Source organism: Mesocricetus auratus, unplaced genomic scaffold (genome assembly GCF_017639785.1).
Source record: "Mesocricetus auratus isolate SY011 unplaced genomic scaffold, BCM_Maur_2.0 Super-Scaffold_100015, whole genome shotgun sequence".
In the NCBI taxonomy this organism is placed as follows: domain Eukaryota; kingdom Metazoa; phylum Chordata; class Mammalia; order Rodentia; family Cricetidae; genus Mesocricetus; species Mesocricetus auratus.
In genome coordinates this window covers 34,066,241-34,138,329 of record NW_024429198.1, presented here as the reverse complement: position 1 = coordinate 34,138,329, position 72,089 = coordinate 34,066,241, and positions in this window count along the sequence as shown.

Here is a 72,089-nt window from a genome sequence, read left to right as displayed (position 1 = left end):
AAATCTTTCTTTTTACTCAGACAAAGGGGGAAAATGTTGTGGGATAATTGTACACTGTGTGATGATACATTACTGTGATTGCTGAATGGCCATTAGCTAGGCAGTAGATATAGGCAGTGAGAGAACTGCGGGAAGAAGGCAGAGTCATCAGCCAGACTCAGAGGAAGCAAGATGGGCAGCATGGAGATGAGGTAATGCCACATGGCAGAACAAAGATTAAGTTATAAGATCTAGTTAAAACTCTGTCTCCAGAGTCCTGGGATTAAAAGTCTGCACCACCACTGCCTGGCTTCTATGGCTAACTAGTATGGCGGCTGGAATTAAAGGTGTCTATTTCCACTGCCTGGCTCTGTGGCTGTGGTTAGCTTTGCATTTTGATCTCAAGTTGCTTTATTAGACCATAAGCACTATATCACTACAATTCTCCTTTATTGTCTAATACAAAAAGAAAAGATATAACTAATATAAGAAAAACTATATACAATAAGTATATACAATATATGTAGGCAATAAATACCAACAATGTTTAATTCGCTTGCATTTGACAGATTCAGAAAAAAATACTTCATCATATATCCTGTCTTGGTGAGTCCAAAGTCTTTTACCTAATTTACTTTCTAATCCAATTTGCATTATCAAATTATCTAATAATGTCTCTCAACCTTTTGCACTTTACACCCCTTTAGTGAGTTTCTTTTCTGAGTCTGGTAAATAAGGAAAACTGTAACTATAACTATCTAGTCTTCAACTCTCTCAAAGACCCAAGAAGGAAAATAACATTAACTGAGTGTGAGCAAGTGACTTCCAAAATATGTGTGAAATGACTGAAAGAGCTGGCTGCCTGGACAGTCACCCAAAGTTCTTCTGCAACCCTGGGGCATCCATCTTAAGCCTACAGGCCTAGCATCTCTGGCAGACCTTTCTGTGAAGCAGGCTTTTTGAGGGGCTGTCCCACCTTGTCTTGGCAAGACTTTCAGTCATTCTCTTAGTGTCCTGTTTGTCCAATGTGGACAGCATACTGTCCAAGAAGTCAAGGGAAGGGCACATTTTTTTGCCTAGTGTCTTACTTCTGCCACAAAGAATATAAACTCCATGTCGAGTTTATTCGATGCCCAGCATCTTATCTGAAGTAGATTGGTACTGACAAGGAGAGAAATGTCTCTTTGTCATAAAAAAGGACCTATATCACCACAAGCTTCAACTTCTTGGGGCTTCTACCTTATGAGGGAGACACCAGAGGAGAGATCTTTACTACATATTACCAGCTTGCGCACACTCCTGGAACAGACTCAGCCTCACTGTTGGGGACCAAGTCCACCCAGGAAGCAAGTCATAATCAGCCCATTTGGGGGACTTACATCATTTTGTAAGAAAAACAGATCCATTTGAGCTTTTAAATGAGTTCCTTCATGCTCTCCTTGTCAGGGAGAAGGTCTTAAAGCATCCATTTGCACCAATTTAGTCCTCAGTCCTCCAGTCTGAGAAGAAGAAGGGGGGGAGAGGAAGAAGAAGATGAAGAGAAAGAAATAGAAGAAAGAAGGAGGAGGAGGGGAAGGGGAAAGAGAAGGAGGAGGAGAAGAAGAAGAAGGAGAAGAAGAAGGAGAAGAAGAAGAAGAAGAAGAAGAAGAAGAAGAAGAAGAAGAAGAAGAAGAAGAAGAAGAAGAAGAAGAAGAAGAAGAAGAAGAAGAAGAAGAAGAAGAAGAAGAAGAAGAAGAAGAAGAAAAAGAAGAAGAAGGCAGAGCCTGGCTTCAGCTTCTCTAAGCCCACATGATATCATCGTTATATCAGTGCAGGAAGAAAAAAATAAATAGGTTCCCCAAATATTTCTGTCCCACTTGCAAATGTATGCCATTTACAGTAACTCCTGTGAAGAGCTCCTGCTTTCTGGGGTAATGCCTGCTAAAGCAGGGCTCCATTGGGGAACACTTTATTTTAAGCTTCCATCAATGGGTGCTTAGCTACTACTAATGTAGAACAGTGGCTTGGGGAACTATATTTGTGAGTCACACACGAATCAAATGATTCCATTGTGATTGGTTTTATGGCAATGCATGCCAGCAAGGCAGCATTGAGGGGTAGCATAACTAACCGGTCTGTGGTTGGTGTCGCTCTGCTAAGCTGAGTTAGTTTGAAGGGCCAGAGCTGGAGGTCAGTCTCACAGCTCCCAGGGCACACCAAGGCTGATGAGAAAGTAGCCTGGAATTCAGCATCAGTACTGTGTGGAGGAGCCAGAATCAACAACACTGACCTTAATCTGCGCATCCATCCACTGAATTCCCTTTGTCTAGTATTGCTGGGGACCTATGTGTATGGGCTATGCTTTTCACCAGTGGCCTTCCAATCCAAGTCCTACACTCACCTGGCCAGGATGCTTGCCCCATGCCCACCACTCTTGTTTCCCAGATGTTCAATGTACTCTTCTAGCATATCTTGGTCCTCGCAGGGCACCAGGTGAGGTCAGCCTGACCTGTGCATCCTTGCCCCTAACGTAAGTTTCTACCATTGAGGAATGTATTAAGGACTTAGGACCTGCTCTGACTGTCCTCATGCAAATCCCTCCTAGCAATGGGCACTTAGGGTATATCCAAAGTTACTCCCTTTCTCAATCCACTCCACCCTGCCTAGTGCCTCTGTGGTCCGTCCCTCAGGTTCACTTCCGCTTGGGCCATCCCCAGGGCACTCTGTGTCCAACCTACCACTTAATAGTCGGCTGCTAATAACACCATTCGGGCCCTGCTCATACTGATCTCTATCTCCTGAAGTTAACAACGAAACCCATCTACCAGCTACCCTTAGTGCTGTGTTCTGATGTCTCTAGTCACACAGGGTCCCTTCCTCCACTCCCATTCCAGCACGTGGATCTGCCCATCCTGCCCATGGATACCAGGGGCTTCTTTGCCTATCTTCTCCTTTCAAATCGGATTCTTCCTCTGCTTTGGACCACAGCTTTAGGCTTGGAAACACAGGAACATATGTCACTCCTCCCCTTCAGTACACCCTGCACATACCCAGTCCATAGCACCATTACAATATATATGTCAAGTCATCTCAGGATACAAGGTAAGGCTCTTGTGAGGGTCAGAAGATGACACGTAGAAATGGCTGGGTAGCTTGAAGATAACTGACAGACTGCTCAATGTGTTTTATTAGTAAAAAGCAAATAAGTGCATTCAAGCTCCGGTGTTCCATCCAAGCAATCTGCCTGTGCTCCAAAAGACTCTCAGAACACTGCCAAAACAGTAATGTTGGAGGAGACACTCGTCAAAACACAACTGCTTTTATAGGATATGGTCCAAAACATGTTAGGTCTACATGTTGGACTCTGCTGTCTCCCTTCCTCTTTCATGCTCTGCACTGTGTGGCAAATGCCTTGTGTTATGTCTTCAGACTGAGTGCATTGAGGCCGAGTTTCTTATCTTGTATTTATTTCAGAACCCTGAGAATCCCTTCAGGACTTCTTCTAGGACCTCAGGCCGTCTCTGAGTTGATGTTCTATTCTTCCTCTTACCTCTTACTCCATATTCTGATTTTGAGTGCTCACTGCACATAGCAAGGGCCACTACTTTTGCCTGCACATACACTGGGAGGACAGTGAGAACACATGTGATGGTGGGTTTTGGAATCAAAGCCCACTGAAGTGAGGCACAAGTCAGCACTGGCCCTCCATGCTGCTCTGGGCTGAACAGTGGTATAAATAGGAGGCACGTGGGCTCTGGGCTTCTCTCTGCTGATTTTCAAGCTCCCTGTTGGTGAGAGAAGGGTATGGGGTGCATCCTGGAGCACAGGAAATAAAGGAAATGCCAAAAACAGGAAGGAGAGAGAGACAGAGACAGAGACATAGAGAGACAGAGAGAACATGAGAGAGACAGACAGGCACAAAGACAGAGCAAGAAAGAGAGAGAAGAAAAAGAGGGAGATGAAGGAAGAAAGAAGGAGGGGATAAGGAGAGGCAGGGATTGGGAAGGAGCAGGAGAAAAACAAAAATAATATCCCACAATATTGGGAACATATCCAAAAGATACAGGAGCCCACAGAAGGAGCCTCCAGAGGTCAAAACTGGGGAGATTTACTAAAATAAATTAAATTACACCGGATGAAAATTCAAAATACAACTATCAGTGATAGAATATGGATAGAGAGGAAAAGGGAAGGGAAGGAAAGGGGCAAGGAAAGAAAAGGGAAAAACAGATGCCAACTCCCCTATGCAAAAGAAATGGGTGTGGATCCCACTTGCAGAGAAAAGGAGGCGGGATCCCTCTCTGAAGAGGGGGCTGATGGAAGGACTTCTTTGCAGAAGTGTGGCTTGCAGAACAAATTGTTAGGCTCCCTATGTGGTGGCTGATTCCCCACATCAGTGGAAAGTTATGTTGGAGCACTCACTTAATGGGAGTTGTTGAAGGTGGAGTGTCCTTCCCCTCTGCAGCTTTCCTTCCCATGGTCCAGGCCTCCAGTCTACCCAGATAAAACTAATAGAAGGACATGATGCAGAACTCCCAAGTGTGGTCCTGTTGACCTTGTCACAGAATTTTCAAGGTCACATAAGGAAAGTGTGAGAAACTAATCAATCCAGAGGAGTCTGTGGGGACAGAATGTAGCCTCATAGTGAGTCCCTGGAAATAGAGAACTTTGGATAAAAACAGGGAAACATGAATACCACATGCCTTTTAGTAAGTGATAATCTAAGTTGCATCACAATATGTCATGACTGGCAGGAAGTAGGCTTGAGGCTCTAAAAATGCGACTATTTTCACAATCCTTCCACAAATGAAAACTGTCTCCCAAAAGGAGTTCTTATGTCAGCTTTGGGAGACATGAAGGACCTCATATGCTCAGCTAGAAGATTTAACAGCAGGGATTCTGGAGCGTGTGACTTGATAAAATCACCCTGCAGAGAAACCGCACCAGAGTGTGCAGTAGCTGAGGCACCTATAGACCCTCTGTGATGGATGGTGTGCTTGTCCCACCTAGACCCTACTCTACCCTGGCTAGAGTTGGCAACTTTGCTGAAGTTCTAACTGATTCCAAAAGACTGAGATAATCAGTTCATGTAATATAATCTAAATGCTGACTCAACATAGTGTGAAACACGGGACTACAGATATATGAAACAAAATGGAGATGTCCAAGTGATCAGGTGTCTGTTAGAAGATATAATGGATGAATTCCAGAGGTGCTGGGATTCTGGGACAGAAAGGGGACTCTGTTACAAAATAAGGACACGTGAATAAAGTGTGACCTGTAGCTAGCTAACAATAATGCTCTATGCCTATTGTGAGACACTTAGCAATAATCGGAAGCGTGAGAACAGAGACAAAGTGTTTACTAACAGCCTCTGTCCACAGGGTGCTGGGTGCTGGGTGCACAGTGCTCCCTCTGCTTCTATGTTATATACTTGAACCCAATATCTCTAACTGGCTGGCTTTCTTCTCCCTCTTTCATAAATTATTAGTATTTTGGATGAGGTTCCCATTCCCTTGTTAGAAAAATAATAGGGAGCTGTCACTTTTTCCTTCTGAGCTTAGATTCCTCTGTAAATTGTGTCACCTGAATCCTTTTAATTCTCATGAAAGCCTTTTGGGTACAGGACAAAACCCACCTCTCTCAGTAGACACAGAGAGTCTCTGAGAAAAATCTCTGCTGGGCAAGAGCCCAGCTTGAGTATATAGGAGTGTAAGTAATCCAAATTTGGGAAAAAAGAGAGAGGGAAAAAAACCCAACTTGGAACATGGTTGCTAAACATACAGACACTTGGAAAAAAATGAACTTGGGTTTTTAGTTTTATAGCCCAAATAATTTTTAGCTGAAGAAAATAATAGAAATGAACAACACACATAAAACTTTAGCCTGTGTAAATTAAATGGTTCTGCCGCATTAACTTCATAAGGTTCTCATCCCGTCCTCCACAAACTATTACATGCACGGCAACATATCTGATTTATGGGGTGGAGAATCGATGGGAAAAATTAATGCTTGAAAAACATATTAGAGACATTATTGAACAGATTTTAATTGAGATTTGATTTCAATGCCCCTTATCCACATGATTAATGGGTCCTACCCCTCGACTCTGTGGGCTGAAAGGAACCTTAATATGACAATTAAGTATCTGTCTTTGGATTTTATGATAGTCTCCCCACTGCAGTCACTTCATCAGTACAGTGTGGCTTTGAGCAGATTAAATTGAGACTCAATTTTCTCCATTTTCCAGCACTTACTTATGTTTTATGACAAGCACTAAATCAATTTTATGCCATTATTGATTTTTTCTTAAATGGACACAAACCATTTCGCCTTTTGCCCTTCTTTCCACTTTCCTTCCCCATCCTTTCTCACTGTGTGCCTGATATACAGCCAGCAGGGACGATTCCTACCATTTCCTGTGATTTCCATGGGTCGGACCGATTCATTCCATTTTTACAGCATCACAATTGACAAAGGTAACCTGGGATCCTCTCAAAACTTATATATCGTGGGACTGTGACAAGGCCTATGAATTGCTGGGTGCCCACCCCCCTCCTTCCAAAACAAAACAAGCCCCAAGGTGAATTCATTTCCCTGTAAGTTCTGGCCAAGATTTTGTCTATAATATTGCCTAATTTCTTTTTAGCAGAGGTTTAAGCTATAATTTTTCTAACATCCTTGAAGTCTAATTAATATCGCAATAGAGGGAGAATCTATTTCATGGCTTGCAGGGAAGGGACATTATCTGCAAGCCGCAATAACTCCTTTGAGGTGCGCAGTGACATGGGGCTCTATGCAACACAATTAAGAAGTTCCCAGATCTTCCGGGTTTATCCTCTGTGACCTATGGCAAAAATTAACTGCTGCCTTAGGCAAAAGAAGTAAGAATAGGTGCATAATTTGTAATCAGATAGCATTTTCTTTCCTGGGTAAAGAATTATACATGAAGAGAAACAGCTAGCAACCCCGGCTGCTGCAACAGCATCGCATTTGTCTTTGAAAATGTCATCATAGTTTAGTGTAAATATCTATGTTTCTAAATAATTCTCTGCCATATAAATATTATAATTATTCACCCCAGATGAATATGCATTTTGTATAATTTGCAATGTCAAGCAGCAAATAAGTATGAAGATACCATGCTTTTCCATTTATGTGTATAAAATGCAATGTATTATGCAAAGAATACCTTTGTCTTTGATTAGACATGGTGTGGTTGTTACAACTAAAATTTCAAAACAATAAATTTGCAAATAACACAGAAATTTCTCACTTGTTTTCTAAGTCTCTGTGTAATGCTATCAATGTTAGTTTTTCTATAAACTTCAGAAGTAAAAGACAAGGACCCAAGGGTATAGTTACTAGGGGTCAGCGCTCTTAAATTCATCTTTTTGCTTTTTCCTTCATCGCGGTGTTATCTCAGGAACATAACTGAGAAACGGTGCAAGCGCTTTCTAATTGACCTTGGTTCTCATGCCAGGGCGTGATGCACAAGCTCAGGGGCAAATGCTTGCTGAATGTTTTCCATGGTACCGACTCCAGAATGATGCATGGCAAGTATGGGTGCTGATGCTGGGCCGTGAGTGTGTACAACATGCTGCTGCTACTCTGCGAGGTGTGGAAGGTGTGACATTGTACACAGATGCCAACTGCTAGGCGCCTCCAGGTTCTTCACAGGGGACTCACGTGCCGCAAGCTCATGTGTTCAGGATAAGCAGGGCAGATTACAAAGCAGCTGTCTCTGAGCCCTCGATGCATCCAGAGTCACAAGAAAGCTTGTGAGTAACAGGCCCCTATTAAATGGGACACACACCAATGGCTATATGTGTAAAGGATGCATACACACTGCTCCTGGCATAACAGGAGCAGAGAAAAAGCAACACAAAATTATAAGATGAAGGTGACAATGGAAAATGTTTTAAACCCTTGAGTTCTATCTCTGTTGGTCTTACTAGAGTTTAATTCTCTTAGTGTCTTGCAAGAGTTTTCTCTTCTGATCATGATATGCCCCTGTGTCTCTGTAGAGAACAGGTCAGCTCCCTGCCTTGCCATGCTGAAGTGCACTGCTGGGTGACTTAACACAGTCTCAGAACCCCTAGATGCCAAAGCGCCCCACTTAAGACAGAAAATCAAAACATCTCCAGCAACTGCCAAAGTTCCTGGGCAGGGGCAGAATTACCCCAGGAGGAACTTTAACAGATAGGGTAACCACTTTGAAGTGGTGGGTGATCTCCTGGCCTTCTGTGGGAGCTTTTCCTTACCGTCGTTCCTCACTTACAACACAGCTGACTTTCCTGCATCAATTAGTCATCACCGGATGATCAGTCTGTCTGATCCTATCAGCTCTGATCCATCCACTGTGCATATTCTAGGATCCTCAATTCTAGTCCCGATCTGGAGATAGAGTTCTGCTGGGAGAACACAGGCAGTGTCACCTCGGTGACAGTCACTTCATTTCCAGAAAGATTTCCCAAACTGCACTACTGCTAACTTCAAACCCTGTCAGCCTCCAGGACTGTATTTTTGTTTTAGTTTCTATCATGGTCAGTGGTCCAAGTAAGGGTCAAGCCACAAGAACTGAGCCAAATAGCTGTAAGCACCTTGCAACCAAGTCATTGTCTTGACCATGGGAAACCACGGCCTTGGAGCCATCACACAAGCACTTGCCCTCCATGGGCTGTCATAGCTGGGCCGATGGTTGACTTTGGTTGACTTTTGGAACCCTCCAGTTCCACCAGACTTGGTCAGCAAAGAGTGTATATGAGTCCTTTAGCCACACTGGTTCCACAAAGAGCTTATTTGCAACAGGACTATAGCCATGTTGATGAGGGCTTGTTTCATACATGAAGACTGTCATCCTTTCATCTTGCAGAACACAGAAATCATACTCAGAAAACTTTGCAAAGAGTTCCTAAGCAGCCATTGTTTATGTTGTAGAATGAAAGCACGGATAACAATGTCTCTCTTCATCAAGTTTCAGTTCTGTCTGATGGGGTGTGATGGAAAACTCTAGAAATAAATTGCTTGCAAAGATCAACACTGCAGATTTAAAGCAGACTGGAGTCTGTGTGCTTGGGAGATATCCCAGGAGGAAATCAAATGTAGAAAAAAATCTAGTTTCAAAAAATATATATTCTGCTACAAAAATACACACTATTAAAATGTAATTAGAATGAATACATGTTTATAGTAGCATGTAACTAAAATTAGTCTGAAAAAATAAGACGGTAACAAAATGAGCCACATGGTGCATATTTTTTAATCAGCTCATTAGGGGAGAGAGAGAGAGGGAGAGAGAGAGAGAGAAAGAGAGAGAGAAAGAGAGAGAGAGAGTTTGTACAACTGTGAAAACACAAAACACAAGGCTTCATATAGACTAAAATTGTTTTCACTTTAACAAAAGTTTGTCCCTCCATTTTCTCCATAGCTTCAATTAATGAGCTAATTAAGGCAAGATGGTGTTGTTCTTGAATAAATTGGGTCATTGATGCTTTGGAGATGGAGCAAAATATTGACTTGTGTCAAACAAGAAGAAAAACGGCACGGACCTTAGACACTGCTCTCTCAAGGCCCCCTCTTTCCTGGTGAGACAACACTGAAAGTCACAGCTGTCCCCAGAGATCGGTGGCCTTTCCCTCTCTCACATTACCTACAGTTGGACGCAATCCTCAGATCTTCAAAGAGGCTGCGGATGGCCAGTGTCTGAGAAATCTGAGATCACACACACATAGCCACCAGAGCAACCCTCTAGTGTCCCTGTCAGGGTCCCACTTTGGTGACTTCATGATTTTGTCAGACAGAGGCTGCTTATCAAGCGCAGCAGGAGCTGTGACCTCAGCATAGGGACTTTAGGTATGTGAGGGGGAGGGTTTGGAAATGGCGGGGAGGGGGGGGAGCAGTCAGGCTGAGTTTCAGCAAGTACCTGTCCACACATGGTCTATCATTCCTTCCCCAAGCCCCATGTCCCTGTAGGAACAAGTTTGTAAGCTGAGGCCTTCACAAGGTTGTGGGTCCAGGTGCCTCTGCATAGCAACAGGATAGAGGCTTTGGAGCAAAACACCTTAACTCAGCGCGGGCAGGCCCACCTTCCATGTGCAGCTGGGGCTGGAGCTGCCTGCCTGCGCTGGAAAGATGTGCAGAAATTACCTATGGTTCCCTGTAGAGGCATCCAGCCCCAAGCCCAGCCCAGCCTTCCAGCGCGGCGATAATATGCTCCTATCAGTTTTAATAGCCCCATGCTGGATTCAGGAGGTATTATGGATTGTACAGCAAGCATATTGTCATTAAATTAAATTTTCAGAACGCTCCCCAGCTCATCACAAATACCACAGAGAGTCATCATAATCGAGTCTCAACACATGTGTAATTGCCGTCAGCTGGCGTCTTTTACAGTTGACATTGTTCCGCAGTGATAAGGTGATTGGCGATTTGAATACGCAGCTTGTTCCATAGCTGCCGTAATTGAAATATGGTATGTGTGAATGGAAGATTACATTAAGACCTGGGATAATCACCTGACATGAGAGTAATTGAGTCTACAATCTGCCACTGGGTCTCTCAGGGAGGGCTGCAATGAAAAGAAGCCATTAGTCGATTACACCACGGCTGCGGCTCCGCGCGGCGGTGCCAGCCTGGCATTCCAGAGCTGCGGGCGCCTCGCCGTGCTGTCGAGGGCACCATAAATGACAAGAAGGAAAGGGGAAACAAAACAGCACCGAAGAAAAGTTGGATTTGGCTCCAAGGGGAGAGCAAGGCTGGTTCTAGAACAAATGCTGCGCGCGCGGCTCGTGCCTCCTGCCGCCTTCTCACAAGCTCTCCACTTGAGCTGTGACAGAACCTGGCCTCAGCCCCTCCCTCTACCCTCCTCCTCCTCTCTGCCTCTGAGTCTCTTCCCCCTTCCTCCCTCTCTCCCCCGAACTCTCCATCTTAGATGCTCTCTTTCTTGACCTTGCCTCTCTGTTTATCCTTGCCTTTCCTCTTCCTTCTCTCCCAGGGACCTTGCTTCCATCTTCCTTCTGGGGACATATGTAAAGCCCACACACACTTGGCTAGGTTCATAGTTGCTTCCAACAGGCAAGCTGAAATATGGACATTTCAGGCCAGCAGGTAGGAGCACTTCACATACATAGACTCCAAGAGGGGAGTCAAATCACACATCTGTCCTACCAGGGAAAGGAAGATTTTTCAGAAGACTAGGCCTGATTTGGCAGACAACGTGGCATCCAGGGTCTTTCTGCTACACAAATAAAGTGACAAATCTACACTGGGTCTTCATCCTGTTGGTGTGCCTCATGTGGCCTAGGCACAGAGCCCCAGTCAGAATGAACTACGTCACGATGAATACTGAATAAAGATCCATATTTCCTCGTCACTTCCAGGACCAGACAGATGTGACCTCAGCTCAGCTCAGTGGGCTCTATCTCACTTATTGTAGAGGCAAAGCATGGTGCTGTGCCCACAAGCCCATTCCCCGGCTTCACATTCGCTCACTGCTCTGGCTACCTGCATGTCAGCAGGGACATCATCTGAGCACAGACTCTAGAAGCACTCGTTCCTCATGACATGAAGTACTGGCTGTTGTAGGAGCCAGGCAAATCTCGGCTAGGGCTCTTCTAAGTCTGTGAGGTTAGCATTAATCTCCTCACAGACCTTAAACAGGACTCTGGTGACACTCTGTCTGATATGGGTAGCCCTGTGGTCTCATCCAATGATGAAAGGCAGATGACTAATGGTCTGCTCATCACCCTGTGTCTAGCCAGGGGTCTATGCACGTGTATGAGGATGCGCCACTATGCTCATTATATATTCACCTCAGGCCAGTGAACTACAGAAATATGCTAATGGTACAAGATTTAATAAAAGAGCTAACATGTCCATACAATGGAAACAGAAGAAAGAGGCCCCTAAGGCTGTCATTGAACCTGCCCCTCAGACAGGACTGAGATGTGACCTTGGAGAGAAGCCTAAGACACCTCCACACCACAGACAGACAGACAGACAGACAGACACACACACACACACACACACACACAAATACACGCACACATACCACCACCACTAATGACCTAAGATGGGAGTAGCAATGAGAATTCTCTGGGGGACATTAGAAAGCTATTTCTTCACTAGTCAAGAGCCAACTGGGTGTTCCAGGGCCTATGTCAAGTTGAGGACAGTAATGTATCTGACTTTCTGGGCAGATTAAGGAACTCGTTAATTCAGACCTCATACTAAAGACAAAAGTAGAGATACCTCTCCTCCAAAACGGGCATTGAAGCCAGAGCCCAGAATCCAGGTAAAGAAGCCCAGAAGCCACTTAGTTATTTGTGTTTTCAGCTCAAATGTGTCCCCAAAGCAATTCCAACAAGGAGCATGACACGAAGGGGTGGGCCGTGGCTGGGGAGACAGCACGGGGGTGCAGTGACTCCTGAGCCACATGAGCAGGGCACATGCACACTCTCACACACCCATGCACACACAGTGTGAGCTATTCCTTCCTCGGAGGAATTTCCTCCTCTATTTACCATTCCTGAGAAACCCCTCAGAATGTGAGATGTCTTTGCACTTGTCTCCTGCAACAACTACAAAGTACAACTTTGGTTCATTCGACCATAAAGTAGCAAAGTTTTACAACATACAGAAAATACAGTAGTCCCGTATGCCACTGTCAATATCATTTATAGCACAATTTTACACAAAGGCACAAGTGTCATAAAAGAGAACTACCTTCCATCAGCTGCCCCAAAATGACTTATGTCATAAATAAGTCAGATTTCTCAAAGAGAACCAATAAAGTCCTAGCAAATACAATTTTTCCCACTAAATAATCACCCTGACCTCTTCTGGTAACATTAACCCCTAAGAAAATAATAACACTGGTCTTGAAATGATAAAATGAGTCCATTCTTGATAAGGCAAATCTCAGGTCTTCTCTCAGAAGAGACAGGAGAGCTGGTATCAGCATGGGTCAGCGGTCACGGTCACATAGGGGACCTGAACAGTGAGGGCTCCTCAGAATGGCTGGGGCATTTTCATTCTGTTTGTAATTAGGTGTCCACAAAGCGCTGAGTCGGCCCCATTTGTATCTCCTCTGCCCAGGCTGATATGCAGCCATCTCCCCTCATGTTACCCAGTTCCTGACTTTCCCAAACATAACCCCACAAGTACTCGTCCTTGGTCACAGATACACACTATGCACTCTCAAGGAGCTGACATTTACAGGCCACTCAGCCAAGTGGCCCAGAGCTGACCAGCACAGTGTCCATCTTCATGATAAGTCATCTTCATGCCCGGCAGTTGGTCTGTCTGTTTGCTTACTTGTCTGCCTGCTAAGTGATACAACAGGGTTGGGAGGGCTGCCTCAGGCAGACTGGAGGAATGTGTGAGCAAACATTCTTATAACCTTCCTTTATGGTATGTCTAACCTGTCCACAGTGTCTGTGTGTGTGTGTGTGTGTGTGTGTGTGTGTGTGTGATGTTTATGTGGGTTCAGGCACAGAGCACACCATAATTATCATATGAAGACTGAGCACATCTGTGTTAAAAAGTATGCATCTGTAGTCATGCTATGCATAATGTGAAGGACTAGAAATAATTAAAAACTTAATGCCTACTAGAAAATACTGACCTTGATGATTAATATCCATTCCTTACAAGACCTCTTATTTAAGACACATAGATTCATAACTTATGGATAATATTTTACCTTTCTGTTTTCCTGGCCTAGATAGTTTGAGATGCAGGGGAGTGTGTGTGAGTGTGGTTATATGAGTGTAGCTGTGTAAGTATGTCCATGAATGTGCATGTGTCCGTGTGTGCACACATTGTATGTGTCTGTATGTGTATGTGCGTCTGTGTGTTTCTGTCTGTGTCTGTGGATGTGTCTATATGTGTCGGTGTGTGTTCATGTCTGTGTGTCTGTCTGTGTCTGTAGGTGTGTCTATATGTGTCTGTGTGTGTGCCCATGTGTGTGTCTGTGTGTGTCCATGTCTGTGTGTCTGTCTGTCCCTGTCTGTGCGTGTGTCAATATGTGTCCATGTGTGTCCATGTGTGTGTCTGTGTGTTCATGTCTGTGTGTCTGTCTGTGTCTGTGTGTGTGTGCCCATGTGTGTGTGTGTGTCTGTGTGTGTGTGTGTCTGTCTGTGTATGTCTGTGGGTATGTGCTTTTGCTAACACTAAGCAGGTAGTAGAGACTCAACAAAGCCATAGTAAGGAGTTCTTTATGGTGCTCTCATCATCCCAGGCTGCTGGTGTGTGCATGTGTGGAAGCCGGGGGTCAAGCTGAACGTCACCCTCTGTCCCTTTTTACCTAATCTCTCACTGAACCTTGAGTTTGCTGTGTTGGCTAGACTGTCTGGCCAGTGAGTCCCAAGGATGAAATTGTCTATCTCTGCAGCACTGAAGTTGCAAACATATATCTTTGAGCTCAGCCTTGATGGGCGTGCAAGGATGTGGATTCCACTTCCGACCCATTGAGCTATCATTTCAGATCCAAGTGGAGGAGCTTTGAGGGAGTAAAACTCATTTGTTTTACTATTATATACTGATTATATATTTGTGCATGTATGCTATGTGTGTTGATGTGTATGTAGGGGCTGGTACAAGTACATTCACTTTTGTGCATATGCATATGGAGGTCAGAGGTCAACCTTGACTGTAATTTCTTGGGTCCTGTTTACCTTAATTTTTGTGTTTTACAAGGTCTCCCGTGGCCTAGAGCTAGATGGGATGGCCAGGGATTCTCTTGTCTCCACTTCCCTGCAGCTGAGATTGCAAGATCAAACTTGCATCACTAAGCTTACACAGGACAAGCACTTTACCAACTAAGCCATCTCCTGGGCCTCTGTGATTCTTCCTGCTGCATTGTTTGTTATGCACAGTGCTGTATCTTCAACAAGCAAGACGCAGAAGTGGTCGCATGTGCTTCAGTCCTCTTCAGAGTTCTTCTCTCTTTCTCCACCAGAAGAAACAAAAACCACCATAGGCACAAGCTATGCTCACAGAGCGGAAGACAGGGATGTGAGAATCCATTCATTTAATTCATTCATGTATTCACTGAGTTTAAAATCTCTAATCACTCATTCACTGAAATTCCTAAGTCTTAAAGGAAGATAAACTCGAAATTTTATTTCAAACATCCTTCCCGCCTTTCCTGACCTTGTGTAAAACCATCAGTCTTTCTTATGATGACAATTTAAAGACGACATCAAGTCAATTTAAGTCATGTCTTCAGGATAGTTTTTAAATGTCTCCTATAAAGTTCTGAACTACTCGTTACCAACACGATTCACAGAAGGACTGGGGACATGGTTCAACGGGTGAGAGCAATTGCCAAACGTGCAGGATAAACAAAGCTTGATCCCTACAGCCCACAGAAATGGCAAGGTGTGGTGGCATGGGTCTGCAGTCCCAGTACTCCTACAGGGAAACAGGAGGCAGGGACAAGAGAACTGGCTGGAAGGTCAGGGGCCAGCTAGCCCACAGCGTGCTACACAGAGACAGAAAGAATAAGAGAAATCCAGCCTCAACAAGGAGAAAGGTAAGGGCAGACCCTAAAAAAAACATGTCTCATGACCTCCATAGGAACTCTGTGCTGTTACACACACACACACACACACACACACACACACACACACACACATACACACATGCAGAAGGGACAGAGACGGACAGACACAACACATAAATGCACACATACGTAGACACACACACGAGAGGGACAGAGACAGACACAAAACATAAATACACACACACATACACAAACGCAGAAAGAACAGAGACTGACAAACACGACACATAAATACACACATACATACATAGACACTCACACATGAGCATACATGAATTGTTATTGACTGAATGTGAAATGCCCTCATAAGCTCATGTGTTACAGCACTTGGTTCCCAGCTCATGGTGCTGTTTTAGGAGACAGTGAAGGTAGCACATAGGCACCTAGGTAGAGGAAGCAGGTCACTAGAGATGGATCTTAGGGGTCATATTCAGGCCATTCTTCTGATCTCTCTCTCTCTCTCTCTTGTTTCTGTGTCTCTGTCTGTCTCTCTGTGTCTCTCTCCCTGTCTCTCTCTGTCTCTGTGTCTGTCTGTCTCTCTCTATCTCTGTCTTTCTCTGCCCTCCCTCTCTCTCCTGAACTGTCACAAACTTGTGCCTGCTTCAAGCTCCTACAACCAAGGTCAGGTCACTTTTCCCACTATATGTTCTCTACCGTAGTGGACTGTAGCCATTAAAACTATGACCCTAAATAAACCCTGCTAGCCTCAGGTAACCTGTCAGGGATTTGATCACCGTGATGGGAAAACCAGTTCATGGATTCAATCTAAATCCCAACAGTAAATATCTTTTCAACTCACTGTTCATATTTGGCCACACGGAGACCTTGAGGCTGAACATAGACCAAGAGGGTTAGTCTCACTGTGTGCTGAGCCTAAGAGTTGCCTTATGTGGTCTATATCTTTCCCCCCTGCCACACATACAGGCAATGATCATCACATACACAGGTGAGTCAGGGTGCGAATCTTATCTGTGTTTTTCTGACATCTGTCCCTTCCCGGAATTGAGAAAATGGCCAAGTTCAATGTGAAAAATGCTAGTTTTCTGATAGGAGGGCAATATCAGTGCTTCATATGAATACATACCTGGATGTGACTACATGTGGAGGAAATTGCTCCAGGGGCATCTTGCTACACACATGAAAGAGAAGAAGGATGTGGCTGCCTCAGACATGCAGAGGCTCCATGTTGGTCTTGTGCTGCCCTTAACTCCACACCCCATAGCACAGGTGACCACATCGTATCCAAAACACAGGACAGCTCATGAAAAGAGCTTATGGGTACCACACACCCAGAGAAAATGCCACATATTTTCAGATAGGGTGATGTGTTTTTCTTGAACTCACACCTGCGTGTGCAAGTGAATTTCTACTCGTTTGAGTATTTTTTCTTTCATTGCGCGAGTAGTACAGAAAGCCATACACCTTAGTCTCATGCTGTTGTGTTTTCAAGAATTTACCTAGGTTAATCCACTCAGTGAAGGTCACTGTGCAAGCTGCTGCCTCTCGGGCTCTGTTCTGGACGACAGCAGAGAACATGTGCTAAGCCTCAGAAGGGATGATGTTTTCACAGCGGCCGCTTTGCTGACGTGCTTGTCCCATTGTCGGCTGTAGCACTGATTATTTATCTTGTCCCTGGAGTGATGCCTTATTTGAAGTATTTTATCCTTGTCACATTTACATTATGCCCTCACTCTTTTTCCAAGTGACATTAAGCTGCTGCATGCACGCTGGAGGAGACGGCATCTGTATTGTGCTGATGTCGTGGGCTTAAACCTCATTGTACCTTGTCAGGGGACATAGCAGAATGCAGTATTTCACTATCTAAAAAATGATTAACAGCTTGGGGGACATTTATCGCCATCAAAGGTAAATCTCTTTGACTAGGAAAAAGAAAAGATGCTCTGCTGGTCCTCTGGTGTCTGGAGGTGTCTTTGATTGAGTGTTTTCAGTCCCTGCCTTCATCTCACTCCCAGAACCAGCTGAATCAAGCAGGCTCTTTCCACTGCCACGTGCAAGGGAAGTAAAGCATGAAGAGAAGCCCTCCTCCATTCATGTTGGATAAAATGACCAACACAGACTTTAATAAATGTCCCCACTTACGTGAAATGGGGACAATTCAGAGAAATAAAGAGGCTATAGAAACCCTTGGCAGCAAACATGAGATGAGCGCTCATAGATGAGGGTAAAAGACAGGACTGGGGGATGATGGGAGGCTCACACATGGGCAGTAAAGAAGAGGCTGAGCCCCCGTGTGTTGATGGTATCCACAAAGGAACTAGATATGAAATCTGCTCAGCCCTGGGAGACCTCATATTGAGGGTATGTACCAGTTTCTGACAAACATGTCTTTCGTGATCCAGAATATACTGCAGCATCTATGACTGCCACAGCAAGCTAAAGCTACTAAGATGGCACCCAGATAATCTTACCATCTGAGGATAAGAGATATTTTCTGAATGCCTTCTTCATAATTCTTATCCAGTGCAGTGGCCTCAAGAAGCAAGGAGTTAAGAGGAGTGTGAAATCAGCAGATTCAATGTCTGAGAATATGAGTCTTGCTTCTCCTACAATGAAAAAACAAATAGAAACAGAAGAAAACACATTCAGGAAATAACTAGGCAATAGTAAATATCTCACCAGGATATTGGGGCAGGAGAATTACTATTAGGGAGGGTCCAAGGCAACTTGGAGGGCAAGCTACTTACGTTACAATCTTTAAGGTTGAGCATCACAAAGAAAGGCTGGATAATCATCTTGGGGTAATATTCAGACCAGACTGGGAGTATTACCACAGTATATAGATTAAAGCAAGGAATACCAAGGCCAGATCAGAGAAGGTAGTAAAGACCCAGAATCTGTCTCAGCTTTGGAGTGACCTGGGTATAGACAGGAGGACCAAGCAGCATCCCCTGCCCATTACATATATTCTCCCCTTGGCCCCTTTGGAAGCTGGCTATAGACAATCAAGTAGAACATGAGTAAACTCTGTTCTCAGATGCTGGGTAAATGTCAAGAGCATCATCAACAAGACACTGCACCAAAGAGCATAGAAGACAGAGACGAACTTAGAGATGCTTATGAAGATTTAGGGTGCACACTTATTTGGAGATGATGAAAGACTGTACTTCCTGCATCACAAGCAGAATAAGTAAATGTGGATCTACCCTTGACACCACAGAAAAGCGAGAAGTGAGAGAAAAGATGGTGTCTGCAGGGGGCAATCAGCAAACAACTGACTTCTTGGGAACAGCAAAGCATTGTGGGACATGAGCTGCCAGACCTTTAGAATGGAGAGAAACTTTACCATGTACCTAGAATAGGTTTCCCAGGAAATTGCCATTAATAAGTGCCAATAGTGACCTGTCCACAAAACACCACTGCCAGTAACCTCAGTTAACACTTACAATGCACTGCACAGATAGATACTGCTCCAACTGTCTGTATATGTCAACCCTCAATCAAGAGCCATAATAGGACATGAACAGTAGTAGGAGTCTTGCCCAATAGAGGGCAACATTGAAGAATTAAAGTTTTAGAGAGCATTTCAAAATTCAGCCGTCTAAGACACAGGAGATGGAGAGAGATACTGAGGTTTTACCAGAGTCAATAACTTACTTGAAAGACCCAGATAAATAATATGGATGAAATAACAATAGAGAAACTCAAAAACATATGGATCATTCTGCAAAGTCCCAACAGTGAAAACAATAGCGTGATGAGGGTGGGTGATTTGAGGGTATAAAATATAATATATGTGATAAAAAACATGTTCAGAATTAAGAAATTGCTTGCTGTATATTTCTGGAGACCAGAGTTTGTTCCCAGAACTCACGTTTTATTTTAAAAAAAGGCATGGTGGTGAGCAGTCATGATAGATGTAACACAGAGGTGGATACCTGGGGCCCATCATCTACCCAACCTAGCTATATCACCCAGCTGAGACCACTGAGAGACCCTGGCCCAATAAAAATATTATACCTATGGATACCTCTGTCATCCACAAATGCATACACAAGCACACACATACACACATGCAATAAATGAATTGGTTAGAATTGTTTGAATCAAGAATTCTAATTAAATGTATGACTTGCACCATATAATATATATATATATACATATGTATATATATATATATATATATATATGATGCACCCTTGAGTTGCATATGGCATATGGAACACTAAGCAAGAGAAGTCATTCTAACAATGAGTCATAAGCTCTAGTGATATCATGTCATGGATATTAATGATGAAATGGCCAGAATTCAATAACAACAACAAAACATTTCACCAAGAAGATTCCATTTCAGATTCCTTTACACACCAGCAGCTTCTAACATATAAATAAAATAGCAGAAATACAAGGAAACATTGAAAAATCTATAACCAGAGTGGTATCATTTATCATTTTTTCTCTAACTGATAGATTTAGCAGACAATAAAAAGTTTACCCAGAGAATCTAAGATGTTTGTCAAATCTAATGTAATGGACATACCAAAATATTTAACTTGGCAACTGGCAAAAGCACTTCTTTTCATGTATATTATATATAAAATTTTTACTTTATCTATGTGTGTATTATTTATACACACATAATGAGACTGAGGGTACTGATATACCAGCATATATGCACGGGGAGTGCAGAGGTCAACGTCAGGTGAGTTCCTCATTTGTTCCTCACTTTATTTTTTAGATTAGGTCTCTCAATGAACTGGAACCTGTCATTTTGACTATGTTGGCTGGCCAATGAGCTCCAGAGATCTGTCTATCTCCCTGATATGAAGCCTTGCTCTTCTTAAAATCAGATACAGCTGAGCCCAGGGCCTCAGGTCTGTTATCCAAGCTACCCAGGATGGGGGAAAAGAGGCAGGAAGGTGGCAAGTTAGGTACAAAATGCAATTGGTAGTTGTCACCACCTCAGATCCCAGTGTGCTGAGAGATGAATCTATGAATCTGTTGATTCGAATAAGTCAAACCAAGCAAAGGTTTATGAATCTGAAAGCATGTAGCATGCACTAAGTTGATGGGATAAGACACCTTGAAGTCAAGAGGGCCTACAAATAAATTACCACTGGACTGACATGGCAGCTCAAGAACTGCTTACTAGATTCCAGCTACAAAACCAAAGAAATCAACCTTAAAAATCTAATACACAATAAACCCTAAATAAAGAATAACTAACAATGAACCCCAAAGAAGCATTTTTAAAGAAAATGTTCCTTGGAAGCATTTAATACTGGAGTCCAGGGAAAGAGGTTTACCCACAGTGCCCCGTGTGGTGTGTGTAGACAGTCCCCGAGGAGGATACTGAAGCTCTCAGGCAGTAAAGCTGCTGCCTCCATTCAGGACTCCTTGAAGTGCCTGCTATGAAATACTGCCAGGTCAGGTCCCTGTCCCCAGAGCAGGAGCAACTTCCAACCAGGGGACCAATGAAACAGATTGCCCACTCCACTGCTGTCTGGATCCCCACAACCCCTGCTGTAGCCATGGCAACCACTAGCACCTGCCCACAAGGTGGCAGCAGATTAGGAAGTGCCTTGTTTTTTTACATCCCCTGCCAGGCTTCTAGAACATTCTAACAAACCAGAAACCAGCGGTAGAGCTGCTGTCTGGCTTCTGTGGCCAGGATACAAAAGGACAGGAGCTGCTGAGGAGCAGCAGGCAAGTACTGGTGACATGCTCCAGATTCAAGGTCTTAGGGCCTTGAATACTGATCCTGCAGCCACCAACTGAGCCCAGTACACTGTCAATCTCATTGCAGATGGTGAAGCAAAGCCACAGAGGAGCCCAAATTCCTTTCATCTGTAAGGCTCTGGAGCAGAATTAAACTCAAAGACCAAGTCCATCACTATGCTGCCTGTCCTTTCTAAACGTAATCCTTTTCTCCATTAAAATCCAATGGATGGTTTCGGGGAGATAACTTGGTCAGCAAAGAGTTTGCCTTGCAAGTATGAGGCCTGAGTTCCATCCCCAGAACCCACATATAAAGACAGGAATAGCTGCTTACATGTTTATAATCCCAGCATTGAGGAAACATAGAAATATAGCTTACTAGCTATCCAACCTACTATTTGGTGAGCTCTAGGCAAGTGAAAGAAAACCTTGTCTCAAAAGATGTGGATGGCATTCCTACGGGTGACACCTAAGACTATCCTGTGGCCTTCACATATGTGTGTGCATATACACACACACACGCACACACACACGTGCACACACACACACGCGCACACACACACAGGCGCGCGCACACACATACACACACACACACACACACACACACACACACACACACACACCAGGTAAACCCAAAGGGACAGACTGCTCAAAATTGTGCAGACCATGCAAACAAGCAAAGTCATGGAAACTGCAGCATCCAGGGGCATCTCTGGAGCTAATGAAAGGCAAGACAGTGTCCTGGGAGTAGTCCTGGGACAGAAGTGAGTGGGGGATTTGGTTTTCATCATGTGCCTAAGGATAACCTGGCAGATGCGTCCCATTAATGTAAGACATTAATATCAGAGGGCTTAGCAGTATCCTTGAAAATATTAATAGTCTCTCTGTAAAATCTAACATATCTTGCCTCCCTGGCAATCAATACCCAACAAGGATTCATAATTTTAGTTGGTAATCAGGCTAGAGATGGCTTTATTCCTTATTATTTCATCTGAAAATAATACACATATGCAAACATTGCTAAAATTAACTCCTTTACATATTTGCACACACACACACACACAGGAACAGGAAAAGGCACATGAGTCTTCAGTGACATAGCAGGCAGAAATCGTCGCGTGCTGACATAGTAGCAAGACAGGAAATGTATCAGAAAGGTCTTCAGACAACTCTGGTTCACTTCAAAGCGAGAGAGAAAGCTTGTCTGTAGTTGGTCCTGTCCCACACATGCCACCTGCTTTCACCTTATGTGGTGTAGGTGGACCTGTGACAGTCAGTCTGTCATGAGAGCATATGATAGAAAGGCCCAAGAAAGAAGAGTGAAGGATGGGAAAGTCATCTTTATACAGTAATCCCTCTAGGAATGCTACAGACTCCTCCATGTGGTCACATCCTCTTCAAAAGGACTTCAAGGAAGACCACACAGTACCTATCTGTGTATAGTTACGCTACATTACTGGGCAGCATGAAGGCACTCCATGAGTGAATTACAATGGTGTGTGTGTGTGTGTGTGTGTGTGTGTGTGTGTGTGGTCAGGCCAGACACTGCTGTCATTCATCAGCTGTGCTCCATTTTACTTTCTGATTCTCATTGAATCTGTAGCTCATCAACTAGAATGGACTGGCTGGTCAAAGAGCTTTAAAGACCAGACTGTATCTAACCTTCAGAATCCAGCACCAGAGTCACAGGCACCCACCAAATTGCCTGGATTTTTACCTGGACACTAGGGATCAGAACACAGGTCCACATGCTTGCATGGCAGGCACCTAACCAACTGAGCCATCTGCCCAGGTCCCATGACTTACAGTTTTACCAGAATTTTAATTAGAAGAAAGTGCAACAATAAAGCTATTCTTCCTGTGAGAGAAACATCCAACCAATGAGAATTAGGGCCCAATTGAGTTCACTGACTATTCTTTTAAATCATACTTTATTTCCATCATAACAAATGCCTTCTTTCACTGTTTTTTCTCTTTAAACAGATCCCCATTTCAGTGAAATGAAGACATAACAACATAACCATCATTGTCCCTATCCCCTCCTTGTTCTGAGTTACAATATACACCAGATCCTATGACAGTCCAGGTACCCAGTGTCATGCTGAGTAAATTATTCATTATTACAGAACTGGTGAGATGCAGAGCCCAGGCTGGCTTCTCTGAACCTGAGAGTGGGGTCAGGTGTCTGTTTTCAGCCGAATTCCCTACCTAGCTGCTCTGAACGGGTCAACAGACACAGACATTTGGTCCACCTGGGACAGGAGCAACAAGCTTCCCTGGCTGTGAGCTCCACTCCAGACCTTTAAATAATGTTCACTTCCACGTGGAGTTCCGTCACATCCCTTAAATAGGAAGAGACTCGGGATCCCAAAATGCCCCAAAGTTATTCTTGGAAGGCAATGTTGTTGGTGACTTATCCTAGATCAATCACCATGGAAGGTCGCCTGTCCTCCTTGGCAATATTTGTTCAGTAACTAATAAAGCTCAGCCTGTGGTTTTTTTATATTGGGTTATCATCTCTCCAGGGTGAAACTTAATCCATTTTGCAATGTTTTTCCCCAACAAGACAACATGAGTTTCTCCGTCGGAAAATGAATTAAGTACTGGGTTTCTAAACATGGGATCTGACGTTGCTCTTGTTACAAAAAGCAATTTATTCCCCAAAGGCTTATACCTCAAAGGTTATATAAAAAGGTTCAAATATCAGCGCTATCCATTTTTCAATTACTGGGCTTCCTAACACCTCTACCTTTGGGATAGATAAGCAGTGGTATCAGTTTTCTTATTCACCATCTTAAAGGTTTCCAATTCCACAGCACGGAGAAAGCAAATTTATTGTAATGCATTTAGCCACTGTGGAAACAGGGCTATACAACTGTCCTCGATGACTATAGAATGTATCAAATCGCATCTGAAGGGATATTGATGACGCGCCAGATACTAACGATTGCAATTGTAGATGGAGCTGTGAGTGTCTCTATAATCAGGCACACATGAGAAGAGGGGAAAGGACGCCCAGGAAACTATTTTCCATGTATGGAAGTAAAGAAGCTATGGAAATGACCTACAAGTCCCTTAGAGAGTCAACAGACACACAATCTTCTATCAGAAGAAAATTTTCCTTTTTGTTTCTGTTGTACCATCAGATAAAAGAAAGCTCGCTATTTGTATTTTCCTTCTGCTAGTTAAAAGGGAGTCAAAGCTTGTGGGGATTCCTTGGTGATAACAAATAATGTCCTGCTTCTGAGTAACAAACTATTTGGGGATGGGAATGCAGAGATAGCTCAGTCAGTAAAGTGTTCGTAACATAAGCCCGAGCATCAGTGTCCAGTTTCCAGGACCCGCATAAAATACTGACTGTAGAGGTATGTGTGCATCATCTCAACACTGGGAAGCAGGGACAGATGGACCCCTGGGGCTTGACAGCCAGTCAGCCTATGTTACTTTGAAAGAACCCCAAGTACCAGTGAGAGACCCTGTCTCAAAAAAAAAAAGGTACATAGCTCCTGAGGACAAACAGAGGTCCATCTGGGGCTTCCACATGCTTGTGCATGTCGGCACAGGCATGTATCATCATACATATATACACACACAAACACAAAGTGAAAAAAATACATGTTGTTGCTAACCCAAATATGTAACAAAATAATTTTCATAAAGAGGATTTTTATTTTTAAAATTAAAATGTAATTACATCATTTTTTCTTACTTTTCCTCCCTTCAGTCCCTTCCATGTACTCCCCTGTCAGCCCTCAAATGCATGGCTTCTTTTCCTTTAACTGTTGTTATATATGCATGAAGGCATAAATATATAAATACAACCTGAAGAGGTCATGTTGCTTGCATGTATATGATTTCAGGATTGACCACTTGAAACTGGATAGCCATTTAGTTAGATCATTTCTGGTGATAGCCAACTTTCCTCTCAGTAGTCCTCAACTGTCTGTCATTCTTTGTCTAGGAATGGGACCCCATGGGATTTGCCCTGTCCATGATAATATGTCTGTTGGTATTGTTACTATCCTGGTCTTGTTGAGCCATATTGTTGAGGAATTGAAAGAGCTTCACTATTATTTCCAGGAGAAACTATCTCATGGATCGCTTCCTGGTTTAATGAGATGTTCCCCCAGGCTTGGTTGAAGGATTTGGGCTGTAGATAAATCCATTGTGTCGTGACATCCCAGGATCAGTTGTCCTCTGTTTTACTAGGTGTGGTTTCCTGTGTTGGTCTCAATCTACTGCAAAGAGGAGTTCATTTGATGAGGGATGAGAGCTATAGTTATCTGCGTGTATGAGGAGGAGATTACACTGAGTGTGTAAGTTTTGGTAATGCAGTTATTTCCATAGTATTATCTCTGCCCATTTATGAGCATGGGAAGCCTTACCAACTTTTAGTGTCTTCTTTCATTTTTTTCTTTGGTGTTAATTTTCATTGAGGATGTTTTTTACCCCCTTAGCTGTGTTTATCCCAAGACATTTTTTAAGTTATTGTAAATGACGTGTTTCCCAGCTTTCTTTCTCAATATATCCATATTGGGGTATAGAAGAGCTATAGGTTTTATGTTTTTGTTTTTGGTATTCCATTGCTTTATGGAAAGCAGTATATAAGAAGAGGGCTGGTTATAACAAGATATGCTTCAGGATTCCCAAGGTGGTCAGGTGACTGGGGTTGGGCACAAGCTACTAGGTACCAAACTCCCTAGGGAGCAACTCTGAGCTATCTGTCTGAAGTGTCCTTGGGCATTTGCTCATGGGGACCTGGCTAGGATATATATCCACAACTTGCACTGTCATTCAAGAAGGCCATCTAAGTCTTTCTCATCCATACCCTAGAGATAAGCAGCAGCCACCATGAGATCTCCTGCCTTGTCACCATTGGTAGGAAGTCACATGTCTTCACATCTACTTGAAACCATTGTGCTTCTGCTGAGGAACCATAAGATGTAATAATTATAGGCCGTGGGCACCTTGTACAAAGTAAAAAGAAGTCAGTTCCTAGGAGGAAATATCCTATGCCAGTCTTACACCTGAGGGCAAGCCCCCAAGTACATCAATAATTACTGAATTGTGAATAACTGTTTTAAAGCAAAAAGGGAAAGCCAAATGTATATATATAGTACAAGACCACCTATGATTTTTAAAGGTAAAATTTAGGAAACTGTATGTATCAGAGAGATTTGCTTAAATCATCTTTTTCCCCATACAACAATAGCCACTAAGTTCAGGTCTGCAGTGTTCTGACATAGGAGAGCAATGGCGGTACCTGAAAGCATGCCCTCCTATGGAGGGAGTTTCCACTGGTCTCCCCCTCAGATGTGGGGTGGAAGCCTCCAAACCTCAGCTTTGTCTTAGCTAACACCGCAGCCCACCACCTCTCCATAGCATTAATTGATATACTCTTCCCATAACGTAGAAAAGGGGACTGGGAAGACATGCAGTAGGTGATGCTTGATCCACAAGCCTGGGGGCCGGAGTTGAGATCCCCAGAGCAGACACGTGTTCTCACCCCTCTGAGTTCCAACATGAAGCTGGACTCCAGGACTCCACTGAATGGCCCACATCTTAGCCAATCCAGAAGACGTCGGAAGACGCACCGGTAAACAATGTATTCTAGGCAGCCTCATTTTCAGGACCAGAAACTCCTCCTAGCAACCCAGCCCCTGAATCAGTCCACCCTTGAGTTTCTCACAGCGTTTTACACAACCACAGTTTTTAAATGCCAGTTCTGTAAAGACATCTAACCTACAACAGCCTTCCCGTAAGTGAAGACATCTAACCTACAACAGCCTTCCCGTAAGTGAAGACATCTAACCTAACAACAATCTTCCCATAAGTGAAGACATCTAACCTACAACAGCCTTCCCGTAAGTGAAGACATCTAACCTAACAACAATCTTCCCATAAGTGAAGACATCTAACCTACAACAGCCTTCCCATAAGTGAAGACATCTAACCTACAACAGCCTTCCCGTAAGTGAAGACATCTAACCTACAACAGCCTTCCCATAAGTGAAGACATCTAACCTAACAACAATCTTCCCATAAGTGAAGACATCTAACCTACAACAGCCTTCCCATAAGTGAAGACATCTAACCTACAACAGCCTTCCCGTAAGTGAAGACATCTAACCTACAACAGCCTTCCCGTAAGTGAAGACATCTAACCTAACAACAATCTTCCCATAAGTGACATTTTCTCACTCAGTCTTAGTACATACCGGGGGTAAATCTTCATTTCTCCTAAAAGGCTGTGAAATTTATCCATTCAAATCTTCATCTGAATAAACCATGGAATGCACTGTACCTTCCAAATCACTGTACCCTCATCCTTCTGAAAGCCAATGAGTTCATCATAATTAATGCTATAGAACAAACCCTGCATATAGTAATTAACCACATATTGTTAAGTGCCATCAAAAATGCACGGCGTTTAATTAGGTTGAAACAACATTCCCTGTATAATACAGAGTGGGCTAATGACGCCCTTCACAGGATCATTCTTCAGCAGGAAGCACTTTTGCTAACAGTCTTTTAATGTATTTATTAGGACTTCAATAATATTGAAGTAGTGCATGAGCAATTTAGCTTAAATATTCCATTTCAATTAAACATTTGACCTCTTTGAACTCTCTGGATGCCTCAGATCAGGGATGAGTTTGCTGTCTTGTAGTTTGTGGTACAGTACAGACACCCTCATGCTCTGTGCCTTAGCACGTAAAGAAGAAGCTTTGCTTTGAGTAATGAGCGACTTCCAATATAGTCCTCCCGAGTCTCCTGAGAATGAGGCCAGCTACAATGCCATGCAGGGTCAAGAGTGAAAAATTTGGCAATATCCGGTATGTAAAACAAGAATTCAATGTCCCCGAACCAACCATCTTCCTCCAAGCCCACTGATAGCCTACCCTGTCTCCAAGTGGCTTTTTCTCTTTTATGAACTAGAATAATATTGCTTGATTTATTTTTACTTCCTGTCACTTCCATGAGACTCTACTAGTCTAAATGTATATGTAAATGACTAGTACCCATTGGTAATGAGAAAACTGCAATAAAACTTGGGATTGTGACAAAGTTACCATGATTCTATTATTCAAAAAAGAAAATGCAACTTCATAAGAATTCTGTTGGATATTCACTTATCCTGGTCCAGAAACATCACTGTCAAAAATGTTATCTACAAATGAATGACACAATTGCGTGTTTGTGAACAGTACTCTGGATAGATCAGCATGGGAGAGAATGTATTGGATAAAACTGGCTGCATGGATCACACATCTGATTGATCATCAGTCCCTCGTGATGTTTTCATTTTCCTCTCTGTTATCTACACCAGATGAGTGAGGCTCCACACATGATGTGTCCAGGGGAAAGTCCCCTGCTGCTGTGGGGATGGAGAAGTAGAAGGAAATCTCTCTGCTCCCAGGTGTTGTGTTAGAACAAAGTGCCTATGTCAGAATTGTGTGCATCTGAGTGATGAGAAGAAAGGAAAAGGAAGGGAGGGAAGGAGGACAGCAGGGAGGGACCTGAATACCTGCCATTCCTCTAGGATCCAAGAATGGAGACTGCCTTTCCTTGGGAAGTAACTTGTGTTCACTCTGAGCACTTTCCTGCACTAACACCTACTTTGCTCTTGTTGTCTCTACTCCTCTGGAGTGGTGCTCCTATCAGATAAAATTCTAGAACCATGCAGTTCCCCCTTCAATGTCACTGAAAATCATACTGGAGACCTTATTGTACAAATCTTACCTCACAACCCAATTTCATGGCTCTGCTGAGGCAGCAGGGTTTCTTTCCCCAGGTTGCCTGGGACTCCCATCCATGACTGCTCCCATGCCCTTCAGATGTGCTGTGTGACTGGTGTCCTGGCATCTTAACTATGCAGGGCCTGGGAAGATGCATGACCAGTTCCCCAGAGTGCCCTGTGCTGTGGGCTTATTCCTTCCACTATAATTACAATCTCAATGGGACCTAGATATCTCAATTCAACTGCCCCATGCTTTTTGTTCAATAAGTCTTAATTTTCTTCTGTCTTCACCTTAGTATATGCGTTGAGGAGAAAACAGGCTATGCTCACTGCGCCACTCACAGAAGTCCAAGTTTATCCTTGTCTGGGACTTGATGCCAACTATCCCAGCTATAATCTTGTGAAAATGAAATTATAAGCACCGTGGGGACTGGAAGACTGATCAGTAAATAATGCTCTTGCAGCTAAAGGAGAAATACCCAAGTTTGGATCCTGCTGAAAGAACAAGTTCTAGGTTCATTGAAATAACATGTCTCAGAGAATAGTGGACAGCAATTGAGAAAGGTTTCCTCACAAATATCCACATTTGGAGCATACTTATATACATGCAGAAAGCATACATGCACACAGGTGCACACATGCATGTACACACACATACACTTCATCCCTCCAAAGTACAAGGAAAGGAAAAAGTAAAAGATAAAACTATTTTCTGTATGCATAAAAGGTAACTTAGGGCAAAAGGAGGATGAATATATAGCAACTTAGTTCATAGTCAGTCCCAACATGAAACATCTGGTCTTGACTGTTGTGTACGAATCATCTCACAGCTTTAACTTCAGAGAAATTCTATAATGTGTGTGATAACCTGATGGGAACACAACGGTCTGACTCAGGAGCAATGACATTCGAGGTAGAGACTGGCTTCTTTGCTGTTGCTGCTGTTTCCTTCCCCAAAGACAGGGAAAGGTCCTTGGTGCCCGAGGTGCAGAATTTCAGCATGGCATTGGGCTTTGATTTGTTGTCCTATAGAGGCTTCGATTCTGTTGTTAAGACCCGTCAATTTCATTTACTCTGTGTCCCAATCGCTTGTGCTGCTTAGCGATGGATGCTACAGACATCCTGGGCTGGCTTTACTCTTCCTCTTCGATTTTTGCAGTAGTGTTCCTATTGGCCCACTCACATTTGCAAAATCTAAATTTCAGCCCAAGTCAAGTTATTCTTGATGTTTAGCTACTTACTGGTTGCACAGATCAATCATTTTAATTGACTTTGATTGTATATGAGCCTGTTTAGTCTCACAATTGTCAGGTGATCGGGTGATCAGCTGTGACAATAAGAATTCCCCCAAGACTACACAGGATATGCCTACCCTTTCTCACCACTAGACGCCAGCCCGAAAAGACACTTCACCTACAGCTTACAATATCATTTTGTGATGACATCTATTTGAGATATTATAAAACACTAAAAATGCAGGGAACTTGGGAGATGACTCAGTAGGTAAAGTGTTTGCCATGCAAGGCTATGGAATATGTCATAATGAATTTGATACCTTGAACTCCAGTCACTAGAATATGTGCCTACAGTCCCAGCACTGGGGAGCTTGACATGAAGTGACCCTTTGAGCTTGCTGTCCATCTAGCAAAACAGATGAACACAAGGTTCAGTGAGAGATCTTGTTTCAAAAAATAAGGGGAAGGGGCATTGCAGAAGACAGACAGTATCAACCTCTTGCTTCTGTCTGCATACATGCACATACACACATGAATGCACACACTGAACACACACGCAAGTGCATCAATACCACTGCATGGAAGCTTGTGAGTGTGTTAAGAACCATAGGAAGTAATGTTCTGTCAACGTGCCAAGAGCTTCAACAAAGAACAAGTAACAGAGCATGGAGCATGATGCTGGCAGTGGGGATCTCTAAGCAGGACTAGTTCTTTTCAGACTCTATTAGATCTTAAACTCGCTCTCATAAGAATATTTTGTAATTGGAGGTTTTAAAACTCCTGGGCTGGGTAAAAGGAGAAAGTCAAATGCTTTGCTAGCTCTTAGTGGAAAGGTGCTGCTCTCAAAGGACAGAAATATCTCCTTCCTGAGTGGACTCCACACTGGCCCACCCAAGCATGGCCCTGGTAACCCTTTACTCCCTGGCTTCTTGGACAGACACCTGTTTCCCTTGACGTCACCCACACTGGCAGCCATTTGCTCGCTTCTACCTATAGGCTACAACTGCCTCTGCTCTGCCTTCCTTTTCTGTGGGCTATCCCTGTCAATTTGAGAACCCTCCAGAATTCCTTCCAGGTTTGCATGGCATTGGTGAGTCAGGACAGAAGGCTTCATTAGCAGGTGGATGCAGGGAGGGGAAAGGGGTATCCATGCAAGGCTGATTCCAGGGGGCTTCCTATCACAGAGGGTCAGGCAACATCTGCAGACAGGGCTCCTCTTTAGAAATCCTCCCCAGCTTCCAGAGGCACAGATGGCAGATGAAACCTCACAGTTGTGCAAACTCAGTGTTTTCAAGAAAAGCATCAGAGAAGAAACCACACAGGCCAAATGCTCCACTGGCCATTCAGTAGCATCTGTGGTTTTCTTGTGGGTTCTATTTATTTATTATTATTATGGGGGAATTTTTGATGCAGTGTCTCACACTGTAGCCCATGCTAGTCTTGAACTCATGGCAGCCCTCTTGCTGGAGCTCTCTGGATGCTGAGATTATAGGTATGAGCTGTCTCCATGTTCTGACTTCCTTCTGAGTCTTTCTGTTAATAGTTTAATGTGAAAATGTTGTCAATGAAAATTTGAGAACAAAAAGCCTCTATCTATGGCAATCCACTGAAATTTTCTTATATGGGAATTGCACAAAGCTATGGTATTAAATAAAACTAAAAAAATATGTTTGCATTTAAGAAAGCACCCTAACATAAATGGAACTCGCGGAAAAATGAGAAGCAGTTCAGAGAAAATGGCACACTGAGCTCAACAAGGCATCAAGATGATCAAAGTCCATGCTGTCAAGGAGGGCACAGCTCAAAGAGATGGAGGGCAGCATCCCTGGGCACAGCATGGGGGGCACACTAGGGATGTAAATCAAGGACTCCTGCCTCTCTGCTAGTTACCTTACTCCTTAACAGCTGTCTGCTGCTTTTGGCTCCTTTCCAAAGCAGTGTTGTTAGCCCCACCTGGAGGACCACTTCATCTGTCACTCCTACACACAACCACACACACACACACACACACACACACACATTGCTCAGCTGCTTGGTTCCAACCTCAACACCCATGGAGATTCCTGGCCATTTCTACTTTGCTGTTGTCTCTTAGTTACTGGATGGATTCGCAAACCTTAACTCTTCTCTGCCCACTCACTCAACCTTTGTTTTTGGACTCTATCTTCCTCACTTTGTTGGAACTGTTATCTCCATTCCTGAATCTCAGAGTGTTTTGTCATCTTTCAAATTCTTCATTATTGTCTCTATAAAATATCTTGCATATCAGCATTAGGTGCCTGACTCCTTGCTGTGAGATATACCTGGAAAAATCAACTTCAGGAATGTTTATTTGAGCTCACAACTTAAGAATCCAGCCTATCTCTCATGGCAAGGAAGGCATGACAATGAAAGTGTGAGGCAGCTGGTCACATCATGTCTTGACAGGAAGCAGAGTCATTAACGTTGGCACTTAGCTTGCTTTCCCCTTTTATTCAGTCTAGGAGTCCAGGTCATCAGATGGTGCCCTACTCAAGTTGGCTCTTCCCTTCTCTCTTAAACCTCCCTGGAATAACCTTCATAGACACTCTGGGACTTGTCTCTCAGTGGACTTTACATCCCAATCAAGTTGACAAGATTAACCATCCCAATCTTGGACTCAGAAAACGGTCTCTCCTGAGTCTCCCTCCAATCTCTGCCTCCTGGTGGCCCACTCTCCCTTCACTGCATCCCTAAGGCTTGAGCTTCTGGTCTCCCCTTCCATGGTGGACTTCTGAGACTGACTCAGTTCTACATGTTAGTCCTTACTGAAGCTGGCACAGTGGGCATGTGGTGTCCTTACAGGGAGCAAGTCAAAACAATGGGCTCTTTACTCTTCCCTATGACCCTCTCTGCTATGGGGAAGGCATACACAATTTAGCTTTGTTGTCTTTAAAAGACATAAAATAAGTATATACAAAGACATAAACTAGGCTAATACCACGCAGAGAATAATTATGAAGCCAGTAAAGCTTCACACTCATACATGTCAATCATCTAGCAGAGAAGGAATTTGGCTCAATTCTTAGGGCACATACTCTCATCCACCCTCTTGTTTGAACAAAAACCAAACATGTATTAAAATGTCCAAAGCTTAGATTGGCCCATGATAGATAATCTTGAAGCCAATTGATCTTGTGTGCAGTTGGAGCTGGCTGTGGGATTAGTCTTCATAATGGAACATGCAATAAGACACAATTTCTTTGGACACTGTTATACCTGTCACCAAAGCAAACTTTTCTAAAAGAATATTATGTTGAAGTGTGAAGTATTTCCTGTGAAAGGCTTTAATTGTATACTGATGTTTTAACCCTGGCATGTGAGAACTTTAGAGCTAAGGAAAAGGAGAACATGAAGGAAGGGAGGAAGGAAGGAATAAAGAAAGGAGAGAAATAAAGACATTGAGCCTAGTGGAAAAGAGGACAAGGCAGGGAGGAATAGGGAAATTTGCCCCAAGAAGTACCCTGGTTCCTCTTCTTCACTATCATGGACAAGACATTTGTTTTTGCTGTTTAGAATTATTGTCTTTCTCTTCTTCACCCCCTACTATTTCTGGATGCCATTCTATGTCAGTTCACCAGGGGTCACTTACAGTATGAATGTGGAGTTTTAGTAAGGACTTCGGAGATGCTGCTATGTTTTTCAACCTAAACTTTTGTTGTAAAAACAAGTAAATGAACAAACATCTTTCTGCATAACTCTCTATAGATGCCCAGTAACTAGGATGAAAGAGGATCTTGAGGTCTGACCCATGACAGTGGAACTTTGGCAATTGGTGGCTGCCAGAGAAAGGAGTGGCATCATTTGGGGAAGAAGCAATTGAGACTTGGCAATGCCCTAGTATATGTCTCTGCAACCATGCATATATGGAGAGCACTAATTAGAGTCAGGATAAGAATAAGAATAGGAATAAGAATTAAGGAGAAGAAGGAGGACGAGGATGAGGACGAGGAGGAGGAGATGGCTGGCTTAGGGATGGATTGTAGGAAGTTAGAACTAGGTAATGGGGTGAATACGATAAAATATACTAAATAAATTTATGAAATTTTAAAAAATAAATCTAAAGTGTTATTTTTAAAAACTCCCAAACAGAGATAACACATGTATAATTAAAAGAGGGGTCACATTTGGTAATGGGAGAGTTTCTGGATATGGGAAGAAAGCTGTTTTCTAGAAAACAGTATTCTACTGAAGTGGTCAATAGGAACCTTCATCACTCCCCCTTGTGAGTGCCTGAGTCAGTGAGGTTCAGGCTGGTGATTTGGGCAGGTACAATATTCAGGCCTGCAATATAGTCAGATGCATTAGCCTGGACTTGTGATGCAGGCAGATGCCATAACCTGGTTTATGACTGAGGTCAATACAGTAGACTGTGTTTGTGACATGACAGTTGCAGTAGGCTTGGCTTGTGAAGTATACAGATGCATTAGCCTAGGCCTATGCCTTGGCAGAAGCAATATCCTGAGAGTATAACATAGGCAGATACCATAGCCTTGGCTGTGACATAAGCAGATCCTACAGTCTGGGCTTGTGACATAAACAGACCCCACAGTCTGGGCTTGTGATACAGGTAGGTAAAATAGTGTGAACTGTGATATAATCTGGTCTTGTGGTGAGGGCTGATGTCATAGTCTGGGCTTGTGACAAAAGCAGTTCTATTAGCTCAGGCTTATAACATGGTAGATACACTAAGCCTAGATTTATAACACTGCTGATGTAATAATCTGCTAATGTTATGGACAGATGTCATAACCTGGGCTTTTGACAAAGGCAGATACCACATTTTGGGTTTGTGATGTCGGCAAGTGCCTTTATCTGGGTGGGTGACACAGGAATGTTTTATGGCCTAGGAATGAGGCATGTGCAGATGAATTAGCCTAGACTTGTGACATAAGCAGATACCTTGGTTTGGATTTTTGGTGTATATTGACAGATTAACATGGCCTTGTGACAGGGCAGGTGCATTCACCTAGGTCTACGATGTGGCAAATGCAAAGCCTGGTTTGTTACACAGGCAGACACCATGGACAGGAATTAAGACATACACAGATGAAATAGCCTGATCTTATGATGATGGTGGATGCAGTAACATAGACTTCTGACAGAGACAGGCACATAGGCATGTGTCAAAGTGTGTGCTTATGCCATGTAGGTGGCATAATCTAGGCTTGTTACAAAGACAGGTTTTTAAGGCTGGGATCATGACTTTGCAGGTATCATAGCCTGGGCCTATGACATGGTGGACACAATTGCCTGTTATGTGTCACAGGCAGATGCTGTAGCTTAAGTTTATGAGATAGGCAGATGAAAGCCTCTCTTGTCAAATAGGCAGATGCTAAAGCTTGGACTTAAGACATAGGTAGATGCCATAGTCCAGGCTTGTGGCCTAGGCAGAAGCATTATTCTAGACTTTTGACATAGACAGGTGTCATAGCAGGCTGGTGACTTAAACAAATTCAATAATCTGGGCTTCTTACATAAGTGAATGTTCAGTCTGGGCCTGTGACATAGACGAGTACAATAGCCTGAGCTTATAACCCTAGCAGACACAATAGACAGGACTTGTGACATGACAGTTTCAAGAACTTGGGCTTTGTTACACAGGAAGATGCAACGACCTGGGCTTGTGACAAGGCAGATAAATTAGTCTGAGCTTGTAAAGCAAACAGATGACATACCTTGGTTTGTGAGACAAAGATTCTTTAGCCTGGACTTTTGATATAAGCAGAAGAACTAGATTGATGGCATGGCAGATGAAATTGTCTGGGTCCATGGGAAAAGCTGATATCATAGCCTGTGTCTATGACATAAATGGATGCCAGAGTCTGGGCTTATGTCATAGTCAGGTGCAATAATCTGGAATTGTGTTACAGGTTGATGCATAGTTGGGGCTTAATGACATAGGCAGGTGTCATATTTTGGATTTGTGACATAGGCAAATGTAACAATATGTGCTATGCCAGGAACAGCAGAATGGATTTATATCTTCAAAGATGACATAGATATATAGTCTGGGTTCATGATATAGATAGACGCCATGACTTCTGACATAGGCAGGTACAATAGTCTGAGTTTGTAACATAGGCAGATGCCAGAGTCCAGGCTTATGACATATTCCAAAAACAATTTCTTGGGCTTATGACATAAGCAGATGTCATAGCCTGGCCTATGAAATAGGCACATGAAATAATATGGGTGTGAGACTAGCAGGTGTGATATCCTGGCCTTGTGGTATAGGCAAGTGTCATAGCATGTGTTTATAACAGAGAGATACGATATCTGGCCTTGTGACAAAGGCAGTGCAGTAGTCTGGGCTTGTGACATATGCAGATATCACGTCCTGGTCTGTGTCATAGGCAGATGCCATAGCCTAGCCATGTGACAGAGAAAGATGCCATATTCTGAGCTTGTGATATAGACAGATACATTAGTCTGATCATGTGACATAAGCAGATGTAATTGTCTGGGCCTGTGACTTGCAGATATAATAACCTGCTTTGTGCCAAATCCTAGGCTTACGAAACACATAAAGGCAAGCCTTTTTGTGACATAGACAAACGCAAAATGCAAAGCCTAGACTTATGGCATAATCTGGGCTTGTGACACAGGCAAAAACAATAGCACAGGTCTGTGATTTGGCAGATTTAAGAGCCCAAGCTTGTAATATTGTCAGCTTCAATAGGCAGCTGTGACACAGGCAGATGCAAATAGTCTGGGTTTATAAAATGTCAGAAGTAATAATCTAGGTTTGTGCCATAGGAAGATGTCATATCCTAGGCTTGTGACATGGCAGATGAATTACCTTGTGCCTATGAAGTAGGAAAATGACATACCCCAGTCTGTGAGATGGGAGGATCCCTTAGCCTGGATTGTGATATGGCAGAAAATCATCCTGGGTCCACAGGAAAGGCAGAATTCATAGTCTGTACATGTGACATAGGAGATGCCATAGTCTGGGCATGTGACATATAGGCAGGTGAAATAATCTGGACTTGTGACATAGGTAGATACTATATCCAGGCTTGTGATTTAGGCAAGTGTCATAGCTTTGGGTTGTGACATAGACAGATGCAATAATACATAGCCAGGAGCAGTAGACTGGATTTATGTCTTCACAGATGACACAGCCTGGTCTTGGACATAGACAAATGCAGTAGACTAGACTTGTAACATGAGTAGATGCTAAACTCTGGGCTTATGACATAGATAAATGCCATAGTCTGGGCTTGTGACATAGATAGACGCAATAACCTGGACTTGTGACATGGCATACATCTTAACCTAGTCTCACGACATAGTAGATATATTAACATGGGCGTTGACAGATGCAATGGTCTAGGATTGTGGCATAGGCGGATGTCATAGCTTGAGTTTATGACATCAGCTGTTGCATCATCTTTGGATTATATCATGGTAGGTGCAATAATCTAACTCCAATAGGCAGATGTTATTACCCAGGCTAATCACATAAGCTGAAACCTCAGCCTGGGCTTGTGACACAGACAGGTATAATAATTTGGGCTTGTGACATAGGTAGATGTAATCGTTTCGGTTTATGACATAAACAGGTGTCACAGTTTAGGCCTGTGAGATAGACAGGTGGAATAATTTGGGCCTGTGACATAGGTATATGCAATAGCTTGTGACATATGTCTATGCCACAGCCTAGTCTTGCAGCAAAGTCAGATACATTATTCTTGGCTTGTTACAGAAACAGATGCATCATCCTGGGCTTGTGACACATGACATGCAGTAGCCTGTGGCCTCTTCAGACCTACATTATGTGCGGCTCAGGTTGGGCTGCTAAGCCCTTTTGTATCCTACATGGGGCAGTGTCTTTCCTAGAGCAGCAAAAAGCCAAGCGGCCATGAATTCCCTGATACCACAAAGCTACCTGCATTCCAGTACTTGGGCTCCCATCAGGGTTCAGAAAGAGAGCCACAGAAGGCACATCAGTAGTTACCTTTATCGCGAGAATGTCCTCTATTTCTCCTAGACTTAGTCCCTCCCTTCTATTCCAGTGCACACCCTTGCACCTTTGCACTCCTGTTATCCATGTTACAGTTTTTATTCTTTTACAAATAGCAGTCCCACATTACTAACTTCCTCTCCTATCAACCTCTTTGCCACTGGCATCCTTTTCTTCTTGGAGAGTCACTAAAATGGAAGGAACTCAAGACCCAAGCTGTCACCACAAACAGAAAAGTGGAGGGCCAGGAGCGTCTGTAGTTTGCTTGGGACTACACGCCTAATCTGTCTCCTTGACCTCCTGTGTTGTTTCCACAACCTACAGTTACCCTATTGCTTTCGTAAGTCATTCAAGAACAGTATTCATGGTCTTGCCAGCTACCCCTAACAGTTTAATTATATGAAGTTATATTTTGAAATAACATAAATATTTCTGTGGAGTAAGCAGGCAAATCCTTCAAATAAGGAATTTAAAAAGTTTTAACAGGTGAAATCACAAGCCCAGAGATGATATCCTCTGTTCTATTTGGTCTCCTGTGGCATGGCCCCTATTCCAGAGCCTAGTTGGAAGGAAAACAACACTGAATGCAATCTGACTCTGCCTAGCCCTCCTCTCTGCCAGCGTGGCTACTCAGTGATATAACAGACACAAGAGAATGTCCACAGTCCACAGCTCTGTCACTGGCATGCCATCTGCTACTTCTATGTCCTTGCATTTCTGCATCTTATTATTCACCAGCATTGAGTGCATTTCTCCATTTATATAATTTTAAATTTCCCTGTGGAATGGTTTGATATACATCAATCAAATCACTTTTCAGCAATGACCTGTATCAGAAAACCAGTGCTTTGCTAACACTGATGTGAAAAAATACTTTCTGTTTTTCATAGCACACGTGGCCTGTTCCCATTGTTACATGGGAAAACAATACTCAAGAGACAGAGATAGAGGAAGCAAATAAGATCAAAGAAGTGGTGCTAAGTTCTGAAACCAGCGAGTGTCCTTTCAGTTGTCAGTGAGATGACACCTGGGAACGGCAGCATGTGCCAACCCGGATGGATGTCAAAGCCCTCAATGGCATGCAAGTGTGTGCATTCTTTCATTTCTTGGGACTCTTCATTGTCAGTGTATGACAGACATTTTGTCAATAATCTCTCTAGGATCGTGATATAGCTATGAAATTATGCAACTGGACATGAAATCATATACCCGAAGATACCCGATTCTCATCATGTCTTGCAAATTGTCTTTATTACTGGCCGGATGCCTTCCAATCCATCTTCTCTGCCTCCCTACCCCTGTCATTGCCAGATAAACACAACAAGCACAGCTAGAAATGGAAAATCTCTGTGCAAACATTTGAATTCCCTAGCAGACAGACAAATAGATACAGGGTCTGGCCATGAATCTCTTTCCAATACAATTCTGACCCGTTGCAAAAGTCAATTATTCTGATTCTCCAGGCAGAAGTCTCCTTTGTGTTGTGGCTTCTCTCAGGGACATCTGACCACCAGCACACCCATCTTTCAGGGTTGTTTTCTTCATTGCAGCTCCATCTCTCATCTTCAGACTGACTCCTAGGGAGCACTGTGCTGTCACCTCTGCACTCCATGGTCTTGAAATGGCCTTGATCAGGCTTGGCTACTCCCTTTGACTGAATCCCATAGTCATATAAGGCTCAACTCTCTTTCCCCTCCCTTGGTGCTGCAGGGCCCCTCCTCTCTCTCTCTTCCATCCTTCCCAAAGTAGACATTGCCAAAATATACTCCAGAACCTCCTATATCCAAGTGGTTCTATTTGCTGTCAAGAACAATTTTTATCTCCAATATTTTGACCAAATAATCTGTAAACCTCACCATCTTGGCCCAGAGATCCACCAGTGGAGTTCCCTGTGTTGTTTGGGAGGTCCAGAGCCGAATTTCACTAACCCATTTCCATATCAACCTTCCTGCCTTGACTTCCTTCAGTGATGGGCCATGATATGGATCTTTAAAGTAAAATAAATCCTTTCCTCCCCAAGTCACATTTTGGCCATGGTGTTTTATCACAGCAATAGAAACCCTAACAAAGATAACGGGCTCAGGACAGACAGGGAATCCCGGAGCCGGGGGTGTCCTGAGTTTGGACTCCATTCCTGTCAGTGTCCTGATACTCAAAAGGCTCCGTGGTTTGTAACCAGTTACCCCTGACAAAGGGAAGGGTACCAGATACACCTGCATTGTATCTTATAGCTGCATGTGAATCCACTATTGTCCCAAAATTAAAAGTTTAATTAAAAATCTCAAGTGGAAGACTGGACTTAGGGTCAATTAATCAAAGATTAATTTGCCCTAAATCAATTTAGGGACTAGCAGTTCACTGATAAGCCAATTCACAGATGCAAACACATCTCTGAAAGCCAGCTGGCAGAAACCTTTTATTGTTGACAAATTTACCAAATAAGCTAGTCACCAGAGCTCTAGGTCCTCGTGGATCATGTCATGTTCTGGCTCCCACTGAGCCTGCAGGATGGCTCCTTTCATTCTATGCAAAATCATAAACTTCTAGTCTGAGCTCTTCTCAAAATTAAAGGATTCTACAAAAATCTTTAATGTGCAGACTAGCTTGTATCTATCAAGGCTTTCCTTACACCTAGCTATTAAATAATTTGCTTCTGAAGTAAGGAAACAAAGGTTTGGGCACACAGAAGGTCACTTCTAACCTGAAAAGACCAGACACCCACGTAGATCTGAGCACCCCCCATTCTTCAGCATCACGTGTCTGCTTTGTCTCACTCCCTCTCTTCCAACATATGGCCACCCCTCTCTGTGATATGCAGCCTCTTATGAGCCGGAGCAATGCCATGGTTGTCTGCTCAGATACTGTTTCACTGTAGCTAGGGACATCACAGAAGAAAGCATGCCATGTGCCTGGATCCACCAAGGGGGAGCAGGGTGTTCTTCCCAGGACCGATTCTTATGTAAAATGAGCATAAGCATCATTGAGCCCTGGAAGACAAGCAGCAGAAACAGACAGGCTGAAGCGGGGGTTCTTCAGAGTGACGACCTCTTTCATCTAGTCCCTTTCTACTCTTTGGAAGTTCTGCCTATTGACTCCTTATAAAGCTCCAAATACAGACACATCATCATCCACCCTGTAAACATCTCAGCCTCAGAAAATCACAGGCACTAGTGCCTTGTGAATAGGTGTGAGAGGTATTTAGGCGTGTAGCCATGTTGACAGTGTGTGAACAGATCATATAGCCTGTTGTGAGATCAGCAAGTGGCCAGCCACACCTCTGTGTGTGTGTGTGTGTGTGTCTTTGCTTCTGTCACTCTCTGTCTGTCTCTGTCTCTCTGTCTCTCTCTCTTTCTCTCTGTGTCTCTGTGTCTGTCTGTGTCTCTCTGTCTGTGTCTCTCTGTCTCTCTGTCTCTCTGTCTCTGTCTCTCTGTCTCTGTCTCTGTCTCTGTCTCTGTCTCTCTCTCTCTCTCTTTCTCTCTGTGTCTCTGTGTCTGTCTGTGTCTCTCTGTCTCTCTGTCTCTCTGTCTCTGTCTCTCTGTCTCTGTCTCTCTCTCTGTCTCTCTGTCTCTGTCTCTCTGTCTCTGTCTCTGTCTCTCTCTCTCTCTCTCTCTCTCTTTCTCTCTGTGTCTCTGTGTCTGTCTGTGTCTCTCTGTCTCTCTGTCTCTCTGTCTCTGTCTCTCTGTCTCTGTCTCTCTCTCTGTCTCTCTCTCTCTGTCTCTCTCTCTCTCTCTCTCTCTCCTCTCTCTCTCTGGTGGCCTCGCACTAAACCCGTGGCTCATCTTCAGTCAACATCCAAAGTCAGGCTTGGTGTGACTACCAGCTTGGGCCACATTCTTATGCTTTGGTGAGAAGCCTGGTTCTGTTCTGAGGCTCTGGGGACTCTGTGGATCAGACCTTGACATGTGACTTCCAATGTGTTCACTCATGGTTCCTGCTTCAGGGGATCATTCTCTCAGTGACACACTCAGAAGTATGCTGATTTAGGCATTGCAACCACACTGCAATCACAGGCATTATCGATAGTATCCACTTCTTGAATGCTATAAACATGTGCTGAAGACTCAGTGTTGTACTCATAGGACCTCAAGGTCAGTTGAGAAAAGAGAAGGAATTCCTGAAAAGACACACAAATCAGTAAGGGGTAAGGCTTCTAACAGCACATAGTGAACAGGCTTCTGGGGAGGCAAAGAGCAAACCAGGGGCATTGCCCCTCTGACAGTGTGACCTGCCATCAGAGACATACTTGGAGCACCATTGTCAGCTCTAACAGAAGATTCACCCACTGCAACAAGCACCTGTGGGGGAGGAAGCTGAGAGAAGCAAGAGACAGAAGGGGCAGTGGGTCCGGACTCTGAAAATGCTATTATTTAAAGCAAATAGACCTCATGTATCCAGATCTGTATCGTGCAACAGGCCTAGGTCCATGGAGTGTCCATGGACATACATATTTGAGGTTCAGGGAAAAGCCAGTGCATCTGTTCCCAGTGCAGTTCAGCCTACATGAGAGCACTGTGAGGGCTTCCAAATGAGATGACTGGACACACTGTGTCAGGACTCCTGAAGGCACTGTATGCAGGATAGGCATGGGACCATGTGGAGGAGCTCCTTTGGGGTCAGTACACAGAAGGGTAAATGCCAAAGGCCAAATGCAACCTGTGAACAAGATCATCAGTAAGAGACCCAAGAAGCAATGCCCGTTTAACCTCCCTGTACAATATGCATACTTCAGGAAGGGTTTCTGACTGATGGTTTGAATAAGAAGGCCCCCCAAAGCTCTTATATGTGAATGATTAGTCACCAGGGAGTGGCACTATTAGGAGGTATAGTCCTGTTGGCGTAGATGTGACCTTGTTGGAGGAATTTTATCACTGGGAGTGGGCTTTAGGGTTTCAAATGCTCAAACCAGGCCCAGTGTGGCTCTCTGCCTGCTGCCTGCCAATCCAGATGTAGAAATACCAGCTACCTCTCCAGCATCAAGCGTGCCCGTGTAGTGTCATGCTTTCAACCATGACAATAATGGACTAAACTGCTGAATTTAAGCCAGCCCCAATTAAATACTTTCTTTTGTAAGAGTTGCCTTGGTCATGGTTTCTCTTCACAGCAATAGAACGCTAACTAAAACACAAACCCTTGACTAGCCTCTGTCCATGGCCACTGTCCATGTAGCAAGAGGTGACCTGTAGCTTTTCCTCACCTTCTAACCTCACTGAGCCGTAAGCCTCATCTTTGGGCAGGGACACCTATGTATGGAGAACATGCCTCTTAGTGGTACAACTTCATAAGAGATACAGTCCCCAGACATGGCTGCCCTTTGCCCATGAGAAGATTCCACAGCTGGAAGACTCCTGCACTTTAGGAAGACTTGCATGCCTCTGGGAGGTGGGGGTGGGGGAGGTACAGCATGAAGCACACATACCTGTTCACCTCACGAACCATTTCTACCACAGACACCTGTGTCAGACAGGCAGGGAATGCAGCTTGAGGACCTCTTGACTGCTTCTCTCTTCTACAGCAGCGACCACATCACCACCTCGTGCAGAGAAGGGAACTGTCCTGGAAAGTCACCAAAAGCAGCATCAGCTGTCACAGGAGAGGAATAGGGTGCCATAGGTTTTCAGGCTGCTGGGTCAGTCCTTTGGGCTTTTGGCCAGGTTTCTGAGATGACGGTGAGATCTCTTGGCGATGGGTGCTCTGCGAAAAGGCACTTGATTTGTGGTTTGGATTGACACTGTAATACTCAAACAGACACTGTAGTGCATAAGCAAGAGAGGCAGGGAGGAAAGACACCTTCAATGTGACATTCCCAGACACTGCAGTGCACCCTAACCCCCTGTGGCTTAACACAATAGGAATTTCTTCTCCGAAATGAGGAAGTGGCCCCAAACACATTTGCTGTCCGAAGTCCTCTGGATTCTCATTAGCACAGTCCTTTAATATTTTTTATTGTTATTTCTTCAAAGATAGTTCAGTTTAATAGGAACATTTTACAATTGCTGAATGTAGAACATTGTTTATGAAAGGGAATTAGAAAAGATGGATGTACACCCATAAAATGGTATATTAGTAATTATTTCTTAATTTTCAAAGAAGAAATAATAGCAATATAATATCTTCTTACTGGGGAGGAAGAAAACAAGAAGAGATGGCAAAGTCAAAATCAAATAGGAATACTGTAACAGCAAAATGTGTTTTTTCCCTTAAAAGGAAGGTGAGGTGACAGGTTTCCATCGATGAAACCCAATGTTTACAAATATTCAAGCTCATAAATTTGAAGAGAAACTGATACAGAAAATTCTTGTTAATGCACTGCATTTTCTGGTAATTTTATAGTCCAATTTCCAGTGATTCCCCACAGAACGAATGCAGTTCAAAGGCAATTTTATAAAGTACTTTGGAGATAACTATTATCTGCTAATTATTAGAAATTGCATGTTGTTGTTAATTGCATAAATAAATTGTTTTATCTGAAAGCCATTAAAAAAAGGTTTGGTGTCTCAAGCATATCTGGTTTTGATGCTCCTGTATAAAAACGCTTAACTGTTTAACTCTAAAATAATGGCACGCTGTTTTGAAGACACAATTTCTTAGACTAATAGATTATAGAGGGAGGGTCCTAACCATGAATGTATTTTATTTCTGTGACATACTTCAACTGGTCATAAATAAACATAGAAAAAAAGTTATATGCATTTTATTATAAAGATAGAAAAATAAGGGAGTACCTAGGGAAAAATACTTTAAAAGATTTATGTAAACACTTCCTTTTTTTTTACAAAGTAGTACTCATTTTCAAATAAAATATACTCTTCTGTTTGTTAATCGGCTTCACTCATAATTAGCCATGAAAGAGACATGCCTGGGGGGGCAGGGCAGGTGCCTTTCATTTTCTGTGAAATAATTCAGGAAGACTGCACTAGTAGGATGGGAAAGGAAGGTTCTGGGCATCTTCCAGAAGGTCAGGTGAAGGGCAAGACTTTCTCTTGGAACAGTGGCCAGAAACTACTGAGCAAGAAGACACACACTTGGCATCTACCAAGGAAGCAGGCAGCAACTTCTTCAATGATACCCAGGAAGGAGACATGTCACAAACCATCCCAACCCTCTGGGAGATGACAACCTAGGGTCAGGGAGGAGAGAGTATCACAAGCCATCCAACCCACTGGGAGATGACAAGCTAGGGTCAGGGAAGAGAGGATATTACAGACCATCACACTCACTGGGAGATGACAAGCTAGGGTTCCTGGAAACCAAGACTGGTCCTGATCTTACCTTCCCAGTGTTGATGAGGGAGGCCCCTCTTAGAACCAAGGGGAACAAAGAAGAAGGTAGAGGATGAGGGAGGGAAGAAAAGAATGAAACACCTGTCCAGGTGCATGTGGGTAGGTCACATGAATGCCTGCAGACACGCATCAGTCACCACCCCAGAGTTCCTCAATACCCCCAGGGTTCTCTAACACACCCCCTGGATGGTTTTCCATTTCTGGTTTTCCATGTGGCTTTCCCTAGGCAGTTGAGTAGTCCTGAGGTTTGTGACAGTGTTACCTATTCCAACTTTGTGACCAGAAACATCAATGGTTCCCATGTCTTCTTCACTGACCAGAGTTTTGTGAGTGGGCACTGTGGGCATAAGGATAGGTGTGGTGTTTGTTGGGTCCCTCCTGGCTAACATTCCCACTCTCAGAGACAGCTGGTGGTGGAGTGTCAACCAGGCCCAGAAAGGAGCCCTTGTCAACGATCAGAGCTTGTCTCCATCTACCCTCTTCACTACCCAGCTCTGCCAGGGTCCTAAAGAGATCCGACTTCCCACACACATTTCCCTACAGTGTGGGCAGTTCCTATGAGTGCACTGTCATCACAGGCAATGGCCAAGCCTAAAGTTTCTTGCTTTATGAGATCTGTTGAGATCACATCTCAAGGGGCATGCTTGAAGGTGTCAGTCAAATTGATGAAGGAAAGGACAAATTCATTAATTAATTCACTCCTGGGCTGGGTTCTCACATGCCAACCTTAAGCTCAGAGTGGATTTTTATGGTTGAGTTATAAATCTTTCACCAGTGGGGTTTCCTATAGACAAGCTGTCAGAGGTTTAAATGCCACAGCATCCGTGGGTGCTGGGGAATGTCGTAAAAAGGACGTCGACTCGTTGCCTCTTGGGCGAACTTAGAGTTAGACCTTTGGCAGATATTCCAAATGATTATCGTTTTAATTACCAGAACCCACAAACAACCTCCAGCCCCATATGTCTGCATACCAACTGGTTGACATTAATGACCCTCTATGAGATGTGGGATTTTAATTCTGTATAACACACTGTATCCTTGGGTAGGGAGTGAGTAGTATATCATGTAGGGTGGGAATTGCATCTCTCACTGCTTTACCCACAGCCTCTACTCCAAGGCATCCTGATTCTAGCAGCCTAGGTGACTCAGTAGACACAAGAAGCCATGGCCTGCCCGATGGGCACGTACCACAAAGTCACAGACAAAAACTGGGCCAGTCAGAGATGAGACTGCCCCCAAATATGTTCTTTATGCCTGCTGTGGTTTGTTTTGCACAAGCATGGTCAGGTCTCGTGTTTCCTGGTCTGGTATTGTTGACCTCACATCTTCTCCTACAGGAAACACTGTAGGCCTCTTGTCAGTGAACTTGTAATGGTGGCCACACCTCCATGGGCGTGGCCTCAGGCAGATGAAACAGAAAGAGAGGAGCTTGAGGTGTGGCTTTCCTTGGTAGGCTCTTTCTGGTGGGTAGGTGGATCTGATAGGAAGGACAGGGAAATGCTTCTGTGGTTCTTTGTATTTTTCTGTGTAATTGTTCCCCAACATCCATTTATCATTTATCTTGGGTTTAGTGAAATCATTACATCCTCACCTTCAAAACACTATCTTTATAAAATCTGGCTTGGACTCAATGGCAGAAAATGATAGACACTCTAAAAAAGAAGCATTGGCCACACCTCCCTCACTCTGCTCTGAGACTTGCTAGGTTAACAGAGTTCTCCATGGTCTAAATGTGCCCCCCTCAAGATTCACATGCTGGAAATTTCTGCCCAGGGGGAGCAACACTAGGAGGCAAGGGTCACCCAATGACCATGGCCATGAGGTTGTCACTCTCATGATAGGTAATGGCATAATAGGAAGGTCCAGCAGAACTGGGTTCATGCTCTCCTCCCTGCCTCCCCCCTCATTTGGGGACACAACAAAAGACCTCACCAGATGGCAATACCAAGTTCACAGACTTCTACCCCCACAGCTCTGTTAGGAGCAAATTTAGTATTCTATAAATTATTAAATCTTGAGTACTTTTCCATACTTTCTCACATCCTCTACTTTCACACAGGAGCACCTAGACTGGTGTTCTGAAATTCAGGCTACAGTGTCTTAGCCATTAAGACAGAGGTGAATTTGCCCACTCACTCTTCATTTCTCATGTCTTAACTCAGCATGTGGTTTCTGTGTCTCTCACTAGCTCATTAGTGACAGTCTCCCAGTCCCCGGTGCATTGAGTCTGAGCCAAAAGTTCAAGGAAATATGGATACTATCAACAGGTGTATACACCTGTGCCATTGAGTGCTGAAGTCAATAGAGTTCCCATCTGTTATACAGTGGCCCCCTTAGCCCTCCTAGTTTTCGCAGTGGTCTGGAATACACTGTGTGGAATAAAAACATTAAATGCAAAGTTCTAGAAATAAGCAATTTTGGGGGTTTGTGTATACATGTGCCTGTATGTGTGTGTGCTCTTGAGTGTGAGGTTGCACACGCGCATACAGTTGTGCATGCCTGTGTGTGAGCATGCCTGTGCAGGTCAAAGGTCAACATAAATTGTTTTCGTCAAGTTCTCTGTCTTAATTTTGAAACTGTGCTGGATTTTTGTTAACTTGACATAGTTAGGGGCATCCGGGAAGGGAGAACATCAATTGAGAAAATGTCTCCATCAGATTTGGCTGATGGGCAATTCTGTGGAGAATTTTCTTAATTACTGATTAGTTTGGGAGGGCTCAGCCCACTCTGGGCAGGGCCACCCTGGGCAAGCAGTCATGGTATTTTAAGAAAGTAGGCTGAGCAAGCCATGAGGAGCAAGTCAATAAGGAGCATTTCTCCATGGCCTCTGCTTCCAGCTCTGACCTTCACATCCCTGCCTTGAGTTCTTTCCATGACTCCGCTAAGTTTTAGAGTGTGACCTGGGAGTAGTCGTAAGAATAAATATACCTTTTTATCCCCAAGTTGCTTTTGACTGTGGTGTTTTGTCACAACAATAGAAACCCTAGACTGGGCTCGTTGGCCACTGAGCTCCAAGGATTTATTTGTCTCTGCCTCCCCGGTGCTAGAACATGCCACCACACCAAGCTTATCACATGTGTGTTGAGGTTGTGAACTCACAGCTTTCACAGTAAGTTACAGAGTCATCACCTCAGGTTTCTAATTGATATGTTTCAAACTGAGCACTTTTCTGAGTACTATGATGCAATCATTTGCCATCCAGTTCCATCCTACCATGAAACTTCCTGTCTAGAGCAGCCAAGCTATTTGTACTACCTCTCGTCCCTTAGTCACTGGGTAACATCTTGGCTGTCAGAGCCATTGTCATGGCATTGCAATGCTACATTCAAGCAAGCTTGCTTTGCTTAATATGTCCCCAAGAGCAGGGACTGTGGTTATGCCACCTGGATGTGGCACAGAAGCCACACAGTGCTTCCTCACCATTACATCCTGGCAAATGTAGGAAAAGGTAAGCCAACACCACATCCACTCAGCTTCATTTTGCCAGTTCAAAAGCTAATGTGCATGAAAGCTTGCACACAGTTCTTGGGTTCTTATTTTTGTTTTCATTTTCTTTTCTTTTGTTTATCTTTGTAATTCCTCCCTAAGGTGAGAAAATGTTTTACAAAAAACCTGCTCAGTGTTAGTTGCTAGTCTTATCACCCACAGAGAAGGCCACATACCCGTCACCACGGACTGATTGCAATCCCAATCCATATGTGCTTATTTCATGAGTTAAAATACACTCTCTACTCCACAGCTCTTTGAGCTGGAATGTGACCTCATGTGGGGTTGTATAACTGAATGTGAGGACTATGAAATATGCTGATAATAAAAAGTTCCTGAGTATATGACAACCAAAAATGAACTCAATATCAAATGTGCAATGAATCTTAGGTGTCTCTGGCAATGCTCACCTATGGCATTGCATGTGTAGCCTGAGATGAGAACTTAAGTGTAGCCACAACGTGAGAACTTCACACTCTGTGTGCTGACTCACCAGGCAATACCAATGAACACTGCCTGAAATACCTTGTCCCAGGTTTGAGACTATTGTATGTTATTATGAATTGTAGCGTTTTTACTGCACATACAAGTTTTCTGCTCCTATAGAAACATAATAGTTTAATTACAGGAAACAAACAATATTTTCCTACCGTAATTCCTCAGCATGTGTCAAATTAGTATAGCTTTGTATTGCATTGTCAGACAGTTTGGTTTTCACAATTGCTGTTGGAGTTAATGACTAGAGTTTCATAAGAAATTGTTAAATGAATTTTAACTTGTGATTAGAACATGAGTGTTCTTTATCTGAAAGAACATTCTCAGCATTGATAATTATAAAATCAAAATATACATCAATCATGCAAATCACTGAAAACATTTTATGTCATTAATATTAAATATTCAGGAATGATTTCTTTATATAAAAGTAAACAAGCTCATTAATACCATCAGTATACCAAAAGCTTTGTTTATGTCCTTAATAATCAAATTGTATGCAAACCGAAAAATTGTTTTGTAATAAATTTCCCCATGGCCTGTTATCAACGAATCTTTTATACTTTTTCTATTTTTTATAAAGCTATACTCTGATGTTACAAAGGGTTTGGGTGAGGAGTGCTGTACAGAGGAACCACTGAGTTCATTCAGCAAGATAGACAAAGAATTGGATGTCCTGCAAAGAAGAACCCTCCTCAGAAAAGTGAAGTGACAGAGAGGGGAGGAGCCACTGACAGAGTGTGGCAACCAGAGAGCTGTGAGGCAGGGAATGAGAAAGCAGCAACTTCTCCCACTGGAACACCAGAGCGAAGGATGCAGGGATCATGAGGGGCACAGGCAGAAAATAACCACTACAGTGCTGAATTCAGGATGCCAAAGTAGCCACTGCTGGAGTTAAAGGGGAGATGATGTATGTCTCTCTTAGGGTCCTTTTTGTTTCATATATTGAGTCAGGGGAAGAATAGAGGAAAGCAAGAAAAGAGATGCCTTAATAGAGGGAGCCATTATAGGTTTAAAGACAAATCTGGCACTAGGGAAATGTCCAGAGATCTACGAGGATGATCCCAACTAAGAATCTAAGCAATAGTGGGGAGGCTACCTTAAATGCCCATTCCTAATAATGAGATTGATGACTACATTTAATGGCATCATAAAGCCTTCATCCAGGGGCTGATGGAAGCAGAAGTTAAGCACTGAGCTGAACATCTAGAATTCAGTTGTAGAGAGGGAGGAGAGATGAGCAAAGGCGTCAAGACCAGGCTGGAGAAACCCACAGAAACAGCTGACCTCAACAAGTGGGAGCTCATGGACCCCAGTTGGAACCAGCATTGCACCAAACCAGAGCCCCCAAAATGTGGGTGCCAGTTAGGAGGCCTAGGCAGTCTATGGAACCTCTAACGGTGGAACTAACATTTATCCCTAGTGCACAAACAGACTTTGGGAGCCCATTCAAAATAGAGGGATACTTTCTCAGCCTAGATACACAGGGCCTAGGCTCTGCCCCAAATGATATGACAGACTTTGATGATCCACCATAAAAGGCTTCACCCTCACTGTGGAGTGGATGAGGGATAGGATGGGGGATTAGTGGGGGAAATGGAAGGATGGGAGGGAGAAGGAACTGGGATTATTTTGTAAAATAAGATTGTTTCTATATTAAATAAAAATATAAAAGAAGAAAAAGACAAAATAAGTTTCTCATTGAGACCAGAGCAGAGAAGCCTCAGCCAGAGAGAGAGAGAGAGAGAGAGAGAGAGAGAGAGAGAGAGAGAGAGAGAGAGAGAGAGAGAGAACAATGACATAGAGCAGACCAACAGCTCCTAGAAAGGAGATGGGAGGAGCTTTATAGATGGGAGCACTTTTTGTAGGCTCCAGGGGGCACCACTTTCTGGAGTCTCTCTCCTCCCTGATTAGTCCTACCTCTGGTTCTTTCCTTTCTGCAAGCCATTTATTGCAATCGCAGTCATCTAACATTCGGGCAGAAGCAGTCATGGTTAGACAACTTAAGGAGCCCTCCTTACTAGAGTCCATCATACAGTAAAGAGGCACTCCTATACTTAAGTGCCAGGCCCCATTCATTAAGGAGGAATTCTGCCCCATGCCACACAAAAGAAGCCAGTCACTCTGGGATTCCCTCCAAGGACTCTCCACTCTCAGGTGGCGCAGCCTCAGTTGCATGTTCTATTCCCACACCAGGAAACATATAACTAGTACTGCAGCAAGGAAGCACAGTGTCCCACACCACATGGGTAAAGGCAGCAATGCTAGACTTAGGCCTTAGGTGCTCCACCCCCAGGCAGATCAGCCTCATCTTGTCACCAACAGTTGGGTCCATGCAACTACCCCCCACCTCATCTTTGCCATTCCTCATTGGAGGACCAAAGTGTTCTGTGACTTTTTCCGGAAAGGCATGTCTAAATGTCTGTTTGCCCCAGAGAGGGAAGTGGAACTAGAGCAAAGAAACGATTTCACCCAAGTCAAGTTTGATGAACCAAAGAGTTTATTGGGGTCTTTTTACAGATGCAAGGGTCGAGGATTGCTTATAGGAACATGGATGACCCAGGCAGTTGCATTGCCAAAAAGTCCTACCCACGCATGGGGTGACAATTCACCAAAACTATCACTGCATGGACTGTTCAATTTGCAAGTATATCCACTACAGAGTCTCCCTCTCCTGGCAATTGTTGAGTTCTTATATAACCTCAGGGGCCTCCTAAGTCTTGTAAGCTTTGTGGGCTTCCTGAGTCTGACATGCCTTTCTTTGGCATGGAATGTGTCAATAAAATAGGTACACAGCAGATCTCCTCGAATTTTACTTTGAGGCTAGTATTCTGGCTTCCACTTCAAAAGCTCCCAAGGAAATTCATGAGGAGAGTCAATGTCACAGACTCATCAATGGCCAGTCTCAGAAGAGCAGTTTTCATATGCTATCTTTCTAAGGAGAATTGCCACCAGAACAAATCTGTGCTGTCAGGTGACCTGAGATGCCTCCCGGGAATGAAAAGAAGGCTCCACACAGTGTCTTGAATGCAACCTCTGCCTGCAGGAGGCAGCCTTACCTCAGCCCCCACCACATATATTCTTGGAACCTACAGAGTGCTGGCCAGATGGCTCGGGGCGGCCTGCCCCACTGCGCCATATGTTTTGTCACTGTGAGCCCTTCACACAGGGAAGGACAGTGTGACAAAGAGTCCTCATCCCTCATCCCTCATCCCTCATCCCTCATCCCACTGTTTGTGCTTCATGGACTTTGGGAGTCTCATCGTCTGCAAGAGCTCCCAACGAGAGGTTGGAGAGGAGCAGCCAGTGGTACATCAGGCCAGCCCTAGCAAGAAGGGGCTTCCCCATCTGCAAGAAAAGACTGAGAAGGTACAGAACCCCTGGAGACCTCCAAACCCAGTGTCAGCCAGCTATGACTTGAGTTCCACGCAAGGCAGATAGCTGGTGCCAGAGGGAGGAGAAACAAAGGCTTTCAGGCCCTGGCCCCACCTACCCTGCAGCCTCCTGACTTGAGTCAACCTTGTGACTCCTGAGGGGTGGGTGCTTCTTTCTCCTCTCACCCCCACACTGCCCTGCTTTCTTCTTGTGTGTATGGAGCCTTTTCTGGTCACTGTGAAGAAATACCCCACTTGAGAGAGCAAAGATTTACCTTGGCTCACAGTCTCAGGAGTCACAGTCCATAATGTTGGAGAAGGCAGGGATGAACAGCTCAGACTGTAGTGACAAGAACATGTATCAGCAGTTTGTTCGCTTGCTGTGGGACCAGGGGTCAGAGAAAGGCCAGAACCTGGGGGTATGATCTATCAGATGCTTCCCCAGTGACCTGCTTCCACCAACTAGGTGGAAGCTACCACAGCCTTTCAGACAGTAATATGATCCATGGGCCAAGCATTAGTAGTAGGTACTTGGTGAGGGGAGGAGCTTCCCATGACAACATACTTTCCTCACTATTCCTCTTCCTCTTCTGAGACCTTTCCAGCAAGCCTCCTTGGACATTCCCATGTTTCAGCAGTCCATCCATTCCCTCCTGGGTGTGTCCCATAATTGGCTCAGGGGATTTATCGTATGCACTGAACTCAAATGTCCTGGACCTCTAATCGCTTCAATGCAGTTCATCATTGCAAGACCAGAACTGAGCTCAGACACCTGAATTAAGGTGACCCCATCAACCGTCTCTTAGTCTCCTAACAGAGAATGAGGAGATCAGGCCTGAGCTTCAAGTTTCCTGAAATGCCTGAAGCTCTACAGGAGGAACACTCCCCTCCCTCCCTACTGTCCTACAATGACACCAGGGCTTTGCTCTTGCAGAATAAGGTATTGACCACAATCACTGGGCACATACACACAGCCTTTCTGTCATCGCGCAGGCTAGTGTTAACACTCATTGAAAAGGCACAACGGGTCACTGTGATTATCAACAGACACTTTGAACAGCGACTAGCTTCTGAGTGGAGGCTGAAGCCAGGCTGGATGAAAGTTGGGAAAGTGGGCTACGGTTCAACCTGAGTTTCTGGTTCACTGGTGATGCATTCCTTCAGGGACTCAATAATCCATGGGATGTGTTCGGGAAGTTCACTGGCCCCATAAGAAGTCAGACTTGAAGAGAGGAGGCAGCCACACTGATCACACTGTGGGAGATCTTTGTATGGCACTTGGAATGTGTGTCTGGCAGCTGATATGACAGTGGTGGCCTTGCTGCCCTCTGCCCCGTCTGATGACAGGAGGTCACCATGATGAAACCTTTCTACAGTGTGAACATCAGCTGTGAAATGATCAATTTGCCGTGAAGACACAGGGTCTCAACACCATCCTGCATATTCCAAACCACCAATAGCACTTCTAGCCTGCACCCTAGCCCACAGGAACCCTGCAGGAGCCTTTGTTCAGCTGTTTGCGACCAGCAGGACAAAGTTGCTTTGCTTTGAGGGTTATAGATTTGGAGCACTTTCTCTGTCTCTCTCTGTCTCTGTCTCTGTTTCTCTCTCTCTGTGTGTGTGTGTGTGTGTGTGTGTGTGTGTGTGTGTGTGTGTGTCCAAGCCAGAGGATAACTTCCAATGACATTCCTTAGGTACCAAACACCTTTATTTTTTAAGTTCTCTCACTAGCCTGGATTTTGCCAAGCAGACTAGACTGGCGGCCAGCAAGCATGAGGGGCCCATCTGTCTCTGTCTCCCCATTGCTGGGATTACAGCCATCCATCACCATGACTGACTTTTTTCTTTAATGTGGGTGCTGAGGATCAAGCTGTGTCATCTCCACAGGCTTCTTTTCAGTTCCTTTTCTACCCAAAATAAACTGAATCCAATGCAAAAGCAAATTCTCAGAGACTGCAAGGTGGCCTCTGCTCCTCTCTTACACCTTCTGTGTCCTGAGCCACCGAGGCAATACTGCCATTAAGACGTGGCCACAGGTCCCATGGAGTTTAGTCAACAGGATTCTCAGCGTCGTAGTTTGGGAAGCAGTGACATCTCTCTGTGCACCACTGTCCACCCCCCCCCGCCCCTTTGTGACAGTGTTTTTCCTGCTTCTGCAGCAGTACACACACACACTGGGGAGGACATCCCATGGGCCTGAGGAAAGCACACAACTGGCGGGGAGGGGTTAGGAACAGGGACCTCTGGGTCCCTCAGAAACCAGGCCTCCCCCAGACCAGTCACCTCTTTGCCTGCTCCTATCCTTCCAGTGCCTGGGCTGTCACATTCCAGTTTCCTTTCTCTCCCGTCAGCATTCATGCAACCCCCTCGCTCATGATATCCCACAAGCTGAGTGTCAACTGAGCATGAACAAAGGGACCTTTCTCCTCTGCAGAAATCACTCAAGTCGCAAGATTGGGAATTTACAGCAGCTCCCTCTTAAAATGCTTGACATTTCCCCACGATTTCTTAGATATACTTGGTGGGCAACGTGCGTCATTTCTGTTTGAATTTATAGAACAGAATAAGCCATTTTCTCCACTTTAATGTCATCCCCTCGGTAACCAGGAGGTCAGAGGCAACAACGCCCAGAGAGCAAATTTGTCACTGGAATGTGGGAAGCTGGGTATAAATTTATCTTGTCTTAATCCCTGCCGCTTTCTAGCCCATGATTTTTCATATGTATATGAGAATTTTCCCAGATCGGCTTTCTCACACATTTCACCTTTCCAGACAGATCTGAGACATGGTCCTGCAAAGCGCTGTGGCTCCGCCCCTTCCTAGAGCACAGTACAGTTGTCTTTATGTTGTCCCTCCCACCACTCTCCACAGGAAAGGCAGGCGATGCTTGTGATGTCTATGTGTACAGAACGTGAGTGTGGCCTCGCACAGGCTTCCCAGGACCCACCGGGGTCTGCAGTGACTGGTCCCCTCCCAGACAGCATCCTTTAAGCCCTTCTGGATGCCAGAAGGAATTCCAGTCTTGCTCTCCCTGCCTGAGTGCCTTCCTCCCCATTGGGACAATACACCTTGCCACTTCCCTGCCATGTCCTGGCTCTTTCCCACTCTTTTGTGACTCTGGCATAAGTGAGTTCTCAGAGAATTTCTGCCTAAGCATCATGAGATCACATGAGCCTCAGAATGTCACTATCTATCTCAGTCACAGTGCTGAAGGATGATGGTGTAGGTGGCATAACTCCACACAGTACATTTGACCTTTCTTTCCATGGTAACAGCCTGACATTGTTGTGAGGCAGGACACGGCAAGGAGAAGGCCAAGAAGGTAGTCTGTGGCCTGTAGGGGGGCCTCTGTGTTCTCCCCTTCCTCTTCTTGTCCTCCTCCTACTGCTGATGATGCCCAGGAAAGCCTTTGGACTGGCAATGACAGGGGCTCCCTGGGAGACCCTCACATTTTCCTCTCTTTCTAATGAAAGTCAGGGTCAATGTGCACACCATCACCCCGCTGCTCACAGCCTCAGGGAGACCCCATAGGGGATGAGTGATCCCTGTACTGCTTGCAACAGCTTTTGACCAGTCCTGCCCCATCTATCCTCATAGTCATTCTCATGGCCCCTGGAGATCACCTTAGCTTCGTTATGGTGTGCCCTGCCACTAAATCAAGGACATACACCTTGAGGATTGTCAAGAGGTACAGAACGAAAGCAGAGTCCCGCGGATCTTTGGAATGGGGATTTAAGAGCTGGAGTTGGGGCTAGACAACGCTGGCACAAAAAAAAAAAAAGGATGGAGATAAGTCCTACACTAGACAACGCTGGCGCAAAAGAAGATGGAGATAAGCCCTACTCTAGACAACGCTGGTGCAAAAGGTAATAGAGAGCTGAGAGAGCTGATAGGAGGAGAGCTGATAGGAGAGACTTCCCTGAGAACACATCACCATAGGACAGGGCAGATTGCCTCCAAATCAGCCTGTGCAAGTGTTGTCTAAGGGCTCTCCCAACCAGGTAAATCTGATCCTTGGATACCAATGGATCCAAAGACCTCTGCAAAACCCTTGGTCATCTCATAAGGGTATCGCCTCATGTTACACCCCACACCACACCATGTACACCCAAATCACATACAGCTCTGTTCTACTTTTCAGTGACTCTAGAGGCCAACCACAGAGCATCCCATACCAAAACCCATGGGAGAAACAGAGGTATAGAAGGAGCAGGCATTAAATATTCTTGTTTCTAAAAATCACTTCCTCTTATTCTGTAGACCATTTTCTTCACAGGCCCCCATCCTACCATGTTTCTTTTCTGTGCCCTCCCTCTCCAGAGCCTCTAAAGGTGCCGGGTCCTTATCCTTTCACTGTGCAAGTTAACTCCAGACTAGGTGGCCCCTTCCCTGCTTATTAGATATAACCTTAGAAGATTTGAACCTCACCCACGAGGCAGGGAGAAAGGCAGAATTCTTCCACATGGCAGTGAGATGCTTACACAATCAGGGTTTCTCCATTTGGAAGTCAGCTAACCATATGACTGGCAGCTTTTGCTCCATGTGTATATGGACCCTTCAGGTTCTCAGCAAGCTGGCTATCTTAGCATGCCTATAAGCATCAGTTGATAGTTTGGAAGCCACCATTTCCAGCAAAGAAAGAGTGGGTTCCTACATGGCAGCATGAACAAGGCTTGACAGACTGTGCTTTGTGGGCTGAACAACACAGGGAGGGTTCTCTGTAGATACAGGTTCACCTGGATCCCACCAGTGCAAACAGCAGGAGAGCGGACAGGGCTGCAGCCTGGCCAGGGTGTGCCTTTTGTGCCATGAGTCTCTGCCCCTCTCCATCTAGCTCTTTTTTAAATTCTCATCTAACACTTCATCTGCTTTGCTGCCGGGCAGGTGGCTAGATGGAACACAGGTGAGTGGCAGCCAGACATCGTGAGCCTTCTGTTCAGACAGCCTTTTGGTGCTGACATTCCCACCAAATGTGAGAGATCCCCATGATTCCTAAACACTTAGGTCTCTGCAGAGTCCAGCCATGCACCTGGCTTCTAAAGTTCATACACTCTGGTGCCATTACATTAAGATAATGAATAACTGAAGGAACTTCTCTATGGAAAGCCTTATCCTTTGGAGCTATCTTGAAGATGGGGTTCCCACTGTATGCCAATGAACTAAGTTAGTACCTACTCTCCAGGGATATTGACCTGATTTAGTTTCCCCAGAATTCATCATGAGGCTGAAGAGGGGTCTCATGACAAGTTCTGTCTTAGGTCCCAAAAGAATCAGTGTGCTTTTGTTATGACTTTGGATCCCTGCAAAGAGTATTCTGAAAGCAATGTTACCTGCAGACCCATTATCCTGATAGTTCTGGAACTGTTTGCCTTTGCAGGTAGGAGTTTGCTCACCCTTCCAGGGCATTTGCCTTACATAAAACTCATGCCAGCAGCCTCCAGTAAGAACACAGCACTATGATCCACTGCCCTGTGGCCACTCAAGTGTTTATATGGAACCTCTGAGGATCATGGGGTGTGGTTCCTGGTGTTCTTAAATGTCAAGTCCAGACACATAAAAATCAAGTTTATCAACTTGTTCTAAAGTGAATTTAGAACAAATGCTACAGTGGGATCAGTCCTGTAGTGATGGGGGAATGTTCTTCTGTATATATGTGTATCTTGTTGGTTGATTAATAAAACACTGTTGGCCAATAGGGAGGCAAGATAGGTGGGACTAGGATATGAGGAGGATTCTGGGAAGTGTAGGCAGAGAAGAATCATCATGTGATCCCAGGAAGTAATGTAGCTGGGCAGAAACTGCCACTAGCTATCCATAGAGGTCTGGAGGTTTGTACAGACAGGCAGGAAGTGACCTAGCATGGAAAAGAGAACATAAGCAGGGACAAACAGGAAATAGCTCTCTTTTCTCTGTGGAGACATTTAGGAGGTAGGTGTGACTGTGGTTTGCTCATTCTCTCTGATCTCTCAGCATTTCCCTCTATATCTGACAATGACCTTTTATTATCAAGACCAATAAAGGACTCCTTGTACACTGTACACCACACACTTGGATGTCCTACCATCTTCTCAGGCCATATAATGCTAAGGGAAGGTTTGAGGTGTGAGAGGTGGGTCCAAATCAAAGAACAGAGTAGGGCATGGCTTTTGCGATTTCATCTGACACTGGTGATGTATGGGGATAAGTCATTCCAAACCTCTATTTCCACACAAAAATGGCTAAGATTGTTTTTAGAAGAACACATCATGATTATATGTGGTATAAAATGTCCAGATATGATTATATGTGGTATAAAATGTTCAGATGGTGCTTTAGTCTCCAGAGTCTTCATCTCCAGACTACTGTCCTCTCCCCTATGAGAATTTGTAAATGAAAAAGGCCACTCAAGGCTGAAAAACTGAGAGTAAAATGCATATGAGTTATGGGAGAGTACAGGAAGACTGGAATTGAGCCAAACTGAGGAAGGTTTGGCAGTCTGGTGGTGATTGAAGTGTGTCTGCAACATATCAGAAGGGCCTCATGGACTCGGAGAGGAACAATGAGCAAGATGGTCCAGGACAACAGAAAGCTCTTCACTCTGTGGTCAGATTGTGTCCTTGAAGAACACACACAGGGCACGTGAAGTGAAATGAATCATTAAACAACCCAGGAAGGCAGCACAATAAGAAGTACACCACTGCTATGGTTAGGATGTGAAACACACACACACACACACACACACACACACACACACACACACACACACACACCAATGCCGTGGTTAGGGTGTGAACTACACAAAGCTCATGTGTTGTTCTGATGTAACCATTCTGTCTTAAGGTGGGAAGGCTGTCCTGATAAGATCACCTCTGTTTAATCTTCGTATTCCATGTCTACCCCATAGAGAATCCATGAAGAGAAGACAAGATAACTGCCAAGAACTTTCTGGGAACAGGAGTAATAAGGATTAACTCTTTAAATCAAATATCATAATGCCCCATGTCAGCCCATGATAGTTAGGTGTTAAAACACCATGAAGTCACTGTCACATTGGCTGAACCACATGGTCAGAAGAATCAGTGAAATAGAATAGGGAAACCAGAAAGAGAGTTGAACATCTATAACAGGGTGGTAGCATATTAATTGAGAGGCTTTTTGTGTCATCAGGAAGAAGAAGGTTCAATAAAAACTTCAAGACATCTGAATTGATCTCTATCATTGATACCAAAATAAATTCTATATTGAACAAAGGCTCAAAGATAGCACTTGAATGTGCTCCTAACCACCACAGCAGGAAAATCTGTTTTGTAAGCAAGCAAGAGTCATATAGACATTTTGCAGACACCATGCAAAAATGGATGGATGGACTTAATTACATCAAAGTAGAAGTTTACTGTGATAAAATGTCATAAAGCAGGCAAAAAATAGCAAACCAGACAGTACATTTACAAAATATATCACAGGGAAGCCCTCCCCACTGTCAAGAGCTCTATCAATAAGAGAAAGATCCATAATATGACAGAAATAGAAGCAAAGGGGAGAATGGAAAGAAAGTGGGGACAACACACACTGAATGGCTCATAACCCTCTGGAGATCAAACCACCTCCATCATCACATGGAAAAGACAAACTGTCTCCACATTGGGACACAGCCTTTCATTCATTGGATTGACAGACACATACGTTTATTTCACTTGCTTGCAAGGATTGGGGGTAAGGCACTGTCAGTGACTTCTCAAACGCTTGCCAATCAATGCAGCTTCTGCAGGTAAGGGAGTGACAGCTGTCAAAATCGCGATTGTGTTCCAGCAACAGTAGGAAGTTTGCTCTTGGACCTGCCCCTCTACCTCTGGAACTGCACTGCAGACAGCACTGCATGAAAGTAGGTGGGAGTGGAGCAGGAAGAGGGGGTGTGGGTTGTCTACAAAGGTCAGGCCTGGGAAGCCACATGGTGGTGAAGCAAATGAGGGACACCGGAAATGAACTGCTACATGACTATCTTGTAGAAGGCTAGAGGAGGCGACAGGTGTCTCTGGAAAGATAGGCAGGGACCATGGCAGTGTTGCTGCTGCAGAAAAACGACATATAGGGGTGCAAATGGGAGGCATCTGGTTTCACCCACATGCTCTCGTGTCTTTGAAAGACCATGCCTTCACAGTGTGTCATATTAAAAAGAAAAGGGGATAATAAGACATCACTCCACCTCCCAGCATAATTGGTCATCCTGGAAAGAAGCAGAGATTCATTTTTCAGAGACTTGAGGCTCATTGTTGGCATACTGTAAAGGTCTATGCAAGGTCAGCCCTGTGAATGGGAGGTGACCTGGTGGAACATTATCCTACCCACATTAGGTCACAAATCCTTGTAATCGTAGCCACGGTAGGTCATAGACATCCATGGCCTTACCCTCAGTAAGTCACATATGCTAATGCCCCTGTCCTTAATAGAACATAGACCCTCAGGGATCTACCCTCAGTAGACCACAGACCCTCAGGGATCTACCCTCAGTGGACCACAGACACTCAGGAATCTACGCTCAGTAGGTCACAGACAGTCATGAATCTACCCTCAGTAGGTCACAGACAATCGGGGATATACCCTCAGTAGGTCACAGACAATCAGGGATATACCCTCAGTAGGTCACAGACACTCAGGATCTACCATCAGTAGGTCACAGACAATCGGGGATGTACCCTCAGTAGGTCACAGACACTCAGCAGTCTATACTCAGTAGGTCACAGAGTCTCAAGGATCTGTATTCAGTATGTCATAGACCCTCATTGATCTATCCCCAGTAGGTCTTACACGTGAAAGGCCAAGCACCAGTTACTTGCTGAGTCCACAACTCTGAGTATTTTAGCAGTTACGGTCTAGCACCAACCCAAGGGTTCTTAGAGAAAGTGTATCCTGAGTGCCTGGAAAAGCTGGTTCTAATATCAGTAATGGAATCAGAAGCAACAACCGAATAAATTAAATTCACAACCATAAGAAAGGCCATGGAGACAGAAAGTGGAATCTCTCTCCTTTCATGACCATTTTATGGTGGGGTGCTGCCACAAGGTACCATCCACATTTGAAGTGAGTCTTCCTACATCAATTAAAGCAATCAAGACAATTCTCAAAGATATTACCATAGACCAACCAGATGTAGGCAATCTCTTGACTGGGGTTGCCTAATAAAGAGATTTTAAGTTGTAGCAAAGTGATTTTGAAAACAATGATATTGTCACAGAACATGATGGGCTTTGTACTCAGTAGGACACAACCATTGTGGTAGTTTAAAAGAAAATGACCCCCAAAGGGAGTGACACTATTAGGAGGTGTGGCTTTATTGGAGTAGGTATGCCCTTTTTGGAGGAAGTGTTTGACTGTGGAGGTGGACTTTGAGGTCTCATATATGCCCAGTCTTCACTCAGTGTGATACTCAGTCCACTTCTTGCTGCCTGCATGCCACCATGCTCTCCATCATGATGACAATAGACTAAACCTCTGAAACTGTAAGTCACTCCTAATTAAATGTTTTCCTTTATAAAAGTTGCTGGGGTCATGGTGTATCTAGCAATAGAGACACTAACTAAGATAGCCCTCATAGGCTCTGCCCTCTGGAGGTCATAGACCCTCATGGTATCTGCTCTCAGTAGGTTACAAATCTCATGAACCAATCCCTATATAAAGTAAGTTAAAGACCCCCATAAGCCCTGTCTTCATTAGGTAACATATTTGTGGTCCTGTCTCAACAGGTCACAGACCAGCCTTCTTTGGCCCTTGAATTCAGCAGGTAACAAGCCCTTACTGACCTCATGAAGTCTTATCTTATCAGTAGGTCACAGACCTGTTTGTGACAGCCCTCAGTAGGTTATAGACTCTGTTGGGCCTTTCCTTCATTAAGTAACATATGCCTATGGACTTGCCTCAGTAAGCTATAGACCTTTCAGTGGTCCATTCTAAAGAAGTCACAAACCCTCAACAGTCAGGCCATCAGTAGGTCACAGACCTCATGGATCAAATTAAGAAGAAGAATTTACAAGAGTCAGGAGAAACAGGAGAGTTAGGCATCTCTGTGGCAACAGGACCAGAATTATGTGGGTTTGCAGAAGGGAGAGTCTGCCTATATATGACATAGAATGTGGTAGCAACAGTGTCCCACTGCCCAGGGTGTAGCCTGCTCTCCTTGAAGAAGGAATTCTCTTGGAGACAGAAGGCTTCCAGAGATAGGGCAGCCCAGATCTCCAAGTGTGTCAGTGTGATTCCTTAGTATGGGATGTAGAGGGAAGTAAATCTTGTGCTAATGCTGGATACAGCATGCTACAGATGTGGGCAAATGTCCCATATAGATATATTGATTAAGATATGACATAACTGTGAAAATTGATATAACTATTAATGCACATACCTGTATATGATAGATATAGATGATATAGAGTTACATCTGAATCTGATATGCCTATACATGTGGGCAGGGAATATACAAAGCTATACGGCTTATATAGAATGTAAATATAGATGCATTTACCTATGTAAAAATAAATATAGCCATAACATGATAGATACACATGATACTGAAGTAGAGATACATCTGACTGTATTATAGTTACAGATACAGACAGATAATAATATAGATATATATAGATTATAAATATGTGTTATGATATTAATATAGGTACATGCAAGGACATAAATATAGGCAGATGCAGATGATATGAGTATAGCTTTACATGTGGGTATCATCTATATTTAAATAGGAATAAATGGGTTCAGGTGTCAGAGGTAAAGCTGGAGGTAGTACAAAGCACAATGTGCACGCCACCTGTAAGTGCTGGATGGAGGTTTCAAGATGGGCTATAACCCCTGGCACCCTAACAGTTGCCATGACAGGGAGCACTCACTTTGGATTGTTCCTTGGCATCATACTGCAACGGACACATTTGTATGGGCCACACAGAAGCTAAGTTAATTGTTCTCACTCATGTCTCAGATCCAAAACCCATGCAGTGGAGAGATTTCCCTGGGCTTGTTTGGTAACTTTTCAACAACCCTGAATGATACCACAAGGCCCGGAGGCTGCAAAACTAAGGTTGATGTAGTCATTCAGTCCTCTGGGCTTCCACAGTGAAAAAGAACTGGAAAAGTTTATGGGAATCTTTTTGTTACCCAGATTTTCAGAGAGCCTAAGGGGGATGTTAGTGCCAAAGAGAATAAGATAGGAAGCTGTCATGTGCACATCCACATTCTGGGTTCCTCTCTCAAAGTCACATCCTGCAAAAGTTAAGCCCAGGATCCTTCTTGCTTGTGTTTGGTCCACGCCTAACCTGATCCTTGGGGCTCTCACCACACTAGCTGTTAGCTCGCAATGACTATAGGTGTCACTGGAAGTCACTCAGCAACCAGCACTGTCATCCAAATGCAGTGTTGTCCTATGTGTAGAGCTCCACCTGTCATTTTCTCCTTAGCACCCTGGTATTACCACCCTCCTCCAGTTACATACACACCGATATGCACAGACACAGTCTAATGAATACACAAATTCACAGACAGTTGTATGTACAGACCCCCAACAATGCATTCACAGATGCACATAGGAACACACATAAACACACACGCACACACACACGCACACACACACGCACACACAAACACACACACACGCACACACACGCGCGCGCACACACACACCATTTAGCGGCTTCTCAGATCAAAGTAGAATATTCTTGTCACTACCAACCTGTAACTTTTAGAAACATAGTCAATCAAGAGTGTGGGAGCTAAGGGACAGATATTTTTCTTTTGCTTCCTGGAGTGGGGGAGACATTCAAGCATCAAATATAAAGAATGAGGTATTAACTAAAAAATGAAAGTATGGCAATGCTATTTCTTTTCTCCCTCTCTCCTTCTAACTTCTACTCTCTTAAAAAGATAAAAGGATAATTGTTACTGTAACTTAACAGTTTCTTGAAAAAGTGGAGCTCGCCCTGTCAGGTTAGTATGCTTACTTATTTATGTGTATGATTGGCATGCATAATACAGTTGATAAGTGTTTAGATGGGAGATAGAAATGACCTCACAACAAAGCTCATCGTCGTACGAGCCTTGCTGTGACCTACAGTCTGTACAATGCCAAAGTTCTAGAAACTGCTCAGGCAAAGAGAAACACAAATGACAAACCAGGGTACCTTAGTCAGGGTACCTTACTTTCCCAAGCATATTCCAGTAAAAAGTTAATTTGACAATGGTATGAAAAACACAAGAGAAATTGGCAAACAGCATGAGTAATGGATAACAAGTTGCAAATTAAATACCAGACAGATAAGCACCATTAAAGAGAGGCAGAATATATCAAAATTTGCTGTGCCTCTAGGGGTGGGCTAAATTTGTTGCGCAGTATAAAACAGTGCCATTAACACGTCATTGCCAGGCTTCCTCTTGGGGGAGACGACTTGGTAAATGTGGATGCTTTTCTACACAACTGTTCAATCACAAAAGAAGCCTAGGAGCACAGAATGCAATTTAACAAGTAGCCCTGCCCAGCATCTGGCTGCATAACAGCCTCAAATTTAGGGGCAAGGTGGCTGTGTGTGACCTGCAGTGGTGCGCCAGTGTTCAAAGGTAATCTATTGGTTCCCAGATCCCTCCGCTGAGGAAAATAAGACCTATTGTTCAGAATTAAGTATGGGTTGAACTAGAATGAACAAGCCACTTTATGGTGAACACACTGGTGGAGAAGCTCAAACCAGCTCCATGGTCAGAGATGGCTTCTGCTTGCCCCTCGACCCTCTTCTTTGGAAAGTCTTGAAATTTAGTTTCAATGAAAAGTAAAAAATAAATAAATAAATATTAAATAAGTAAATAAACAGATAAATAAATAAATCAACTGAAGTTTGGCTGCCTCCCAAAACAAAGGAAAAGCTATTTTCTTGGGGGAAAGAATCCTCAGACGTCTACAGAGCTGAATTCTTTTTCAAAGATAAATGCTATAGAGTAAACTTCAAAATTGCAAAAATCTTAGAATTGAGTAAGAAAGCAGTGCCATGTTCTCTGCAAATGGACAAGATGATGACTCTGATCTCTGAGGCAGAAGATGGAGGCAAAGGAATGCTATACAAATATTATTAGACATGCACTTCGAATTTATTCTTGAAGCAAGAGAGTTAAAATAAAAAAGAATAAATTTAGTCATTATGACCTAATCTTCCATATATTCCAATGTAGCCAATCCCTACCTCTCAGGATATTTCTCATGATTCAATAAAGCAGTGTTGTAACTCCCTAGCTTCACACCCCACACATATTTGGTGAAGTAAATGAAATTCATAGCTCTCTGATATGCTCTATTCAAGTTCAAGTTTGGCAGAGAGCTGGCAGACACCGGGTGAGGGAGCCAGAGCTTCCCCCTAAACTAGAAGCATCAGCAACAGGGACTGCACAAGGGTGAGCTCCTTTTCTCTTTGCGTGATGCTGTACAGAGCCTCTCCAGCTTCAGGAAATGTCACTGAGTGTCATCAGGACAGCCAGGCCTGCCACAGATACACCCCAAATAGGAAGGCTAGTTGACACCTAATAGCAAATTACTCCCCCATGGTTCTAGACTACATTTTCTAGAAAACCCTAGTAGAGTAGAAGAATACCTCATCACCCCCTCTCTCTGTCTCTCTCTGTCTCTCTCTCTCTCTTACACACACACACACACACACACACACACACACATATGCAAATGTGCATGCACAGATAAAGAGAGAAGGAGAGAGAATCAACTTCTCAACAGCTTGGATTCCAGGAAGAAGACCATGGCTGTGTGTCTTCATTTCCTATCTGTAACTCAAGGTCATTTTATTTTCCTGGACTGACATTCCTAAAACCTCCCAAAACAGAACTGAGGCGCAGAACCTCTTAGCAGGGCTTTGAGAATTCCTGAAATATTTCATAATTGTTGTTATCAGAAACATCTGTGTATTTTCCAGCAAAAGTAGAGGCGACCCTTCCCAGGAAATACTGCTGTGCCCAGGAGCCCTGCTGGGATCCCCATTAACAATCTGCTACATGAAGACAAATGCCAGCGAACCACCCCTAGGCAGAATGCTAAGTCTATGCAGCGAGGTGTATGCTCTGTAGAAAACTCGTTATTATGTGTCTACATTTGTCTCTGTGATAAAGCCCAGTTTAAACTGAATACAGAAAATATCACTGGCTCTCATTCTTTCAGGTCTCTTATCCCAAATCTTGAGTCACATGCAATCTTTTCCCAGTAGTTTTCCTGCTGATTTCTATGTCGTTTTCTTCTCTAACTGAGTATTGAACGATCCCAGTATAATGGTGGGCTGTGCACAGAGCCAAGGCAAGTCTGGGCCATCTGGTCTCGCCTGAGCCTAGGCACAAGGCAGAGGCTGAAACTCTGGGACTGCCCCCCACCTTTGTTACTAGATGGTTCCCATGTGTGCATCCCAAGTCACAGCATGGGCATATGGAATTTCTGCTTGCCATGAAGCTGGGAAGACAGTGACACCCATCCGAAGACCGTCATATCATTTCAGATGTAGCCAAGAATCCAAAATGCCAGCTGCAAAGTGTCCTTCCTGGATCACACCCAGCTGCAGACACAATGTCATGCTTACCCTATCTGTTTTCCACAAGAACGCATGACTCCCTAGTCCTCAGGCATTCATGAAGTGGCTTGGCTCATAAATCTTTTTAATTGTGAAAAGTCTTTAACTATGTACCAGGATTCATTATCCACTGTGTCTGTTAAGATGCTGGTTAATAAGTTGCTTGTTTGTTACATGTTTGTTAATTACGACAGTAGAGGAGACAGGTCTTCATCTCCAGATGATGGAGGTGAGTGGGTTCTCTAAACAGGAGGCCAAAGAGGAGACACTTCCAAGGTCAGAAGAATGACGTTTATAACTTCTTACACCCCTTCTTCCAACAGAGAGCATGTGTAGGAGAAAAATTATTCCAATAAGTGGACTTTTACACTGGCATATCTTGTTGCTCACTGAAGACAAGACCCTAGACTGCAGGTGACTATAATCTGATGTGATTTGAGGCCAATAAGCATCCTTCCTCAGTAGATTAGGCCTTGGGTTCAGTTAAAGGTACAGACACAAAACAAACACACTCTGCAGATTTGCACAATTTTGCTCCTGAATATGAATTTTTAAAAAGCAATTAAGAAATGAAAGGTTGTGTGTAGTGGCATCTCGCCTTGCCAGGGAATTTGTGTTACTGGTTATGCCCCTTTGGGTGGTGCTTCAGGTGTGGACCTGACCAGAAGGTGGAGAAACCCAGGGTGACGTCTCTCTCTCTCTCTCTCTCTCTCTCTCTCTCTCTCTCTCTCTCTCTCTCTCTCTCTCTCTCTCTCTCTCTCTCTCTTTCTCGGGTCACAGATCTGATGGAAAGGCAGAGACTGCATCTTCTGGAGCAAGAAGGTGGCAGTGGTTCTTTACTATTCTCTTGTAAGTGTCCCCAATAAAACATCCATTTCTCATTTATCTTCAGTTTAGTGAAGATCCTTGCACACAAGGGTGCAATGTGACTTCCAATCCTCAGACTCACATGAGGCAACATGCAGCTATGCAAGTTTCTGTTACTCTGGCACACCTTCAGGGAGGCAGGAGGCAGAGACAAAGGAATCTCCAAAAGTCACTAAGCCAGCCAGCCTGACTTACACAGTAGCAAAAAGACCTTGTCTCAAAAGAAGAGAAAAGGCAGTGAGTAACAAGCAAATGTCATTGTCTTTTGGTTTACACACACACTCCATGGGATGCACATGCCTGCACCTACATGCATGAGCACATGTATGTACACTCACATACACTCATGCATCCACACAAAAATGGAATGTCCTCATAGCATAGAGGCAGAAGATATTCATAGAAAGGGCCTAAAGAAATGAACAAAGAAGACATGCATTTAGAATAGATTTATTTTTAATAGGAAAATGATGGAGACTCAACCTCATTGCGTTAATTTGAACCAAACTTCGGGGGTACAATGTCAGCTCTTCTCAATAACATATTCCCACTTCCGGCAATCAAATATGGCCATGACTCCACCCTTATCAGGATAAGTAATTGCTCAGTGACAGCACTGTTTGTCAAGAATGACAACCTCCTTTATTAAAATGTAAAACTCAGTGCTTCTTCCCCCATTCCATTCTGCTTGACTCTTTTTTTCCTTTGAAAAGCAGAGATAAATCCCAGTAGCACAATTAAAGCCCTAGCTAAATATTACTTTGTTGGGCTTAACGATAGATTACGATGTGTGCATAATGACCCAGTTCTAGTAATATCATCTGATTTAGGGAGGAAATGAGAGCCTGCCATATGCTCACCAATAAGGTCGGAGAAATTCCTTCTACTTCTCAATGCAACGGCCGACTGCCAGCAACGATGCTGTCTGGTGGGAAAGCCAGTTGTCTTGAGGCACCAGAACATCAGAGCTTTGACCTTGGGGCACATCTAACCAGCATCTGTAAGTATGACAGAATTAGAATCTCTATCTTCCTGGGGAGACCAGAGAGGAAGGAAGGACCAATCTGTGACTCTTACCTGAGACCTGTCATAGCCATGTGCTCAGGTCTGTAACCACTGAGCTTTGTACAAAGAAGTGTGAATTGTTCTAAAGGAACAGTGGGGGGAGGGGGGTTGAAGAAGAAGTATATCAAAGTTAAACAAAGAATTAAATGTCCTAATTCCAAAACTACCGCATTAATGGAATGAGTTATAAACAACAAAACAATTTTTGTTCTTAAACCAAAATTTCAATGCTGACTACAGAAGTTCAACTCATAGAAGACAAAGGAAATCCTATTACCAGAGCATAATACAGTCTCAGATGCATTAAATAATTTAATAAGACAAGCTACTGATCCATTTAAGCCAGAATTCATGAGGGAATAGGAGCAATTATTGACATAATCACATATTTTCAATAATATGCCATGATTATGCAAATTATTTCACTGGGCTAAATGTCATTTAGTTGATATGAAAATAAAAAGGATACATAATATGCTATCCCTTACCTAATAAAAGGGGCATATGTTAATAAATAGTTATAGCAACGAAACAATATGGAGGCAGCAGAACAAAACCACAAACAACAGAGTTGGTGATTTAGAAAAAGTAAAGGGAATAGTTGCCATATACTGCTTCTAACTTTACTGTGCAAACTTATAGTATGTTATAAAACAAGACAGGACTTAAAATGTAAAAGTCATCCTATTAATAAGTCAAATAACATAAAGATTGGAAGTACTGACCTAAAACATTAATACCACTAACAGCAGATGATCTTACCCCAATAAGTTAAAGAAATTACCACTTTCCATAGATTCTCGAGGCTCCAGGGTCTGCATGTCCCAACACCCAAATATTTGGAATACATAGAACAAGGGAAAAAGTGATGAGTTACATAAATGGAAATGCTTGTCAGGATATGCAAAGCAACACATGATATAGATGCATTAAATATTAGAAAAAGCATTATATGGATTGCTACAAACAACAAGGAAAGAGGTGTACAAAGAGGGAAGACAGAAATTTTCAGCTGAGAAACATAAACTAATTGAAATTTAAGGTTAAAAATTAAACCTGATGTTAAGAGATGGAGCAGCAGTAAGGAGCACTTGCTGCTCTTGCAGGACCAGATTCTGGTTCCAATCATTGATTTTGGATAGCTCACATTGCCCACAACTCTAGTTCCAGGAGATCTGATGTCCTTTTCTAGCCTCTGTGGATACCTGCAGTCACTTGCACAGAAAGTCATGTGCATATACAGTCATGTGCACATATACTCATGTGAATACACAATCACAAGAACATACAGTCATGTGCACATACAGTCATGAGCAATACAGTCATGTACACATACAGTCATATGTATATACAGTCACATGCACATATAGTCATGTGCATACACAATCACAAGAACATACAGTCATGTGCACATACAGTCATGTGCACATACAGTCATGTACACATACAGTCATGAGCAATACAGTCATGTACACATACAGTCAAGTGTTTATACAGTCATGTACACATACAGTCATGTGTAGGAGTGAACCCCACAAAGCTATCCGCCCATGAGGGCGGGGACATGTAAACTGACACAGGTAGATATAAAAGGAAGTGAAAGGAAAAGGTTTCTCTTTACATAATGGTGTTCAGAAGTGGGATCATGAATTTCCACATAGAATGACAAAAGCTTTGAAGGAATTTTATAAACAAAAGAATGGAGAAAAAAATGGGTTCTTGGTAGCAGCATTTTTCTCAGGTGGGCTCTGTTTTGCTAGTGGCAAGCAGAGACTCGCGGCTTGCTTAAGGCAGTCATCCTGACTCAGCATAAAAAAAAAAACAGCAAGGTTCTTTTAAGAGGCTTTGCTAACGATTTAAAAGTTGTACTACAGCTGGAAGTGGCAGTGACCACATCTCCAAGCCAGCAGCAGGAGTCACGCTTATGCCCGCCATCTTGGAAAAATGGCAGTTTAAAACAGCCACGGTTTTACAGATAAGACACGTGGCCAGAAAAACGTAAAGATTTACAGTAAAGTCAGACTTGGATGAAGAAAAACTTCTAAAGGTTTACAGTATGTTTAAAAATATACGTAAGATTGAGAGAGAAAAACAAACGGCATAGTGGTAAATACACAGAGAAGCTGGCTGTGGTGGCGCACCCCAGTAGGATTTGCTGCAGAGGCAGAGGTAGGCAGATTTCCAAAGAGAAACCCTGTCTCAGAGAAAAATAAATAAAAGTAAAAGAAATAAAGTAATAATAGATAAATAAATAAGCCATGTAAAGATGGAAAATACACAGAGAGCCTGGATACTGTACACTATTGTGTTTTTCAGTTTTTTGATTGCTCAGGAAGGAACAACTGCTAAAATACACTCGATTATAAATGCTGCTGAATTAATCCAACTTCTATCTTTTGAAAATGCCTTGATTTCAAAATTTAAGTATAAGGATATGTTACTTGGGAAAGGAGTTTTTATTTATGTTTCTACAGAAAATGAAAAGCTGAGGATTCCTTCCAGGCTTCTGTGATTTGATGAACCAAGACCCCCGGAAGCAGTGGACCAGGTGTTCCAACAATTGAGACAGCTAAGATGATGCAGCTTCACAGACCCTGAAAATAAGGACTTATACAGGTTTCTGAGTTTTGTCATGATCCCCATGGTATGAACAGTGCCCCCTTCCAGCACGAAGCAGTTTGGAAAGAGTGATGTCCTAATTCCCATCTTGTTTATAAATCTTTGTTTTCATTTACATGGGGTTGTTTATAATCGGCTATAATGATCACAGCCAATCTCTTT